Source organism: Oryza glaberrima, chromosome 11 (genome assembly GCF_000147395.1).
Source record: "Oryza glaberrima chromosome 11, OglaRS2, whole genome shotgun sequence".
NCBI classification, from domain to species: domain Eukaryota; kingdom Viridiplantae; phylum Streptophyta; class Magnoliopsida; order Poales; family Poaceae; genus Oryza; species Oryza glaberrima.
Genome location: NC_068336.1, coordinates 13,309,581 through 13,381,669, shown reverse-complemented (window position 1 = coordinate 13,381,669; position 72,089 = coordinate 13,309,581). Strand labels below are relative to the sequence as shown.

The following is a 72,089-nucleotide window of genomic DNA, read 5'->3' as shown; positions in this document are numbered from 1 at the left end:
AGATGAGCTCGACGTTGCACAGTTGCAGCCATCCATCATCTAGCAAGCACAAAAAAATGCAAAAACATTCTCGTTCATGTCAATAGAGATGACAAGCAAAAGAAAAATAGCAAACAACCTCTATCACCTGTGGACTCTACCCTATCCTCTGCGGCCAGCCACATGGAGCACGATGTGCAAATGTAGGACCTGCGCAGCCCATCAATTGAGATCAGGTAATATTGTAGATTGCACGTTAATTTGATTCGCAGAAAAAAAAGGGATTCATGCGTGAAATTGAAGGAGAGTATGCAAATGCAAATCAGAGTGTCATTTCCTTACTTACTTGTTCTATAAATGTCGCCGATATGGAGTAGCCGCTGGTTGTTGCTGTTGGCCCAGGTGAACACCTTGTTGGTTAAGGTGCTGCCCAGCGTCTGGCAGTGAGGCCCAAAGCAGTGCCTTCGCCTCAACTGCCGCTGGCCACCTCTCGCCAGCCACCACCATCAACAGCCATGGTGTCGTCGTCCTGCTCCATGGTGTGTCACTGATCTGTGGGCTGGGATGGTGGATCGATTCAAATCCGAAAAAAAGGAAAAAATGAAGTGGGGGCGAGAGTGGTTGGTTGGATACGGGAAAAATAGAATATATACCGGAAGCAGAGAAGTTATTTTTATCGAAGTAAATCATTTACTGCGATAATGGTAGGAGCACGATGCGGGACGTGGGGTGGGATCAGAAGCATGGGAGTTATTTTTATTATTAAAGTAAATCGTTTACTCGAATAAATTAAGGTGGGTGATTAAGGCGCGCGATAGGAGTAAATCATTTACTCTGACAACGGTGGGAGTGGGATGACAGGACGTGGGGTGGGGTGGGCCTGGGCCTGGGTTGATGCATGTTTGGCGCTTGGACTAGCTGCGCTCCTAATAGTTACTAAGGAAAAAGGGGAAACTTCCGGGTGTGACAGTACCATAGAGTTCGATCCTTAATCGACTCAGGCGAATAATCCCCTTATCAGTGTACAACTACTACCATATGTACACCACTCGCCGTCCAAGTATAGAATCAAGATTTTACTCCATTTTAGTTCACAAATAACCTGAGGCTTCACCTCTGTCCAGATGTTAAAAATTTACCATTTTTAAATGTATAAAGTGATTACAATGCTTATTAGCATATTACTAGGCATGGTTAAGCATGTGGCATCTTATTTAGCAACTATAAACCCTTTTGAGCACATGGAAAATACTCTAAACAACTATAGGGTTACAAACAGCAAGAATAACAACTCTTAAGGTGGATTATGCAGCAATTAGGCTATCTAACACATGCAATTTTGCAATAGAAACGTTTTCCCAATAAAAACATAGGATCAAAGTGTTCAAAGGTCACCATGGTCAGCAATAAAATCAAACTCATTACCGAAAGCATATTCAATCACTATTCGAAAGAACAGGTAACGATATAAACACCAATTCAAGCAAAAGTCAAAAATGACTACAATATGCATGAATTTTCTACAGTGATTAGGTACTAATTAAGCATGATTTATGATGGAAGAATTTCTATTCAATCACTTGTATTTTGGGAGATATGAATTTTATAAGTACTATACTAGACCTAGATAAATTATGCTTTAATTAATCCTAGATGCAATTTATGTCCAGGTTCTGTCAAGTATTAGGTCACAGTAGTAGAAAGAATGATCTTCTAAGTCCAAAAAAGTTGATTTCACAATATTTAGAGCTAGAATTAATTTATTATGAATTTTATAATCTATGTGTCACATTGTGGTATTTATTCGTTATACAAAATTTTAGAACCATTTTCATTAAGTATGTGCCATATTTTAATGTATAGTAATTAAGAACATGAGATTATGAATCTAAAGAAACTGGAATCACCTAATTTGGAGTTGGAAACAATTTCCTATGAATTTTAGAAGTTCCCATATTAGTTATAACTATTTATAATTACTGAAAAGTGATTGCATTATTCATACTAGTTGGTCCAGAAATCAATTCATATAAATAAAATTAAGAATTTGGTGATCCTAACAAATTTTAGTTCAACTTATTCGGATCTAAAATTGATTTACTACCAAATTTATAAGTTAGATTGTACTTTATGCCAATTATTCTTTATACAAAATTTTAGGGATATTTCTTGTACTGTGAGTGTATCATTTTAATCAAAAACATTAAATATCATAATTCCGTGAGGCTAGTGGAGTTTGTTTCATCTAAAATGGAGCTAACATGAATTTTCTATGTATTTTACAATTTTACATGTTTTTTCCGTTGAATAGATGATGCTTTAATTATTTTCTTTACATTTTTTCCGAATTTAAATAGAAAAGTCCACTGTCAGTGACTGCCTTATATGCGAAAAGGTCCTTGCGGATTCCTGGAGTGTAGGTCCCGGAGTCCCTAGCACGTGCTAAATCAAAATTCATTAAGAGTACTCAAGTTTTCATCTATTTGCATGCAAGTTCTTGGGCCTACATGTCATACTACAACTTTACAATTTCAACCTTACCTGTTTTAGACTCTTTCTAATCACAGTCCTTAGTGCCTAATTAAATGGACCCCACCTGTCGTAGGCTCGGCGGAGAAGAGGGCAGCAGCGACAGGAGCAGAGCTGGCCGGCCGGCGAGGTTCACGGCGATGCCGACGGCGAACGGTGCATTCTAAGCCCACGCAACCAAAAGATAAAATGCAGAGGTCTCCATTGCGAACACGTCGAGAAAATGCAGGTGGCCGGAGCAGCGCGTAAAAGTGATTCGTGCTTCGACGGCTTTGAGGCTGCATGTGCAAGCGAAGGTTGAGCTCGGATTAGGAATTCTTGATGCATTTAGGAATTCTTGATGCATGTATGTGTGTTTATAGAGGTCCTAGGTACGCACCAAAGCTTGAACCCGGCGCGGTGAGGTCTGGACAGCGGCGGCAGTGGAGAAGATAGCCCGGCCGGCGACGGCAGACTCGGCACGGTGGCGACGACGGCTTCACTCGGCCTCCCATCTGCGCAATGGAAGTGCCCATGAGGCTACCGAGGTCCTAAGGATGGCACTTAAGGACGAAAATAGTTGAGGGGTTCACCAGAGAAAGAGGATTTGACAACGGTGGCGGTTGGCCGGATTTGGAGAAGAGGATGTTAGGAAAAGATAGACAAATAAATGATAAAAAATAATAGATCAATCATAGAAGACACGAGATTTAGCGTGGAAACCCTCCCAAAACAGGAGAGAAAAAACCACGGGCGTCAGCCAACAAAATATCTTCACTGTAACTGGGGTAAAGTTACAGTTAGTGATATGCCCTAGAGGCAATCATAGAGATGATTGTATCACATACTATGTTTACATATTTATCCGATATTGTTACTTGAAATAGATAACTCATTATTGGTTAACGAATATATGATTCTTTCATGAGATTGAGACTCTTTATGTTGTTTGTTACTATTTCTAAAGGATCCCTGATCAAATATCATATGTGTAACAAATATGTTTATATGATCAGCATATGTATGAATTGATGATCATGTCTCATGGATCATGGTATAGAGTTACCAAATTAATAATGTGGACACATGTTGGTGAACATGTTGTTGGATAGACCTAACATGAGACACTGTAAGAGCCATATGTGTTGTGTCATTAGTCATCTCATTGAGTGTTGGTGTTGAATCCTTAGACCTGAGATTATCATGGTTCTCAACACGTGTAGTAGCTTACTTAGGGACTGCTAAACGCTACTCCGTAATTGAGAAGTTATAAAAGTAGTTTTCAGGTACGCTATGAAACATGTAGTGCGATATGAATAATCAAGATGGGATTTGCCCCTCCTATAGATAGATATCTCTGGGCCCCTCGATGTTATAGATTATGGAAGTGCATGGCCATGCCAAAGGTGATTGAGGAGTCAATCACAAGTTATATAATCTATCAACAAGTTCGAGTGAATGATTGAGCTATTAGAGGATGGCACAGATCTAGCCTTGAGCTTAATCGATATCGTGAGGCAAAGAGGTTCATACAAGTATACGCTAGAGGTTCAGTCGATATGATCTTTATGTTTGCCCGGTGGGTAAATACGTTTTGCTAGGGGCCGCTGTTGACGCGTGGACCGAAAAGGAGCTTCCGGGTTACAACCGAGTATATATGAACCTACAGGGTCGCACGCTTAATGGGCCGGAATAAGGGGATTGGATAGAGATCCAATATAAGCTTAATTCGGATAGGGATCCGAATAGGAGTCCTACGGGCCTTGGAGGCCCGAGTGATGGGTCCTATATATTCGTGGGGGGTGTGACTGGCGTAGGCATTGCATCACGTGAGAAACCCTAGCCGTCACTTTCCTCAATGAGCAAAACCCTAGCCGCGCGCGGGTGCTAGCACATCTGCGCGTGGTGTTCCGTCCCTGTATGTGTGGATACCGGTAGAGACGCCGCTGGTTTGCGGTGCTAAACGACGTGGGAGTACGGCGAGGAGAACACACGAGGAGGAGAAGGTTGAGCCGGTGCGATCGACTACTTCCTCTACATCGACGTGCGCTACTTAGCGAGAGTTCCTTCGACTTCTCAGCGTCTTCTTCTGCTGCGCAGCGCGTTGAGTGGTAACGATCTATGATCTAATACTTGCATGGTTCCTGGTCTACGCGATAGAAAATTTTGATTTATGCTATCGTAGCCTACGCGTATCCCAACAGTTACAACGCCACACAGCGGCTTACATATATGGTGGAACCCTAAAACGGACGACGATCGCCGGGCGTCCCTAGGTGCACAGCCCAAGCCTACTAGCGACTGGCCTCCGCTCCACTATGGCAGAAGCTAGCCTTTATTAAGTGCAAATGAATTTGGATCACAACTCAACAAACTCCACCTTAAGACAAATTCCTTCTTGTAGCATGAATCCTTCACCCTGAACACAACAAAGACAAAAAAACACTTTCGGCGCCAAATAGCCTCTTGGGTTAAACCACTATACCAACTAAGCTTGAGCAAAGCTCAAACTTAGCAACAGGAACAGACTTTGTCATCATATTAGCAGGATTATCATAAGTGCTTATCTTGCATACATTTAGCTTACCGTGCGCGACTACATCACGAACATAATGGTACTTGATATCAATGTGCTTTGTCCTCTCATGAAACATCTGATCTTTAGTGAGGTATATAGCACTTTAACTATCACAAAACAAGTTAATGCAAGAATCAACTCCACAAAGCTCAGCAAACAATTCTTTCAGCCAAACTAATTCTTTGTATGCTTCAACAATAGCCATGTATTCTACTTCAGTGGTAGACTGGGCAACAATAGGCTACAATATTGCCTTCCAACTCACAGCACAACTACCAATAGTAAACACAACCTGTGAGTGACCATCCCTTATCCAAATAAGCAGCAAAATCTGAATCCACATAGCCAACAAGCCCCTTATCAGTCCTGCCAAACTTCAAGCAAGCATCAACTGTGCATCCGAGGTACCTGAAAATCCACTGAACAGCTTTCCAGTGTTCTTTACCAGGATTAGCCATGTATCTACTAACCAAACTCATAGCATGAGATAAATCCGGACAGGAGCAAACCATGGCATACATCAAAGAACCAACAGCACTAGAATATGGAACTCTAGACATGTATTCTACATCCTCATAAGTAGTAGCACATTGTAAAGCTGATAATTTAAAAAGAGGTGTAATAGGAGTACTAACAGGCTTTGCATCATACATATTAAAACGCTGAAGAACCTTCTTAATGTAACTTTGCTAACTAAGAAATAACAAGCCAGAATTTCCGTCTCTAGTGATTTCCATACCTAGAATTTTCTTAGCAGCACCAAGATCCTTCACATCAAACTCACTACTCAACTGTTTCTTCAATGTAATGATTTCTTCCTTGCTCTTGGAAGCAATCAACATATCATCAACATATAACAGCAAGTATATAGATGATCCATTAACAAATTTAATGTACACACAGCTATCAAATTCAGACCTCTTAAAGCCATGCGACAACATATATGAATCAAACATTTTATACCACTGACGAGCATACTGTTTCAAACCATACAAGGATCTTTTCAACTTGCAAACATAATCCTCCTTACCAGGTACTATGAACCCTTCTAGCTGGTCCATGTATATCTCCTCCTCAAGCTCTCCATGTAAAAATGCTGTCATCACATCTAACTGCTCAACCTCAAGATCATGCATAGAAATAATACTGAAGAATGTGCGAATTGAACTATGCTTTACAACTAGAGAGAGAACACATCATTATAATTAACACCAGCAATTTGACTGAAACCTTTTGCTACTAACCTTGCCTTAAACCTCAGAGGCTCGCTGGGAGACAAACCATTCTTTCTCTTGAAGATCCATTTACAACGGACAGGCTTCTTCTGTTTTGGCAAGTGCACAAGCTCCCATGTGTCATTCTTCTCAAGAGACAGCATCTCCTCCTGCATAGCTGAAATCTACCTCTCACAATCACCAGAAACAACAGCTTCAGTATATGTAGCCGGCTCAATAGTATTCTCCACCTGTTCAGCACAACTAAAAGCATAATAAACCATATCACATTCCTCAATGAGACGGACTGGAGCTCCACAACTCTTCTTTGTTCTGCGATGTGCAATAGGTTCATCTTGTGGCTGCAAAACAGAGGGTGAGTGCTGAACAGTATCATAAACATCATTATCAACAGTTTCAGTTTCCATCCACGTGCTCCACCTGCATGCTAACATATTGTTGCTCCTCATCAGAACCACCTCATATGACATCTGTGGACAAGCTGTCATTAAACATAACAGATTCATTGAAAACAACACTCCTGCTCATGAAGGTCTTATTAGTTTCAAGATTCCATAACTTATATCCCTTTACTCCTGAACCATAACCAAGAAACAGACACTTAATAGCTCTAGGCTCTAATTTTCCATTATCAACATGAGCATAAGCAGTGCATCCAAAAACTCTCAACTATGAATAATCACCAGGCATACCAGACCATACCTCAATGGGAGATTTCTTATTAAGTAGGATAGAAGGCGACCTGTTGATTAAGTAGCAAGCGGTGTTAGCAGCCTCTGCCCAAAAATGCTTGTTCATGCGAGCGTTGGACAACATACAACGAGCCTTGGAGATGATGGTTCTGTTCATGCGCTTAGCCACACCATTCTGCTGTGGAGTGTATGGGATGGTGTGATGCCTAACGATGCCTTCCTTCTTGCAGTAATCATCAAAAGCATCCGAACAAAATTCACCACCATTGTCAGTGCGAAGTACTTTTACCTTCTTTTCAGTTTGCCTTTCTATCATAACTTTCCACTCTTTAAAAGCAGCAAAAGTATCATCTTTATGTTTAAGAAAATAAGGCTACACTTTTCTAGAGTAATCATTGATAATGGTAAGCATATAACGAGCACCACCAAGAGAGGGCTTACGAGAAGGCCCCCACAAATCAGCATGTACATAATCAAGTATACCTTTGGTGCGATGAACTGAGGTATTGAATTTTACCCTCTTGTACTTACCAAAAACACAGTGCTCACAGAACTTCGTGTTACCCTGAGTGCAGCCATCCAACAGGTTCCTCTTCATCAATTCTGCCATACCAAGTTCACTCATATGTCCAAGACGCATATGCCACAGGTTAGTCTTACTAGATTCATCTTTACAAACAGCAGCAGCGGTAACAGAACCATGTAATGTACTTCCTCTAAGGACATATAAGTTTGCAGAATTCATATCTCCAATCATATAAACGAGAGAACATTTTGATACCTTTACAACTCCATCTGAACCGGAGTATTTGTATCCTTCTGCATCAACTGTGCTGAGTGAGACAAGATTTCTCGCCATCCCTCTGGTATGTGTCTCACATCTTTCAGCGTGCATATCATGCCATCATGTATCTTGATCTGAATGGAGCCAATGCCCACGATCTCACGTGGGATATCATCTCCCATACGCACAACATCTCCATTTTGCACAGACTTGTAAGAACTAAACCAATCTCTATTAATGCAGATATGAAATGAACATGCAGTATCAAGAATCCATTCATCATGACTAGCAACACAACCAGCAAAAACGACAAGATAATCTCCTGAATCAGTTTTCAGCACCGGTAACAACAGAGGCCTTACCATCAGATTTCCTTTTCTCCTTATCCTGCAGCTTCCAACATTCTTCAATGAAGTGATTTTTCTTTTTGCAATACTTACAGAACTTTTTACCTCTGGACTTAGAACGGCCTCTACTATGGCTCTTGTCACGATCGTTGCTGTCGTTGTAGGTTATCTGCTCAGATCTGCCTCTGACCTGCAATGCTTCGCCCTTAGAGGACGATGCATCAGACTGAACCATACCTTTCATCTTCTCCCTGTTTTGGAGTGCCTCATAAACTTTCGCAACGGTTAGTTCATCACGGCTTAAAAGTATGGTGTCACGAAAATTTGCATATGAACTAGGCAATGAGCATAACAGTAGAAGATCTGAATCTTCATCATCAAACTGTACCTCCATCGACACTAGGTCGGCAACGATCTCCTTAAAGACCGATATGTGATTCAACACAGAACCACTCTCCTGCAACTTGTGCGAGAACAACTTCATCTTCATATGCATCTTACTGGTTAGATCCTTAGACATGCAGATCGATTCCAGTTTGAGCCAAAGTTCTGCAGCAGTCTTTTCCTGCAACACTTCTTGCAAAATATCATTAGATAGATGAAGTTGGATTAGCGACAGAGCCTTACGATCTTTCCGCTTCTCCTCAGCGGTCCATTCAGTCGTTTTCTTCTTCCCGAAGCTTTCCAACGCCTTATCAAGATCCGAAGTTTGCCCTAGAACCGCCCGCATCTTAACTTGCCACAGCGAGAATCTCGTCTTGTAGTCTAGCAGCGGTAGATCATACTTCATCGATGCCATCGCAAAACCCTAATGTGGAAACAATGCTCTGATACCACTTGTTAGGAAACGATAGACAAATAAACGATACAGAATAATAGATCAATCACAGAAGACACAAGATTTAATGTGGAAAACCCTCCCAAAGTAGGAGAGAAAAAACCACGGGCGCCAGCCAGCAAAATATCTTCACTATACCTGAGGTGAGGTTACAACGCCGCATGGCAGCTTACAAGAGGTATATATATGGTGGAAGCCTAAAAGGGATGACGATCCATTTTGCACTTCATCTACGCTCTGGCCCAAGCCTACCGGCGACGGGCCTCCGCTCCACTACGGCAAAAGCTGGCCTTTATTATGTGCAAATGAATTTGGATCACAACTCAACAGATGATGCGTATCTCCAAGCTCGATGCATCACTCGATGAAATTCTTGAGGGATTTTAGAGAGGACTTCAAGGGGGTGTTGATGGTGAGAGGACTTGGCTCGGGGTGGACTCCTCCGTTGCGCACGATGATGATGCTAGCGCCAGTGAAGTTCAGAGCGCGCTCCCGAGCTCCCATGGGCGAGGTCGCGTTCCCGTTGCTGCAATGGATGAAACAACGTGGTGTCAAAAGAGATAGTGATTGGCATAGAGAGAGGAGTATAGAACTGGAAAGAGATGATGGCAAGCACGGCCTGACGACAATCGGCGGTGGCTTCTCTCCCATGGCCGGCGACGAGTTTGAGGGCGACGGAAGGGCTGAGGGCTCTCCCTCTCCGTGAGCTCGGTGATGGAGTGAAGAGTAGAGGTGAGGGACGCCACTAGGAGAAGAAAAGGAGGGGTTCGGCGTTGCCACCTGGAGTCCACGCGTCGAGCACGCCCGCTGTCCGCGTCTGTCACACCTTCAACCTCGATCTCTCCCTCTCTCGGCTGCACCGAGTGGAATTGGAGGAGGAGATAAAGGAAACAGAGATGGAGTGAGCTTGAGTGGCTGCATTGTGGGTCCCAGGCGTGGCAAACAACACTAGAGTGAGAGGGCTCGGTAGAAAATTAGGTGTAAATAGTCTTTGGTAATTTTAAGAATTAATTATACTCCTATTTCTTCGTAATTCAATAGTTTAATTTGTGGAGCAGATAAATTAGGCTGGATTTTTGTGGTGATAAATAAAGTAATATAGTTTCCATTTTTCCAGGTTTCGTACAAAAATTCAATATATTTATTCTCAGTAAAATAAATAAAAATGGCTTGATTGAACATAGCTTGCATTTTTAGGACGTTAAAACCAGTGATATAAATTCTGGAAAATTATATTCTTGAATGATAAATAAACTATATTTGTATAAATTATGTTACATATGTTAGATTTAGTTGGGTAATTGATCCATTTAAATCAATTAAATCAAATAAATTTCAAGGCTCATTATGCTAGGAATTCATGTGTATTCATTCTTTTATAGGATATCAATGGGATGAAGAGTTTTGAGAATTAATCCATTTGATTAGGGAATTGGTAACTTATATCAATTAGTCTTAATTGATGGATGGTTGATGGTTGTGTAGTGGAGGATGGTTCATGGCTAGTTGATGACAATTAGTTGCTCTATTCCTCTTCCTATTCCATTAGTAACTTACATCAATTACTCCTAATTGATTGTTGGTTGATGGTTGTGTAGTGGAGGATGGTTGATGGCTAATTGATGAGAATTAGTTACTCTATTCCTCTTCCTATTCCATGACTCTTACTCTTCATCTTCCATTCCTCTTATAAAATGAGAATGGATTTGATCTCCCGCGAGAGAAGGGAGACACACTTTCATCCATTTTCCAACACTGTTGCTGCTACGGTAATCCCAACTCGACGAGTGTGTGCACATGCGTTGGGAGAGTAGGCCTCCTAAACCACGCGCTGTTGCGACGTTTGCACGGACGGGCGGGCGATCAGGTTTTTGGGGAGCGCAAGGCGCGACTACTTATTGTTCGTCAACATCTACTTCACCTTCACCAACATGTCAAACACTGGAGACAACGGCAACACTGGAGACAAGGAGAAGGAGGCTCCCGTCAACACCAACGGAGGCAATACTGCCTCAAACTCCAGCGGAGGACCATTCTTGGGGTATAACCTTCTTACATTATTTCAATTAGAAGTTTTACTGTTAATATTCATCGCAATGTCAACATTGTGTTATTATGTGATTGTTGATGCTTATTCTACATTAAGCATGCTCATGTTGATTACATCCACCACTATCACTGGATCAAATCCCATTGTAAATATCATGTTTATTATCTTGTTATTTTGGATTAAAATATGCCGAATTATGACCAAATTTCCAACAATCCAAAAACCTGATAGGTCATTTTCGGCAGTTGGCTTTGCTGCAACACTGAAACCACATGCTTTTGATGGTTCTAATTATAAGAGATGGAAAGCACGTGCACTACTGTGGTTGACAGCGATGCAATGCTTCTATGTTTCACGGGGCAAACGAAGTGAACTGCCTCTCTCTCCTGAGGAGGAGGCTAAGTTCGAGGCTTCGGATTGCCTGTTCCGTGGAGCATTGATCAGTGTACTCGCTGACAATATAGTGGACGTGTACATGCACATGCCTTCAGGGAAGCATATATGGGATGCACTTGAGGCCATGTTCGGAGTTTCCGACGTCGGCAGCGAGCTGTATGTCATGGAGTAAATCTATGACTACAAGATGGTCGATGACCGTTCTGTAGTGGAACAGGCTCATGAGATTGAGATGCTAGCAAAGGCTCATTAGGCGGGTGGCATTATTGCCAAATTGTCACCTTCTTGGTCGGACTTTGCTACTTCTCTAAAACACAAGAGGCAAGAGTTCAGTGTTACTGATCTCATTGGCTCTTTGGGTATTGAGGAGAAGGCAAGAGCAAAGGACAACCGGGGCAAAAATATCGAGGGAGGTTCTAGCGCCAATTTGGTGCAAAAGAAGAACCCTCACGCATCCCACAACAACAACAACAACAACAACAACAAGAAAGTCAAGCCTGATGTCAAACCAAAGGCTACAACCAATTTTAAGAAGAAAGGCAAGGGAAAGGCCAAGAGCGACTGCTTTGTGTGCGGTAAGCCTGGGCATTGGGCCAAGAATTGTCCTGATCACAAGGACAAGAAGTCTGCTAACATGGTTATTAGTGAGGGCGGAGGAACATCGGGGTACGGTAATGTTTTACCTACAGTTCTCTCTGTTTTTCATTCACCTGATTGGTGGGTTGATACTGGTGCTAATATTCATGTGTGTGTGCTGATATTTCCCTATTTTCTTCTTATCAGGTCGGGAGAGGTTCCTCCTTGTTGATGGGAAACGGGTCGCTTGTGGCTATTCATAGTGTTGGTACGGTCGATCTGAAGTTTACTTCGGGAAAGACCGTACAGCTAAAGAACGTGCAGCATGTCCCTTCAATAAAGAAGAATCTAGTTAGTGGCTCTCTATTGTGTAGAGATGGTTTTAGACTTGTGTTTGAATCCAATAAATGTGTCGTATCTAAATATATAACTTTTATTGGAAAAGGTTATGACAGCGGAGGTCTGTTCCGTTTTTCTTTGGATGACATGTGTAATAATAATAATGTTGTGAACCATATTAGCGAGAATGATGAGTCCAATGTGTGCCATTCGCGACTTTGTCATGTGGATTTCGGTTGTATGATGCGCTTGGCTAACATGAGTTTAATTCCAAAATTCACTTTGGTCAAAGGTTCCAAGTGCCATACTTGTGTTCAATCGAAACAACTTCGCAAGCCTCACAAGGCATCTGAGGCGAGAAATTTGGCACCACTAGAACTAGTTCATTCCGATCTGTGCGAAATGAACGGCGTGTTGACTAAAGGGGGAAAGACAAATTTCATGACACTGATAGATGATTGCACTAGATATTGCTATGTGTACCTATTGAAAACAAAGGATGATGCATTGCATTACTTTAATATCTATAAAGCTGAGGTAGAAAACCAACTTGAAAGGAAAATCAAACGGTTGAGGTCTGATAGGGGTGGAGAGTATTTTTCCAATGAGTTTACGTCCTTTTGCGAAGAGTTTGGAATTATTCATGAGAGGACGCCTCCCTATTCACCCCAATCAAATGGGGTAGCCGAAAGAAAGAACCGCACTCTAACTGAGATGGTGAATGCCATGTTAGACACTGCGGGACTTTCCCAGGAATAGTGGGGTGAGGCAATTTTGACTGCTTGTCATGTCCTGAATAAAATTACAGCGAAGCATAAGGAAGTAACACCATTCGAAGAATGGGAAAGGAAGAAATTAAATCTCTCATACCTACGCACATGGGGCTGCTTGGCCAAGGTAAATGTACCTATAGCCAAAAAGCATAAACTTGGATCAAAGACCGTAGACTGTGTGTTCCTTGGTTATGCTATCCACAGCATGGGCTATAGGTTCTTAATAATAAACTCTGGAGTACCCGACATGCGTGTTGGTACAATTACTGAGTCCAGAGATGCCACATTTTTTGAGAATAAATTTCCCATGAAAAATACACCTAGCACGTCTAGTCAAGAACCTGTTTTACCCCATGAGTACTTTGCACTGATAGAACACAATGATCAAACGCCTGAGGAAAATCCTGAGGAGGATAACATTGTAGCAACTCGAAAGAGTAAGAGACAAAGGACTGCAAAGTCTTTTGGAGATGACTACATTGTATACCTCGTGGATGACACTCCAAGAACCATAGAAGAGGCATATTCATCTCCTGACGCTGACTATTGGAAGGAAGCGGTACGCAATGAGATGGACTCAATTATGTCTAATGGTGCTTGGGAAGTCGTTGAGCGTCCATATGAGTGCAAGCCTGTAGGATGCAAATGGGTTTTCAAGAAAAAGCTTAAGCCTGATGGTACAATTGAAAAGTATAAGGCAAGGCTTGTGGCCAAGGGTTATACCCAAAAAGAAGGCGAGGATTTTTTTCGACACCTACTCTCTAGTTGCCCGCTTGACCACGATTTGAGTACTACTTGCTCTGGCAGCCTCTCATGGTCTTCTCATCCATCAGATGGATGTTAAGACAGCTTTCCTAAACGGAGAGCTAGAAGAGGAGATCTATATGGATCAACCAGACGGATATGTACTAGAAGGTCAGGAGGGAATGGTGTGTAAACTGTTGAAATCCTTGTATGGCCTTAAGCAAGTACCTAAGCAATGGCATGAGAAGTTTGACACAACACTTACATCTGCTGGCTTTGTTGTGAACGAAGCTGACAAATGTGTGTACTATCGCTATGATGGGGGAGAGGGAGTGATCTTGTATTTATATGTCGATGACATATTGATTTTTGGAACCAGCCTCAATGTGATTGAGGAGGTTAAGGACTTTTTGTCCAAAAGCTTTGAAATGAAGGATTTGGGAGTGGCTGATGTTATTCTTAACATTAAGCTACTGAGAGGAGATGAGGGTCGGATTACACTCGTGCAATCTCACTATGTGGACAAGGTTTTGAGTCGCTTTGGTTATAGTGACTGCAAGCCAGCTCCAACTCCTTATGACTCCAGTGTGCTATTAAGGAAAAACTGAAGAATAGCAAGGGATCAATTGAGATACTCCCAAATCATTGGTTCATTGATGTACTTGGCTAGTGCAACGAGGCCTGACATCTCTTTTGCTGTGAGCAAGCTGAGCCGGTTTGTTTCAAATCCAGGAGATGATCATTGGCAAGCTCTGGAAAGGGTCATGCGCTATCTAAAGAGTACAATGAGCTATGGAATTCACTATACTGGTTACCCAAAAGTACTAGAAGGGTATAGTGACTCAAACTGGATATCTGATGCTGATGAGATAAAGGCCACAGGTGGATATGTGTTCACATTTGGAGGTGGCACTGTTTCCTTGAAGTCTTGCAAGAAGACCATCTTAACGAGGTCAACAATGGAAGCAGAACTCACAGCACTAGATACTGCCACGGTTGAGGCCGAGTGGCTTCGTGAACTCCTGATGGATTTGCCGGTGGTTGAAAAACCAGTGCCAGCTATCCTAATAAACTGTGATAATCAAACAATGATTATTTATGTGAACAGTTCGAAGGACAACATGAAGTCATCTAGGCATGTAAAGAGAAGACTGAAATCTGTCAGAAAGCAGAAAAACTCCGGAGTGATAGCACTGGACTATGTCCAGACAGCTAAAAATCTGGCAGATAGTTTACCAAGGGGCTACCACGTAATGTGATAGACAGTGCATCGAGGGAAATGGGCTTGAGACCCACTTAGAGTTGCACAATAGTGGAAACCTGTCCATTGTGATCGGAGATCCCGTGAATTTGGATGGCGAAACAAACTATTGTGTAACCGAGAGAAGAGACCCTTAAATGGGCTCATTTTCATGATGTACTTCTCTTCTATTCTGTATGGTAGGATGGCTTATGCCTCAATGTGTTCCGAGTGGCTTTCATTAAGCAGAGATGTTGACCTGCAGAACATCTTAGAAGGAACACACCTATATGAGTTCGACTGCTAGTCACAGTCTATGAGACTTGGGTGATCTCTAGATACTCATGAAAGGCCTGGAGTATGACTTATAAGCTCCAACCCGAGGGAATACTAACGGTTGCCTAGTATCAGTTATGGAATTGAGTGAAACCTAACCGCACAAGACTGACAATTCAAGGCATAGTCCATTGTTCAGTTGTGGTCAGGTGTAGCTCCTTTTCTAGGTGAAAGTTCAACTTAACAGTCTTCACCGAAACACTGGTATATAAAAGCTGCTATGGAATAGAGAGCATTCTCATGAGCCTTGAAATTTAGTGGGGATTGTTGGATTTAATTGGGTAATTAATCCATTTAAATCAATTAAATCAAATAAATTCCAAGGCTCATTATGCTAGGAATTCATGTGTATTCATTCTTTTATGGGATATCAATGGGATGAAGAGTTTTGAGAATTAATCCATTTGATTAGGGAATTGGAAACTTATATCAATTAGTCCTAATTGATGGATGGTTGATGGTTGTGTAGTGGAGGATGGTTCATGGCTAGTTGATGACAATTAGTTGCTCTATTCCTCTTCCTATTCCATTAGTAACTTACATCAATTACTTCTAATTGATTGTTGGTTGATGGTTGTGTAGTGGAGGATGGTTGATGGCTAATTGATGAGAATTAGTTACTCTATTCCTCTTCCTATTCCATGACTCTTACTCTTCATCTTCCATTCCTCTTATAAAATGAGAATGGATTTGATCTCCCGCAAGAAAAGTGAGACACACTTTCATCCATTTTCCAACACTGTTGCTGCTACGGTAATCCCATCTCGACGGGTGTGTGCACACGCGTTGGGAGAGTAGGCCTCCGAAACCACGCACTGCTGTGACGTTTTCACGGACGGGCGGGCGATCAGGTTTTTGGGGAGCGCAAGGCGCGACTACTCACTGTTCATCAACATCTACTTCACCTTCACCAACATGTCAAACACTGGAGACAACGGCAACACTGGAGACAAGGAGAAGGAGGCTCCCGTCAACACCAACGGAGGCAATACTGCCTCAAACTCCAGCGGAGGACCATTCTTGGTGTATAACCTTCTTACATTATTTCAATTAGAAGTTTTACTGTTAATATTCATCGCAATGTCAACATTGTGTTATTATGTGATTGTTGATGCTTATTCTACATTAAGCATGCTCATGTTGATTACATTCACCACTATCACTGGATCAAATCCCATTGTAAATATCATGTTTATTATCTTGTTATTTTGGATTAAAATATGCCGAATTATGACCAAATTTCCAACAACATACACATGTATATACAATTTGATGAGGTATGATGTTTGCCAATTTATGGTTCGGATTAAATTTGAATTTTGACTGCTTTGCCAATTCTTCTTTCCTCCCGCACTTATTTCGTGATTGGCCCATTAGTAATAAGATTATTGTGTCTTTTGGCATAAGTCGTTCTCAGCTTTTCTCTTAGTAAATAAATTACTTAGGATATTGGTACTCCCAATTGGTTTGCAAATCTTCTCTTAGTAAATAAATTAATAATTACATGTCGTTGGACTTCTCTTAGTAGAATAAGTTACTCCTTATACTGGAGTAAATATATTGCAGATTGCACAAGGCCGCTGGAGTATTTAGTGACAAAACAAATGAAGGTAAAAAATTATGATTCATATTATTAACCTAACCACAATTTAATAATTTCTTTACAAACATGAACTGTTTGATCCAGTGTCGGTGTTACATCAACAATCTGATAATGCACGCAATGATACATCGGTAGAAAAACACAATACTAATAAAGAAAATCACATCAACACCACCCGCTAATACATATGCCGACACCGATCGATGCCAGCACTAATATAGTGATGTAGATCAGGGCCGACGACTCTTATTATTAACTACAAAAGGCAGTAAATCCTGAGTTCAGCTCACAAGTAGTAAATTTCTGATTTCATCTCCAACCCCACTAGCCAGCTGAAGCCTAATCCCATCTTGCTGCCTTGCCATGGCAGGCAAAATCACACCAAGAGAAAGCTCCACCCAATCAACTGTACAAAATCAAGAGTAGTATCAAAAAGAATTCGATGGATCGACAGATTCTACACAATTTTAGAACAAAATCAAGACCAACATGACCATATGCAGTGAGCACTTCATAAAAATGAATCCATATGCTCTGTTGAACCACAAAATTGCAGAGAATTCAATGGATTGACAGGTTGTACGCATTTTTACAAGAAAATCAAGAACTAATCAATGGGACCATATGCATTGAGCAGTTGACACGCATTTACATGCATACCGCTGTAGCATTTCACCCAGTAGTATTCCAAGGGTATCGTATTTAATTTTCCACAGGGAAGGCAATGGTGTAAAGAGAGTTCGTATATTTGTAATCAAGCTATAATTACTTTACCATAGTCTAAACATTGGTTAAGGATAATGATATATGGGTAGTGTGACACACAACAAATTCATCTCTAATAAAGATAATGCCGGTGTTTCCTGTCCCGTTGTTGATGAAAAATCGAACACACCGGCCTAGGAGATCTACTTAGCTCCTGTGCAGGTCCAAAGGTTGGTGAGATGCGGGCGTGCCAGTCAGTTTGATCCTGCAACCTACAAGATATGCAAATAATAGACAAAACAGCCGATCAGCTGACAAGCCGATGGAGTAGTTCCAGCCGATAGCCGATAATAGTTGATGCCGATACCAGCCGATAGCGATAGGGTTTTGAGCAATCGGCTATACATCCAATGTAGACTCTAACACTATAGTAAATAATGATATATAGGCAATTGGCTACTGATAATAAAATATAACAATAATATAGTCCAGTATAAACCAATCGGCTAGCATTGATATGATAAAATAAGCACTGATCTGAAGGTTAAAGCATACATCGGCTGGGGGTCCAATGTCATGAAATCCACAAGATTAGATTAAACAGTGAAACCTTTGTTGTCATCGGCTAAATCCAACTTATATGTATATGCAATCCTTATGAGCCGATGCAACGTCCAGATAACTCACCAGCTCAAACCCCGATGAAACCCTTATTGGCAATCAAGAAGCAGGCTAGAGATTATGGTTCTAAGCACACTTAGTATATCAAACTTAACTGATGCAGCACTAAGTATGAAAAGAAACATAATATCTAGACAATCAAGCCGTTGACTGAGTTTTCGGGGTGGTAGATGTCTAAGCTAATCTAATCTAGCAACGCGATTTAGCTGATACCGGCAGAAACCCTAAAACGAGAAGCAGCCGATAGAGCTAAATTGATATGCTAAGACTAGATTAACAGAGACATATGATAAATAGGTAGGCAAATATATCATCCAAACCAGAGCAATCCAAGAGGTCGAATGTACTGATGCAGCCTTAAATGACACCGACGTAAACGATACAATTGCCTGGGCCGACGGAACATTGGACTTATCCCTTAGCCGGAGATCGAACACCGATGCAGCCCCGTGTCAGGTGCCAAGTCCCGCCGGATGATAAAATAAAGTAGAAAAGGTAAAAGGTAGTAATGCACCGAATTGTATTGATCATGAAGATAGTTTACAATGACCCCGGGTGTATATATTTATACCCATGGGTAGATACTAGTCCTTGTAGGACAAGAAAGAAACTTTCCTAAAGATAAAAGGGAAACATAAAGTCCTTATAGGACACTAAACACACTGTCCTAAAAGGAAACTAACAAACTATTCCTAATTAATAGATACAACTGCCTTCTTCGAACTCGATCCGTACGTGGCAATCATCATGAAGCACGTCAACTCAATCCGACAATGATTCCAATATCACCTTGTCGGAATTGGCTAAATCGGCTTGCCTTGTCCGATTCGGTATCTGCCAATGCACACCGTAGCCGATGCGGTTCTGAAGCCGATTCATACCCTGTTTCCATTATCGATTTCATCCCAAATCCGCTTCGTCCTTAACTCCAAATCCGATGCATGATTTACCAAAGGTGGATAGTAAAGGTATTAACAAAAATCCTTACTGCTATAGATGTTATACTAAAGGTCATACATTGCAAGAATGTTCTTCAAAATTTTATTGTGAGATCTGTGAAAGTGAGGATCATGTTGGTTCTCGTTGCCCAATTTTTAGATCACATAATAAACCTTCAGCTGAACTTTGTGGTACTTTGTGGTTATGCAGTAGATGGTCTTGGTTTTTTTCATATTCCCCTTACAATTGGTCAGAAGATAAAGCATGAGCCCAGGGCAGCTTTGGTTAAAGTGACCGGAGAACAAATGTCAGTGAATAATGTAATCTCAGAACTGGAAAGGTTAATTCCAGGTAAATGGAAGTGGGTGGTAAAAGACAATGGTGATAATTCTTTTCGCACTATTTTTCCTTCTGCTGCTGAATTAAAATGCATGGTAGAATGGGGTATAGTGCATACTAAGATGGGGGAGACTAAAATGCAGATTGTTGAAAGGGGGGTTGGTAATGAGGTTAAATATGTTATGCCAAAAGTTTGGGTTCAGTGCAAAGGTTTACCTTCTGAATTGAAGGAGTATTTAATCGTTTGGGCTGTTGGTTCTATTTTGGGAATTACTAAGATGGTTGATATGAATTTCACTAGAAGATATGATATTGCTCGGTTACAAGTGTTGGTTTTAGATCCATCATTAATTCCTGATGTGGTTGATGTGGTAATTGGAGATCATTTGTATGAGATATGTTTTAAAGTGGAGCCTGAAAATGGACCTGAGGAGCCTGAACCCATGGAAATGGAAAATGACGATGGTAGAGATAATGAGAAAAAAAGATGATGGTAATAATGTGCAAGATAAGCGAGATAAGCGAAAGGGAACATATGAGTCAAATCCAACTAAAGGTTCTGCTGTTGACATGTGTGGTCAATCTAGTGAGAAGGGAGGTACTTCTTTGCCTGCTACACAGGTAATCCTTATGCCTGAGTCAAATGGTTTCAATATGTCTGAAGAAGAATATGATGGATTAGTGGAGGATATTTATGTGGTGGAGGTAGTTCAATCCCAGGACAATATGGTTGAGAAGCTTGCTACTGTTCCAGAGGTGTTATTATCTCCAACTAGGAGTAAGAGGAGAGCAAGTGACAGTGATCAGCATACTTTACAAAGGGCAGAGAAGCTTAAGGCTGACAGATACTTGGAAAATCAAATTGCTAAAGGTAACTTGGAAAAAATGATTATTTTTTACAATTTTCTAATGATGAAATTTCTGTTTCCTTTCATAATCTTGGAATCATTGTTGCAAATAATGAGGCTAGTTTAGATGATGCTATTAATGATTTAAGGAGTGTGGAAATAGATAGACTAAAGGATCATGATAGTTCGAAGAATATTTTGGATCCTGGTTTAAAAATTGATAGTGATTTTGTAGAAGATCAATTAGAGGATAATTTATTACTACAACATTTATGTAGTGAAATTATGGATGAGGTCATGGATATGTGTGGTGATTATGGTAGTACTCTACAAACCACTTCTGATTCTATGTTACCTTCTCTGGAAAAAAATAAGAAGGGTAAAAAAGAGAAGAGTAAGAAAGTTTCTATAAACATAAGAAGGGTAAAAAAGAGAAGAGTAAGAAAGTTTCTATAAACAGGTTAAAATGAAAGGTGTCTTTTGGAGTTGCGATGGGTTCAAAGACCCAAAAAACATAAGTTTATTTCTGATCTTACTAAGGAACAACAACTTGATTTTATTCCCTTATCAGAGACCGTTAGGAGAGATTTTACTTCTAGTGCTCTTAATAATCTTTGTGCTGGAAAATATTTTTTTGTGGCATTCTAAACCTCCTAGAGGAAGATCTGGTGGTATGCTTTTAGGAATTAATTTACAATCGTTTGATATTGGTCTAATTGATGAGGGAGATTTTTATATAAAGTTTCATTTATGCAATAAGGTAGACAAGTTCAAATGGGCTCTGGTGTTGGTTTATGGTCCGGCACAGAACGATTTTTAAAAAGCATTTCCTTGCTGAATTAGTGAACATGTGTAGTCATGAAACTTTACCGATTCTTATTGGTGGTGATTTTAATATCTTGCGTAGTCCAGATGAAAAGAATAATGACAATTTTGATGATAGATGGCCTTTTCTTTTTAATGCAATTATTGATGGCCTAAGTCTTAGAGAGCTTGTGATGTCTGGTAGAAACTATACTTGGGCTAATAATTTAACGAATCCAACTTATGAGAAATTAGATAGAGTTTTAACGTCTACGGAGTGGGAATACAAATTTCCGCTATCCTTAGTTATTTCTCTAAATAGAGACATCTCCGACCATGCTCCTCTTCTTTTAAACACAAATGCTTCATCTCCGTGTAATGGCCAACATATTTTCAAGTTTGAATTAGGATGGCTGCTACGGGGTTTTGTAGATATGGAAAAGGAAATACAGTGTTCTGTAGATGAAGGTAATACTCCTTTAGAACGTTGGCAAGCTAAAATTCGTAATTAAGACAACATTTGAGAGGATGGGCTAAAAGTACTAGTGGTATCTATAAAAAAGAGAAGAAAGAGTTGTTTGATAAGCTTGATGTGCTTGAGAAAAAGGCTAAAATAGATCTTTTGACTCAAATATGGTGAAAGTCTTTTGGCTGCTACGGGATGGTTTTGTAGATATGGAAAAGGAAATATGGTGTTCTGTAGATGAAGGTAATACTCCTTTAGAACGTTGGCAAGCTAAAATTCGTAAATTAAGACAACATTTGAGAGGATGGGCTAAAAGTACTAGTGGTATCTATAAAAAAGAGAAGAAAGAGTTGTTTGATAAGCTTGATGTGCTTGAGAAAAAGGCTGAAATAGATCTTTTGACTCAAGAAGAAATTGATATTAGACTTCATTGGAGGAATAGACTTACCTGTTTGCTGAGAGAAGAAGAAATTAAATGGTATCAGCGAGCTAAAACTAAAGATATTTTCAAAGGTGATTCTAATACAAAGTATTTTCATTTGGTTGCAAATGGTAAGCATAGGAAAACAAGAATTTTTCAATTACAAGATGGTGACCAAGTTATAAATGGTGATGCGAATTTAAAATCGCATATTACCAATTATTACAAAGGTTTTTTTGGGCCACCTGAGGATTCTATGTTACAACTAGATGAGAGTAGAATAAATGATATTCCACAAGTTTCTCAAATGGAAAATGATGCTTTAACGCAAGAATTTAGTGAGAAGGAAATTAGAGATGCAATTTTCCAAATGGAACATAATAACGCTCCTGGTCCAGATGGTTTTCCAGCTGAGTTTTATCAAATCTTTTGGGATGTTATTAAATCTGATTTGCTAGATTTATTTAAAGATTTCCACAGCGGATCTTTACCGTTATATTCTCTTAATTTTGGTACTATTATTTTATTACCTAAGGGCAAGGAGGCTATAAAGATTTAACAATATAGGCCTATTTGTTTACTAAATGTTAGTTTTAAAATTTTTACAAAAGTTGCTACAAATAGAATCATTGATGTTGCAAAAAAAAGTTATTAGTCCTACTCAAACAGCCTTTATCCCTAGAAGAAATATTATGGAAGGGGTTATCATCTTACATGAAACTATTCATGAAATGCACCGCAAAAAGAAAAGAGGGGTAATCTTTAAGATTGACTTTGAGAAAGCTTATGATAAAGTGAAATGGTCTTTTGTACAACAAACGCTAGAATGAAAGGCTTCTCACCAAAGTGGTGTCAATGGATAGCCTCTTTTATTCAAGGTGGACATGTTGGTATAAAAGTGAATGATCAAGTTGGTTCTAATTTTCAAACTTAGAAGGGTCTTAGACAAGGGGATCCATTGTCTCCAATCCTTCTTAATATAGTTGTTGATATGCTAGCTGTATTAATTAAGAGAGCCAAGGATGATGGTCAAATTAGTGGGGTTATACCACATCTAGTGGATGATGGTTTGTCTATTTTGCAATACGTAGATGATACTCTCATCTTTTTAGAACATGATTTACAAAAAGCTAAGAATTTAAAATTGTTATTATCAGTTTTTGAAAAGTTATCTGGCCCAAAGATAACTTTTCATAAAAGTGAATTATTTTGTTTTGGACAGGCACAGGAATGTCAGGAGCTTTATTCCAATATTTTTGGTTGTAGACTAGGAAATTTTCTTGTCATGTATCTTGGCATTCCTATACATTTTAGGAAACTGAGTAACAAGGATTGGAAAATAATTGAAGAAAGAATTGAAAAGAAACTTAGTAGTTGGAAAGGAAAACATATGTGTGTTGGGGGGAGATTAGTTTTGATTAATTCTGTGCTCTCAAGTTTGACAATGTTTATGATATCTTTTTTTGAGATTCTAAAAGGGGTTCTCAAAAAGATTGATTACTATAGATCACGTTTTTTTTTGGCAAGGTGATGATTATAAGAAGATGTATAGACTCACGAGATGTGATATGATTTGTCAACCCAAAGATCAGGGTGGTCTTGGAGTTCATAATTTAGAAATTCAAAATCAATGTCTTTTGAGTAAGTGGCTATTTAAGTTACTAAATGAGCAAAAGGTGTTTGGCAAGATTTGTTGAAAAGGAAATATTTTAATAATCAATCTTTAACCCAAGTTCAGAGGAAACAGGGGGATTCCCATTTTTGGTCGGGTCTTATGAAAATTAAGAATTCGTTCCTAAATATGGGTTCCTGGATTATGAATAATGGTGAACAAGTCAGATTTTGGGAGGATAAATGGGTTGGTAACCAGTCCTTTAAAGATAGATACCCATCTTTATATGCTATAGTTCGAAGGAGAAACTCCTCGGTTGCAAATGTTATGCGTTCTGTTCCTTTAAATGTTTCTTTTACGAGAGCTTAAGTAGGGCAGAACTTGACTAATTGGCATAATTTGTGTGCTTCAATTGTGCATATCCATTTGACAGAGAACAATGATATTTTTAGATGGAATCTTCATCAAAATGGTCAATTCTCGGTTCCTTCTATGTACTTAGCTTTAATTAATAATGGCTACATTGAGAGGAATAAGTTTATTTGGAAACTTAAAATGTCTCTTAAGATTATGATTTTTATGTGGTACCTGCTTAAAGGTGTTGTCTTAACAAAGGATAACTTGGTTAGAAGTAATTGGCATGGTATTGTGAAATGTTGCTTCTGTATGAAAAACGAGACTATCCAACATTTATTTATGAAATGTCATTATGCAAAATTTGTTTGGAGAGCATTATAATTTTCTTCTGGTTTAAATATTCCACATAGTATATCTCATATTTTTGAGAATTGGCTTGTTGGGATTGATAAAAAAACTAGTAAACTTATCCTGGTAGGAGCTTCCGCTATATGTTGGGCTCTATGGTTGAGTAGAAATGATATGGTTTTTGACAAATCACCATCTAGATCTTATATGCAAGTTCTTTTCAGGGCAACACACTAGCTTCGGTCCTGGGCACAACTGCAAAGTGTGAAGAAGATATCAAGTTAATAAAAGTTGCATGTCGTAATCTTAAGTCAACGGTTATACAACTTTTTGCATTGGTTTTGTGATCTTTTCTTGCGTTGGTTTTTAGTACTTGGCGTGTGTTCCTGTCCTTTTAGGACTGTGTTTTTATAACTTTTTTGCCATGCGTTTTTATTTGTATGAATTGCTGTAATAATTGGCTGTAGCTCATTGAGCAAAGGCTGAGATTCTATTCCATTATCTAAAAAAAATAAAGATACACTAGGCAGTGGAGAAGGACTAAAGAAAGCTAAGCCTCATATGTACTTTTATATTAATAATGTTTAGTGTAGACTTAACTCATACTTCCTATGTTTCATATTATAAGACTTTCTAGCATTGCTCATATTCATATTGATGTTAATGAATCTAGACACACACACACACACACACACACACACACACACACACACACACACATATATATATATATATATATATATATATATATATATATATATATATATATATATATATATCTTACCTAATTAAAAGATTTGGATTTTTCCAATCGTCACCTAATTTTTGTCCGTATACGCGCTAATTTTTCGTCCGTATATACTTAAAAAAAATTACTCCGTGCTTGTGTCCGCCTTGCTCACGATCCCCTTCGTCCCCTGCACAACTTTTCGTCCCTCTCTCCATGAGAAACGGATCGAATCAGATACAATCACGGACACATGAACAAATCAACCCAAATTCCCTACCCAAAACCCAATCATATGAAAAAAATCGGGACAAAAACTTCTTGAAAAATCAAGATCAAGAAGAAAATAAAGATAAATCGAGTCGGAGAAGAGAAAAAAAATAAAGTGTACACTGATCCTGTGGAAGGGGAAAATCGCTCTGTTCTCTGGGGTGGACGCACAGGGAGTGCCCTCGCTCGATCCGTGCCATCAGCACCCAATCCGGGCTTGATCCATGTCGCCCCCGTCCGGTCCGATCTTCTCCAGACTCCACAAACGCGCCTCTTATTCAGAACTCCAACCGGCACCAACGAGCTCCAGCTGCTAGATCCAGCCACAAGAGCTCGAGGTCGGCTAAGTCCAGAAGGTAGGAAGAGGGCGGGGAGAGAGGAGAGCTCGAGGAGATTACCAAATCCGAAAGCTCGAGACGCCGCAATAATCTTCCTCCTCTTTTCCTGTTGCTACTGGCGTCGTCTTCTCACAGGCCGCCCCACCGCCTCCCTGCACAAGCTCCGAGAATCCCATGCACCGGATTCGGCATCCTCTCCTCCCTCCAGCTGCCAGATTGGCTGGCCACGAATCCAAAGTCACTAAGCAACGCCGATGGATGCATTAGTGGCGGCGGGCTGAGGGGAATATCGGCGGCGATGAGGACGAGAAAAGAAAGAACCGCTCACGCGGATAAATTATCGGAGCGGTGATTCTGTTTCTTTTTTCCTTTTTTCTTTTCTCTAACCACTCACGCTCACGCGGATAAGGACGGGGGCAGCGAGCTCACAGCAGCGAAGAAACGACGCTCTTTTTTTTCATTTTTCTTTTCTCTTTTTTTTTCTTTTCTCTTACTGCTTACATTATAATTCTGACGTATGAACATTAATTAATTCGTGGATTAGTACTTTTCAGAAAAATCTTTTTTTATGGCATGTTTGCGTGTATCAGAATACTTATAATTGACTGATTCAAATGTTAATATGATATTTTATATGATAATGTAGAGATAACTCACCTAACTAAATAAAAAAAGGTGCTCATACACAAATCCATAAAACCAAACAAACAAAATCTCTTCTAGAAGTAACCAAACAAAATTGTATATTAGCTAGACTAAATAAATACGAGCAACCAAATAACGGAGGCATGCGTATCCTCTTGGCCATATCAAACTCAGGCTAATAAATACAAGCAACCAAACAAAGGAGGCATGTGTATCCTCTTAGCCATGTTAAACTCAGGTTGTATAAGGGAGATAAGCCATGCTAAGGAGATGTGAGCAACCAGACACACGGGAAGGACGAGGTAGCTTTTGTTGATGATACTGATGGTTCTTCATTCAAGGATGTTATGGTCGAGTACTGCTTGACGAACTTCTATTCCACCCTACTTTAAAAAAACATATCTTTTCAACTTTCACGCTTTATTTTGTTTGTCGGCTACGTGGACCACGTTGAATCGCGCGATTGAGTCATCCAACGCATTAAATCGCTTCGGTAAGAACCCCGAAAGTTAGAAGGAATTAACCCGCGTTGCTATCCACTTACCAATTCGATCCAATCGTTCACCATGCACACACCTGCTCCACCCTTATCCCTTATTCGTTTATCCCATCTCTCAGTCAATGATGGGTAGGTACTGGCGCCTGCTGGTCCTCTCCCTCGATCACCTATCCGTCGTTTACGCGTGACATGATCGGTCTGCACGTGATTTCGCGTACGGTTTTAGAAATGCTACACAACAGTTGAGTAAGGGCGAGTATTATGAGAATATGAGTCTATCAATATGCAATAGTAGTTTTTATCCATCCTATTATTATTGAAATTCTGATCAATACTTAGCCTAATAAATAATTTATCTGTCTTTTATCCATAGCTCCGTAGCGAAGCACAGGCATTTTGCTAGTACATATATATGTATATGTATATATGTATATATGTGTGTGTCTATATATATATATATACATATATATATATATATACATATATATATATATATACATATATATATATATATACATATATATATATATACATATATATATATATATATATATATATATACCGCACCTGGGTGCGACGGCATCAGGGAGCAGCGGGGTAGTGGCGGTCGATGACGACGGCCCTCGGCAGCGGTGGGCGGACGACGACGGCCTGCTACGGGCTCGTCAGGCCATCCCTCGCACGGATCCGGCAATGGCGGTTGTCCCCCGCCCGGATCCGGTGGCGGCGCCCGTCGCTCGCGGCAGCGTTGGGTGACGGCGACGGCCTACAGCAGCGGTGGGCGGCTCGGGAGCAAAACCCTAGCTCCCGCCGTTGCCGCCCTCCTTACCCCCTCTCCTCCACCTCCCCGTCGTCAAAGCGCGTCGCCGGGAGAGCCAGGCGGCGAGCCGCCGAGCCGGGATAGTGGTGGCGGGGCCATCTTCTCTGCCTCCCCGCACCGGTGGATGAGGAACAGGAGGGGATGGGGCCGGCACGTCGTCTAGCGGTAGTGCCGCAGTGATCCGGTCACTGCTCCCCACCCGCCGCCGCCTCCGCCTCCGCCTCGACCCGCCCGCTGTTGCTGCTGCCGCTGCTTCTTTCCTCTCTTCTTGCGTGGTGTCGGCACCATGCGTGGAGGAGGCGGTGAAGGACGGTGCGATCCGGTGGCGGCTCTGGCGACTCCTCCACAGCGCTGGCTTCTGGATCTGGACGAACGCAGCGGATGCTTGTTCATGCGACTAGCAACGTGTCCATGGTAGGCTCTTCCGATCCCCTCCTCCCCCTTAACTCCCGTGTTGCAGTGAATTCGCCGGTCGTCGGCTCATCGTTTCGGTCGCCGCCGTCACTAGTCGTTGGCTCGTCGTTCCGGTCGCCGTCGTCAGTTGCATCTAGGGAGTAGGCCTGCTTGCCTGCTAGGGTGCTGCGATGTATTCAACACCTTCCCTGCTCCCATCTGAATTTTTTTATTAGTTGTGAATTCCTCTGGGCAATGTTTAGGAAGTTGATTAGTCTTGAACTCCTATGTGAGATGTTCAGGAAACTGAGAATATTTTGATTATTTCGATTCCAGTTGTGAATTTCTTGGATTTCAGGAAACTGCTTATTTTCCTTATTCAAGGATTTCTTGTCATAAACTGAGTTCCAACTGAAACAGGAATCAGAGAAGATTATGTGTACAATTAAGCAATTCGGTGGCGGACCAAGCTTAAAATTTTAGCTATGGCGGAGCTTTTTTTCTCGACAAAAGCTATTGCAGAGTTGATCAGCGGATAGCAGTAAAATTTCTTTAATCCCTCCTTACCAAGTTAATTAATCATGTAATTAACATCAAATCTAAAATTTGAAGCAAACTGGTAAGTAAAGAACCAAATTTTCACTGATTTAGTAAAGCAGAATTGCAGCAAGTCGGCTTCTTAGCGTTGTTAGCATCCTCACGTCCTCACCAACGCATAAATGAGTGCTTGAGGTCCTAGCCACCTCTAATATGAAGGATTATAGAGGGCATATATGCTTTAGTATAGCTATGGCAGCTGCCACAGCATGCCACAAGGGAGGGTCCGCCTCTGAAGCAATTGAATTGACCCTAATGGTTGCCAGTGGTGGTGGTGCTGCCACCGGACTGCTGCTTGGGTTGTCTTCTTCGACCAGGGCTGAGAATGCATCGACTGACCATCAGCAATACTGAGCTAGGTGTGTGGTGTTTTAGTTCCTGTTTGTGAATACCGATTTCTCGTAAGATACAATTGACTGCTGGAATTTTGATTATTTGTGCTAGAGAGCGCCCTATTATGCTAGTAAGATCGTCGCAATCTTGGATTATAATTTCAGTCTGCAAGGATCTCTTTTGGCAGCACTATCAAGTTGCCAGGTAGGGGCAACCTGTTTTACCTGTTTAAGTTTGGTTCCGAACTGAAAACTGTTTAGTGCTTTCAAGAGATATGATTTTAACTTTTTTTAGTTTGATTCAAAATTGAAAATTGCTTGGTGCTATCAAGAGATGTAATTTTATTCAACACGCCGTCACAACCATCCGTCTGAAAATTGTTCCGCATGATAGTGCATTTGCTTAGTTATATGCTAATCTGAATATACGAGTAGTTAATTGCCGTAGCTATGATATGTACTCCATATATGGAACCAATCGATCACTGTAAAGAAAATGAATTTATATGAGTCAGTCACTGGAACTATATTGAAGAAGTGATGAATCACGGTATTTGCACTTTTGCAGTATCATTACAGTAATTACATGGTCAGCTTATGCCAAAAAATAATAATTCAGAGATACATATGCTCAGGTTTTGATTAATTAACTGCTGGTAGACATTTCTCAGATTTTGGCAAAAAACTACCAGATAAACTACATGACCCTTATCATTTTCCTTATCATGGCTATTGCTAGAATGGCAATTGGAGTCTAATAGGCAGCAATTTTGTCCTCTGCTTTTGGTTTTTGGGAGAGATATCTTTTATCCTACTATATCTGTGAATCGGTGGGTAGGAATAACTACAATAGGAACATAGCAGCAGCGGATTTTGATGTTTATTCTCTTTGTTTCAAATGTTTGGTCAGTTTACATTCATATTTTTTTTCTTGTTGTAGATATCCAAACTTTGATGAATTGCCGGAAGAATGTAACTAGTATGTTGTGAGCACCTTCTGGTACATCTAGCAAGAGACATGAGAGGCATCAAAGCCAGCCACAAATGGAAGGCATTTCCTATCCTAACTGAAAGGATGTTGGGATAGTGTCTCTCTACTCCCATGAAGACAAGATGGTTTTTTTCTCTTTTCTTGGTTGTCGCTTGTAATTTTGTAATTTCATGGAGCAATTTGTATGATTGGGTGTTGTTATACATATAAAAATGATTATTATCTTGTGATGATGATGATGGCAAACGTTTTACCCCACTTTTTATCGGGGGCACATGGAAGTAAACATTAAATAAATATTGTTTCGTAAAAAAATACTGAGATTCATGCCTATTAAAGTGAAATAAATAGACCTATACGTCATCTAGAACAAACCAAATGAATTAATATTTTTTTTACCAGAGGGGTGATGATTGAGTAACTAGAAGTAAAGGTATTACTATCAGCACGCGTGATGCTTCGGAGCCTTATAGTCTTCTGCTTAGTAATTGTTTTGAGTAATTCATTTACTTATGAGCCAACTTGTGCCAGTAATTCTTTTACTCATGGTTCTTCTCGTGTTAGTATTTGTTTTACCTATGGGCTCGCAATTTTAATACATGAGCCTAATAGCCCAACTTGTTCAGAAGGGAAAAAAACAAAAAAAAATGAACGAGAATAGAGGAAGCAATTCATTTACTTATGGGCCAATTTGTGCTAGTAATTATTTTACTCATGGATTCTCTTGTGTTAGTAATTGTTTTACTCGTGGGCTCACAATTTAACACATGAGCCTATCAGCCCAACACACGGGCTGTACGGGAAAAAGGGGAATGGAGGGAAAAAGGAGAAAAAAAAAGAAAAAAAGGGAACGGAGGGAGTACGGACTGCAGTTGGAAAAAAAGAGCGCAGGTGGAGGTGGGGGTGGGGATGGGGAGATGGTTGGGGAGGGTGGGAGGAAAGAGAAAGATGGTTTTCTGGGTGGGGTGGGGTGGGTTGTGAGGGGAGCGTTTTAGCTATTACGTATCCTGGGTGCGGTTTAGCGCTGCCCTATATATATATATATATATATATATATATATATATATATATATATATATATATATATATATATATATATATATATATATATATATATATGTATATGTATATATATATCACACACACATTAACATATATATGAAATGGTTAAAGCTAAAAAAAGTCTTATAATATGAAACAGAGGAAGTACATGCTTACAAGACTAGGACTTAGTTCTAGATACACAGATACTACTGAGATAGCTATCCCTGTTAGTCGGCCAGTGTGGTGATGGCATTTTACGTACTCTTACATCACACCGAGACGTGCATGAATATAAAGGACGAATCGGTTGATGACGCTCTCTCTCGTGGCCGATCTTCTGGTGAGGGGATAAATCTCGCTTTGATCGAGTGCGACGTTTGCGACGTGGCTACCAACCAGAACAAGTCCAGGACGCCGTGCAATCGCTACACCACAAACGATGTCGTACCAACCGAGACGCGCGGTTGATGATCCCTGCAATGCAAACGAGAGAACACTACAAGAACAAGATAAGATGCAATCTAAATATTGCAAATAGGTAATTAGCACAAAGAAATAGTTGCGATTGAAGTGGTAGATCTAATCGACCCGGCAAATCAACACACCAACTATTAGGGGCTCTGAATCTATAGTCGCCGACTAATCGAACGAGGACTAGAGACAAGGTGAATGGCACTTGGCAAAATTCAACTAAACAAAACCCAATTGTTTTTGAGGATGTACAAAGCTATTTATAGAGGAAAATAACGCTAGGGTTAAGTGCTAATTCGAGGAGGTGGAGGGAGACACTTCCGCGATGGGCCTAGTCTATTACAAGGCCCAAGGCCCAAGTTCGGTTTCAGCAATAGCACTGTCTTGTTTTGGCGATTCCCGTAGAGTCGAGATGAATTTGGACATGAGACCGGATGCGTTTGAAAGGTAGCGAGATAAGCTTTCCACGACGTCTAAGATCACCCAAATTGGAGTTGGCATGAAGGTGCTAAATCCGTTTGAAGTCAGTCTTGTCTCTGGAGGCCGAACTGTATTCCAGTACTCATTGGACTTTAATATCTTGTAGATCCTTCATTCATCTGATGTATTCTTTGGTAATATTTTATATTTCTCATGCTTGGTTGTATGCATATACTTGATGATCACATCAGAGGTTGTCACCACCTGCGGCATACCTCACTTTTCCATGGTACATATCCACATCCAACGAAACTTAAGTAACCTTAGCACCATGCTTATGTTAATAAAAAATATCATTAATTCCCCGGCACACCCATCCTTCAAATGGACAAGTTAGAAGTAGTGCAACCTATTAAGATTTTTGGACCGTTACCGTAGCATAGATCGACTAGCCTAATCATGTGAAGTATAAGCTATTCATATAACATGTAAGTAGTAAAGCGGTTTATTGAACTATGAACACAATATTAATTCTTTCATTGGATCTATAGTATTACAGGAAGAGTAAAGTACTAAAAACATATGGGAATCTCCGAGGAGACAATAGGACCGAAGATCACTCTAAGCCTAACTTCACTGCTGGTAGAGATAATATAATATAAGGAGAGAGAATTGCTATTTGAGGTGTGTATTGTGAAGTGAGAAGCTCTCCTCCTTAAATAGCCTTATAATGACGGTTTAAAAGTCGGTTTTGACTGGAATCTACACATAACCATCATTGTGAGTTGCTGAGCGAGTGACACATGGAGGGTGGAGAGGTCGAATCCTGGTGTAAGTTCAAGTGCCTTAATTTGGTTTTGGTGATTAATGACAAATCTAATTATATGAGACTAATGTTTTTGTGAGCCTTTCTTTGACTAGTCTCATTTGGATATGAAAATAAAAATGATGAGAGGTATGTATTAAACTTCATATATTCTATATTGGTCTCTCTTGTGGATCCAAAATTTAATGTGAGCTCCCTCATTGATCTTGATTGATTATGTGTATATGTGTTCCTTTATATCCATATGTATGCACATCTTGAGGGGAAGTTTATTCTATATTTTGTTTATTATAAGATTTCTATCTTGATTTGAAATCATCTTTCATCTCATCTCTCTATATTGTTTATATCGGGTTATTATCCATCACCAAAGAGAGAAAAGATTGAAAGATCTTGGATTAAACAATTTGTGTAATTGTTACTTTGGTGATAGATGATAAACCGATGTTTATGGGATTAACCTCTCTTTTGCATAAGTTATCTACTAGGTTATTTCCCGATAATGAGATGTGGAAGATATGCATTCTTTTGTGATGGAGATAAAATGATATGTACCACTTCTTATCTCCTACTTTTTGATAGGTTTATATATATGATTTCCATGTCATTGATATATAAGTGTGAGACTAATTTTTACTCGAGTCTTATCTTATTTAGTCTCATTTACATTGAGAACATGGAGATCATGAAGGTATATGTTTTATGTTGGTCTACATCATTACTACATATGCCTTCTCTATGTGTATAGGATAAACCCCCATTGGTTATTCTCTAATTATGCATACACTTGCATCTCTTGTATATTTACCTGTATGCATATATTTAGGGGGAGCAAATCCTATACATTTATTGTGCATGTTCTAGATCCATGTTGTTCACCTATTATTTATATCGGATCTTTGCACTTGAGCTTGCATACGAGTATATGATACTTGTGATGTTAATGAATACTCAACAAACATATCCATATTTTTCATATGCAATCGGTTGGTCATCAAGTGAAGGATGACAACCGATTTATTGGGACTAATGTTCTCCTTTGAGATGTGCAAAGGAATAGGTCTAATTGTGATGAGGCTAATGGATGACACCATGAGTTGATGGTCACGAAGCCAAGGACATCACCATGTCAACAAGAATGAAGTCAAGATTGTGATGAGAAGAAAGTCTTAACAAAGGATGGTCAAAGCCTCATCATAAACATGGTTCAAGCGAATGGTCACGAGTGTTGATCTTGGCTCAAGCATTGACCCCAAGTTGGATGACGCAAGGAAAAGGTATAATTGAACTAAGAATGTTTTCTTAGTCTTTCCCCGGTCTTGATGGCTGGTGTAGACCGGATTTGCTAGATAGGCGCCGTACTATCAAGAAGGGTCTATGAAGCGAGCACGTGGATGATCTTGTGCCATATTAGTTCATATGTATGTAGGTGCATTTGGTGGGCTTGTCTAGCCAAGTGTGATGAGTTTTCTCAAGTCCTAAACAAAGAGAGAAGTGGGCATGTCCAATAGGAGTGAGTGACATCTTGTGGGTATGTCCGGTGGATATCCTTTGGTGTATGAGCCTTTATCCTTGACTTAAGTTGTGTTTCTTGGATGGATTTTTTATGGGTTGGATAGCCCTTTGAATAAGCTTTCCACAGAGTCCAAGAACGCCAAATTCCGAGATCTGAGTCAAGATATATCGTTGTTTTACTAACGGTTGGTTGTGCTGAAAAGTGACCTGCGGTCTGACCGGCGTGGTAAGGCCGGTCTGACCGGCCCCACTGGTCTGTTGCACTGGTCTGGTTTTTGGTGGCGATACAGAGCCGCCAAAGCCGCAACCGGTCAGAACGAGCCGACGGACGGTCTGACCGGCCACTACACTACGGTCAGACCGGCCAGGTTGAGTGGGCTCAATGATTGCCCTGCAACGGCTAGTTTTCTAGCCGTTACAAAGTAGTCTGGTCTGACCGGCCACACTATGGCGGTCTTACCGGCAGAGCACAGAGTTGGGGATTTCGACTCCAAGTGCTAGTTTTGGTGATTGGGGGTATATATATCCACTCCCCAGCAGCAAGGGTAAGGTTTTGGCACTCCATTACATTATCTTGAACCCTTGCAAGAGCTCTCACACCGTTGTGCACTTAGTTTATCTAGTGAGGTGTTTGAGAGTGAGTTAAGCCAATCCAAGTGCATTGCTTCATTGTTATAGCAGTGTGCAGTGGCACTTGATCATCCTCGGCAAGCATCCTAGACTTGTTACTCTTGAAGGTTGCCGCCTCCTAGACGGCTTGTGGAGGTGTTGCCCAGTGACCTCTCCGAGGAGATTGTGGAGGAGGCCCGGCACCGGTTGTGAGTAGTTTGGAGTTCACCACCTTCGGAGTGAAGGAAGAACTACCCTAATGATTAAGACTTGGGTAGTCCTCTCCGTGGGCCGGCTCCCACTTTGCCCACCCCTTGACGAAGGGGACGTGCGGTGGCTTCGTGGTTGAGCGGTGGAGTTGGGCTCGCCTCAACGGGGATTAGGAAACCGGCGAGTTTCTGAACCTCGGTGAAAAATCCCTTGTCTCTTGTCTTTTTTATTTGTTGCATTTACATTTGAGCAAGTTTACATACTAGAGCTTGTTTGTGCTCCTATCACCCTAGGCTTGCAAATCTTAACATAGGCTAGCTTCTTTGTGTACTTACTTGAGATTAGTTGATTTAGGTTTTGAATTGTGTAAAACCGTTTTGATTTACACTTCCTCATACAAAACTCGGTTTTAGCCAAAAGTTTTAAAACTGCCTATTCACCCCCCTCTAGTCGGCCCCCTTGATCCTATGACGGTTTTGGATTCTTTGACCACACTTTAGGCCGATTTGATTTGACTTGAGGGGCCTTAATTCGTGTGCTCGCTTGTGATTTGTCTGAAGTGTTTTTCTTTCATGCCTGCTCATTTCTCCTTCACTTTAACGTATATTGCCTACATACATAGTAATTCTTAAGACAAGTGAAATTATATTATTTATACTAATATACATGTAAGAAAATTTAGTTCTCTTCTTATTTATCGGTACTTATCGGCCGTCAACAACGCCAACAAATCTGACCTAGTTATCTTTGTCGGTTTGTAGTAGGCAGCCGTCACGGTGATGACTTGTTAATGACGGCCGGGTAGCAGCATGGCTCATTTGTCTGATCAATCTTTATCGGTGTCAGGCTTTTAGTTAGGCCCTGATAAAGATGACTGCTATCGGTGACAGCAGATGGTCTAACACAGATTGAGTTTTCACATCACTGGCCAAGCGTTCGCTGACACATATGAGGGTTTTTCATGCGATACAGATGACCTGTTCCACAATAGTGGACATAGATAGCTAGTACACGTAAACTGACACTGTATTTTTTTAAAAAAATTTTTTAGAATTATCTTTTCTGTAGCCACGTACAACTCGCTCAATTATCATGTATAATTCTGTCTGTTACTATAACAAAAGAAATTGCCAAGTCTATAGCTATTTGGTCCTCATCATCTGCCATCTCTATAGGTATTATATTCCACTATCTAAAAAAAAAAGGGCCCGTTGAACAAAAGATATGTTACAATATACAGACGATCTCATGTCATGAACATAACCGTTGACTGAGCACAAACTGACGCGTGCATTCTAATCCTGGGGACGGTGCCATCCAATATCATTCATAATTCCTAACAGATGCATTCATCAAAATGGAAAACTAACCAATGGACCTCACACCTGCTGGCAGTGAGCGTGACATTCGTGACGACTTGTTCATGTGCTCTGAGCTCTACATTGCAGCGTTCGAGGGGCACACTGATCAGGTCATCGGACTTTTAGAAGGAAGCCGCGCCTCCGCGGCAGTCGCCGGGAACGGCTGGTCGTCGCCGGCGGCACAACCAACAGGTAATTTCAAGGCCCTTTTCTCAGCTTGGTAGCTGCCGTTTCCTGCTCATCTTGCACAAAATGGGATTCGGAGAAATCACATGTTCTCTTGAAAGCGAGTTTTTAGGAGCAAAATTAATCATCGATTGAGCTGAAATTTTGATTTCAAATCGACGCGTTTTTCCAGCTAAACACCATGGAAACTGTAACATTCACGAGCTGACCGCCGATCGCTGGACGCTTCTCCACATCGCCGCGGCGCAGGGGCACGACGGCCTGATCGACGAGCTATGCCGCCGGGACAGCGGCCTCCTCTCCGCGGCGAGCTCGTCGGGGGACACGCCGCTGCACTGCGCGGCGAGGGCGGGGCACGCCGGCGCGGTCCGGGCCATCGACCGGCTGGCACGCGCGAACGTGGAGGAGGACAGGCTGCGGGAGGCCCTTCGCGGGAAGAACGAGGCCGGCGACACGGCGCTGCACCTCGCCGCGAGGCACGGCCACGGCGAGGCCGCGGAGGCGGTGGTGGAGGCGGCGCCGGAGACGGCGGCCGATCTGAACGGCGCCGGCGTGTCGCCGCTCTACCTGGCGGTGATGAGCGGGTCGGTGCGCGCCGTCACGGCGATCCTCTGGTGCAGGGACGCGTCAGCCGCTGGCCCGAAATCACAGAACGCGTTGCACGCTGCGGTTCTCCAGTGTTCAGGTCAGCTAATTACTATACTCATCTTTTTCTTTTTTCTTTTTACCTGTGATATTCAGGTTAATTAAAGGGAAATGAGGCATGTGCCAAGTGTTTTTCACGATTATATTAATTGTGAGTTGGGCTCCATACATCTAACGATTATTAAACCAGCTGGGGATTCTTATTAATTTGGTCAAAATTCGAAGGATGGAATATCATAACAAGTTCAACATGTACACATTGATGAAAGAACAACAATCATATTTATATGTACACATGAGGGAAGTTGACCAATTTAGATGTGACATGAGGCATTGGAAATTCAAGGTATAGGCCGTGTTTACTTCCCCTCAAACTTCCACAAATTTCGTGACATTAAATGTTTGGACATATGCATGGAGCATTAAATGTGGACGAAAAAACCAATTGCACAGTTTGCATGTAAATTGCGAGACGAATCTTTTTGAGCCTAATTACGCCATGATTTAACAATGTGATGCCACAATAAACATTTGCTAATGACAGATTAATTAGGGTTAATAAATTCGTCTCACAGTGTACAAGCGGAATCTGTAATTTGTTTTGTTATTAGTCTACGTTTAATTCCTAAAATATATATCCGTATACTTTAAAAAATATTGGCCAAAGAACTAAACACAGCCATAACCATATTATGAAGCTATGAAGATAAGTACTCGATCACACAACAAACCATGTCATGGCAAAGCGCGTCCTTTACTTAGAATAAAGGTTTTACGGTATTTGCATCAAAAAAGTAAAAATGCAACACTCCAAAAAGGGTATCACTTAAAATATATTGAAAAACTTATACAGTACTTCAGTAGTAAGAGCAAAAAGAGGAGATGGAGAAGGGTATAATTATTTTTAGTATTAGTTCTAGGTATGCATCGGTACTGGTGCTTATCTTCTCCAGTACGTTATTTACATGTTCCTTTTTGAGATTTACGTTTTCTTCTTGAGAACAAATTCACCCGGTAATCATCCGCTACGTTATTTACATGCTTTGTACAATTCTTTAATTAACAAAATTTTATATGCTTTAGGGAATGAAATAACTTATTTTTATAATGTCATGCACGCGCCTAGATTTTAATATTGACCCAAAAATAACCAACTCACTGATCTACCCATGGCTGGCAAAATAGAAACAACCTAGCTCCTAATTGCACATATGTTTATTGGGCATATACGTGCATGCATGCAAACCACGGATTGCATGCCGTTTTAGAAGGCCGGCAATCTATATTTGATTGAAAAAAACGGCTTTCTATGTATTGAAATTTGCATGTCCGTGTAACCAATGTGATGACTTTTGTTATGATTGATTTGGGATCTTTGTGCCAGGTTCATATTCATATCCAGTGTCTTTCTTGAATTAACTAACCGGCAAGGGCCCATAAATGGATGTGAACACAGTTTATACTCTGCTACATGCTAACCTGAACTCATTTCCTTACACATTTGTTCAACTATTTATCTACCATGTATTACTAGTTCTATACTATCATAATAACTCTAAAAGACTGCTCTCTTGTTTGCAGAAATGGTTTCTTTGCTACTGAACTGGAAACCAGGACTGGTCACCGATCTTGACAGCAACAGGAGCAGCCCACTGCATTTTGCCTCATCTGACGGTGACTGCTCCATCATCAAAGCAATCCTAGCTCATGCACCTCCCGGAGCTGCACACATGCAGGACAACCAGGGCCTCTCGCCACTGCATGCCGCAGCGCTGATGGGCCATGCAGCTGCCGTCCGCTTGCTGATGCAGTTCTCACCGGCTTCAGCGGATGTTCGAGACAAGCATGGCAGGAGCTTTCTACATGTTGCAGCTATGAAAGGCCCTGCTTCCATCATCTCGCATGCTACGAAAAACAGGATGCTCGAGCACCATCTGAATGCTCAGGACAGGGACGGAAACACGCCTCTCCATTTAGCGGTGGCTGCAGGGGAATACAATGTTGTTTCTAAGCTGTTATCAAGTGGCAAGGTGCAAACTCATATCATGAACAATGCAGGTTGCACACCATCTGACCTTGTGAAGGATTGCAAAGGTTTCTACTCAATGGTAATGTCTCTCTACATATATACATCCTTAAGCAAAATGTAACTTTTGGTAGCACTGTTCAATTAATTCAGTAAGTAATTGGCACAACTAAATACCAATATGCAGGTAAGGTTAGTGGTGAAGATGTATGTCTCAGGAGCACAATTCCAACCACAAAGACAGGATCAGATAGAGAAATGGAACGGCCAAGATATAATGAAATGGCGAGAGACAACATCGAAAAATCTTGCAGTTGTTTCCACGCTTGTGGCAACAGTCGCCTTCTCCGCAGCTTTCAACGTTCCTGGATCATATGGAGATGATGGAAAAGCAATCCTAACTGGTGATCGCATGTATGATGCCTTCTTGGTTTTGGATACATTTGCTGTGGTCAGTTCAGTGACGGCAACAATACTTCTAGTCTATGGACGAGCCTCGCAGTCTAACCGCTCATGGGTAGGCTTCATGATCTCGATGCACTTCCTATGGATGTCACTTAACAGCATGGTGCTAGGCTTCTTCACTGCTATGGCCGCAGTGACGAACAAGAAAGTGGGCACGAAGACAGCAATGTCCCAAATGATCTACTTTGGGATGTACTTCTTGGTAATGCTGCTCATAAGCCTTGTAACACCAGGGTCACTTATAGGCACTTTGAAGTTTCTGATAGGGGGTTGCATGGAACGACAACGGCGTGTCAAGAGACGCATCTGCCGACAGTATCCCTTCACCATTAGCTATGCGTTTAATGTGGTTATGTTCGTAGTGCTAAGTTGTGTAGCCATTACTTCCGTTGATGTCACTAGAAACCTCCCATGATAGGTGCGATGCTGCTAAGTGTAATTCATGGCAACCAGTACAAAACTAACAAAACATAAGACAATCATCGAATAGCATCAGGTCACTTTCAACCATAGTATATAGGTTACACATAATATGTCAATCCAATATATGTATATCATAAGTGACACCTTATAAAAATTTGCATGGACTACACACACAAAATGCCTGATTTTTTTATATGTTTGGAAGCCTTTATTTACGAGTGTGAGCAAGCTATGTTTGGAATTCTATTTGTAGACAAAATATCCACATGAGCACACATTAGTACGTTGACCCAATGCCTAACAAAACAATGGGCTTTTTGCTCCATTTTTTCTAGAAATAACTTGTAAAAATTAGCAAGGACAGTAAACTTTCTTATTTATCAGCCAATAGCAATTGTTTAGGTATCTTAACTTGCTATATTCAGATTACACTAAGAAATATGAATGCAAGATATGTAAGCAAAATAACACAATTTAATGTAAGCAAAATAACATAATTTAAACCATATTTGAACGTGTAAGTTGTGAGCCAACCACCTAATTAAGTATGTCAAAAGTTAAATCTCAATTCAGTGGCCCGTCATATTGATTTGGACATCTGGTTCGATGGAACTACAATGCACTTCAGAATTCTGCCTATATTCTTAAATCTGGATTTGGCATGCTCACATTTGAAATTACAGTGTTGCATGTGTTTACATGCAAAAAAGTTGGCATAAATACTGAGCTAGAATAGAAATTGATTCACCTATTGCCAATAAAGTTGCTATTTTTGGCTCTCCAAATATTTATTTGGTCAGAGCTTGCCAAAAAAGAAATATAGTCATCGTATTTTACTCCAGATGAACTCTCTATTAGCCTCTCTTTTACTTCTTCCTTCTCCCTCTCTCTAGTGTTTTCCCTACCCACTCAAGACCAGCAGTCGCCGCACCCTCCCTCCCTCACCATCGAGCCGCCTCGCTGCCTATGCTGTTGGCTGCGTGCCTTCCTCCACGTTGGCTCTCCCCCACACCCTCCATCTCTCCTTCCTTGCCACCGCAGTGCCTCCTCTGCCGCCAGCTCTCTCCCTTTTCACCAGCGCACAGATCCATATGGGGACCCACGGATCCAAGTGACGCTGGCGTGGGTGGTAGGCAATGATGGTTGGGGAGCATAGGCGGTGTCAAGATCTTCTTGGCAGAGGAGTGCGGAGAGCTCGACGCTCTATGTTGACGTTGATCTTCTCCTTGCTGGCCTCAGCAAGATCGGGTTGACGACGGCAAAGCTAGTGCTCACCAAGGACATTGTGTGAAGCTCGATGCGAATGCTTAGTGAAGCTCTGTGGACCTGACACTCCTTGATGGCCTCGCCGAGATCACGTCGACGGCGGCAAAGGATTGGAAAGAGAGATGGTAGCTCGCCGAAGGAGCCGACTGATGCAGCTCGCGCTGAGGGAAGGAGCCATCGTTGGCCAAGTATGAAGATGGTGAGGATGGCAGGAGGTCGTGATCAAGAGGAGAGTTTGAGGCAATGGGGACATTGCTACATGTGAAAGAGGGAAAATATGGTGGTACCCATCTTCACCAACCGAGAAGGCTAGCAAGATTTGACCACCCAGGGTGTTGTATTGACAAGCCGGACCGAATAGCATATTTGTTGGATGATGTTTTTCCTAGTTGTTTGCCAAATTTTGGCTTTGAGATCCAAATAGTCATTCTCTTAAAGATGCTCACCAGGATTGTCTTATGACCCTCGGTACTTCCCAAATCCCACACCTACCAAGGGATGTGCAACGCGGTTAACGAATCATAGAAGCCCAAATTTTTTTATTAATGTTCAGTAAAGATTTGAATAAGACGAATATTCAAATGTTTGTCGGTGTCATATATTAGAAAAACAGAATTAGTATTATTAATAGATTCGATCCTTAGAAACTAAAGTGGTCATTGGTCGGTCAGGATGTTCAGGAACAGTTGTTCATCTCTAACTTGTCTCCATGTCCTAGAGCCAGATGTCTGCTTCTCTTTCCCAATTCCAGTTCAATTGATCCAAGTGTACCCCCATCGAAGACTCAATTGTTGGGTCTAATGTTGTAGAGGTTGGTAACAAATATCATACGAGTTCCTCGCAAAAAAAAAATATCATACGAGATTTGATTAACTTAAGGGAGAATAGCTACTTTAGTCCCTAAAGTTTCTCTGTAGGATCAGTTTAGTCTCTAACATTTTAAATGGTTCAAAGGAATCCTTAAACTTTGTTATAAGGCCTAGAATAGTTTTTGGGTCCACCAAAATCATCATATGGATATGCCATGTCATCATTCATGCAAAATCTATAATGAATTGTCCAATTTACCCTTACGTGTATCATAGAAAATAAATATAAGGGTGAATTAGACATAACCATAGGAAAAAATACTTATGTTTTTTTTCACCCTTTTGAGGTATATTTTTGCTCTTACATTTTACCTTTTGTTTTTTATTTTCCTATGATATATGTAAGGGTAAATTGGACAAATCATATAGATTTTGCATAGGAATGTGACATGGCACGTCCATGTGGTGATTTTGGTGGGACCAAGGACTATATCAGCCCACATGACAAAATTAAAAGACTTGTTTGGACAATATGAAAGATTAAGGACTAAAATGACCAGGAGCGAAACTTCGGGACCATATTGACTATTCTCCCTTAACTTAATAAGTCAACATTTGGTTCTGGTCTTACGTCACCTAAACACCCAATTCAACAAAGGATATGCTATAATACATGCAGTTTAGTGAATATAACCACCTCTAAGTCAGAAGAAACTAGCCCGGTGGAGGTGGCAACTTCTTCTTGTTTATAAATCCTAACAGGGACGTGCTAGTGTGCATACATATATGAACAAAAATAATGGAGCTCACTGCTGCTGGTTGTGAACGGCATCAGATTCCTGAACACCTAGTCATGTGCTCTGAGCTATACATTGCAGCATTTGAGGGGAATACAGTTAAGGTCACCGAGCTCTTAGCAAGAAGCGGCGCCTCGGCGGAGCCGGCAGAAAACGGCCGGCGATCCACGGCACCGACTGGTATTTTGCAAGCCCTTCTTTGCAGTTTTTGTGGTGATGGGGCAGTTCTTTGCAATATATCTTCGTTTTTAGTTTGTTTCAGCATCTTTCACTGCTAATACTAGTGTAATTTTGCACTGCATGAATCAATCTATGTATTAATTTAAATTTGCTGTAAAAGATAAGTTTATTATATGGAATATTACTATTTCTCTTTGTAACATAGAAAGTTGTAAGATCTCCTGAAACATAACATTTTCAGATTGTAATTACCATGGAGCCTGCAGCACAGACGAGGTGACCGGAGACCGCAGCACGCTTCTCCACATCGCTGCGTGGAAAGGGCACTGCGACCTGATTGCTCAGCTATGCCGCTGGGGAAACGGCAGCCTCATCACCTCGGTGAACTCATCGGGGGACACGCCGCTGCACTGCGCGGCGGGCGCAGGGCACGCCGGCGCGGTCGAGGCCATCATCCGGCCGCTGGCTGCAGCCAACGTGGAGGAGGGCAGGCTGCAGGAGATCCTGCGCGGCAGGAACGAGGCCGGGGACACGCCGCTGCACCTCGCCGCGAGGCACGGCCATGGCGAGGCGGCGGAGGCGCTGGTGCGGGTGGATCCTGGGCTGGCGGCCGAGCTGAACGGCGCCGGGGTGTCGTCGCTGTACCTGGCAGTGATGAGCGGGTCAGTGCGCGCCGTCAGAGCAATTCTCTGGTGCAGGAATGCATCAGCTGTCGGCCCCAAGTCGCAGAATGCGCTGCATGCTGCTGTTCTCCAAAGTTCAGGTGATTACTTTGTTGACAACTTGGCATTTTATATCTGCACGTATGCTTGATTTTTGAGTTATTGTTTAGTTACGACTTTACATGTAAATTAAATATGAATAAGTTTCACTTTGTGCCACATTTTATTATCATTGTTTCGCTTTAGATCACCCTTCAACAAATGTTTTCATTTTCAACCTGATAAATTTACCTCTGTTGGCATTTTAGACCACTCTCAACTATTTTATCTATCTACATCAATTTATCATATGTCAAAGTAATTGTCTCGATAATTTTATCAGAGTTCAATAACGAGTAGAAACCAATGCACTCGAAATCGTTCATATGTTTGATAAAAAGATTATAGGTCTAAAGTGAAAATATTGGTTTACATGATGGTCCAAAGTGAAATATCCGTAATAAAAAGTGGTTCAAAATGAAATTAACATTAGCTCTAGATTATCCATCAGGCTGTACAGTTTCACAGGGCACGAGATTTGGATAATATTAGTAGATCACCAATACAACTTAAATTTTGACATATATGCCACATGGTTTTCATACTCACATACTAATAGTTGATTCCACATATGAAAATAATAACAACAAAGGCTTTACTTGAAAGCAGCGATCAGAATGTTTATATAATTCAGTAATCAACATTTTGGAACATTGACAGCCCTTGTATTTTGATATATAATGAATTACCTCAGTACGACTCCTAGGGTTTGCGAGCAACTTCCTAGTTTAATTTCCTCAATCCGACAAGCTTGTACTTTTATCAACTAATAGTTTAATTTCCTCAAATTATTGAAATACTCCGTGTCTAGATTCATTAACATCACTATGAATGTGTAAAATGCTAGAATAACTTACATTGTGAAACAGATGAAGTAACTAGTAACCGTTTTTTATTGAGTAAATTACACCAGCGGTCCTTAAACTTGTAAGCGGGTTTCACCTAGGTCCATGAACTTACAAATCGCGCATTGAGATCATTTAACTTGGTTTATTGTATCATTATGTCCAAAATCTTCGTTTGACTATGGTCTTGCCCACGTGGCATGCCATGTGGACAATGACATAGTAAAATTTTCCCTTTTTCACCTTTTTTTCCTACTCCCCTCCTTTCTCTTCTTCCTCCACCGTTCCCCTTCTTTTCTCATCAACTCTGCTAACGGCGGCAGCGACCATGTGCCTCCAGCGCACAGCCGTCGTTGCCCGCTAGCCAGCTGTTGACAGAAAACACGTGGCCTGGGAGATCTGCTTAACTCCAGTGCAAGTCCAAAGCTCGCCTTCGGATGTATTAGTGTGCCAGTTGATTTGATCCTGTAATCAACAAAAAATAGAAGCAAAGAAACCGTAGTTAAATCTATAAATGATGGCCGATCGGCTAGATGCTGATGACATATCATTTATCTTTGGGTCGATGTCATCCATGTATCGATCGGCAGTCATGAATAAGTAAAGAAGAACTAAATCTACTCGATCAGCTGTAGATATTAACAATATATAATCCTTATATCGATATATACTTAAATCAATTAATTGGGATAGATCACTTGCCATGCCGAGACAGTATAAATCACTTAGATCGAAATATATATTAATAATGAGACTATATACGTTCATAGCATAGCCGATCAGATAGATCTAGCATGTATCGGCTAATACTCCGATACCACTCTATGTTAAGATGTTAAAGCAAGTAGAATATACTAAACAAAAGCCTAATATACTGAAATGCAGTAAGATCTTAACACAAAGGGCAGATTTAACATGTCAATCAAGCATATAGGATAAAGAGTAGTTAAATCAGATACGATCGGCTGAAACTCCGATGCTATTCTAATCGGCAACTAGAAGGCAGGCTAGGGATTGATACTCTAAGCACGACTTAATAGATCAAACTTAACTGATGCAGCATTAAGTATGAAAAGAAGAACAATATCTAGACAATCAAGCCGCTAGAAGTCTCATGGAATGGTAGATGTCTCATATAATCTAGACCAATATCAATATTTAACCTAATCGGCTACCCTCTATTGACAGATATTAACCGACGGCAGGTTAGATGATGATATTGCTAGAGATTATGTAAGACATATGATAACTCGACGAATTACATAAACAAGATTAGAGTGTCATAAAGATGGAAGCACTAATCCCGAGAACGCAAGCCGCCATAACAAGTTTACCTCTTGTTGAAGATCGAAATCGATGCAGCTCAACCCGAAAGCAAGAACTCGTCGAAATAAAACGAAAGTAAAAAAGGGTGGCGATGTGCCGAGATTGTATTGAACGTGTGTCTTTTGTTTTTACATAGGGCTCGGCGTCTATTTATACCCGAGGATTACAAGATATGCCCATACCAGACACAACCATTATCTGTAACAAACTCTAAGATACCACAAGTCTTTGTGGCAGACTTTTGCCCACACTTATCTATAAGGAATTCACATAAAATATCCTAGTCAATAGATACAATTGTCTTCCCAGGACTCTATCCATGCGTGGCAATCATCTTGAAGTACATTAACTTGAACCCGATGTCGCGCACAAGTCGTATTGTCGGAATCGGCTATATCGGCTTATTTAGCTCAACTCAGACTCAGCCGATCTTGTCGTAGCCGATCTGGACTTCAGCCGATTCCTGCCCTGTTTTCAAACTCGATCTCCGCTTCCGACTTTGCTTCGATCTAATCTTCTCTCCGACGCTGATGTTACCAAATTTGGTTGTTAACACCAGCGTCTGCACAAGAGGGGCACCACCTCCCGTTGCCGCCGCGGAGTCCACCACTGAGACCGCTCGTGAGTCGTGATAGTGGCCTTGCCCATTGGGGGCCAGTGACAGGAAGAGTTCACCGGCCTACCGGAGAGGAGGGCAAGAGAGTATCCCTAGCCGCTTGAGGATCCTCCTGCGCTCAGCCTCCTCCCAAGCCCTACCCTTCCGCTTGTCGTCATCGTGGGGGACCGCAGCCAACGATGCCATGGGGCGGCCATCCCCATCGATCTGCTCTCTCCGCAGAGGAACACGGCTACATCCCTATTTGTTCACATCGCCAATCTCGGCCAGTGTCAGCGGCTTGGGATGAAGAGGATGCCGTTGCCCACGGCCTCCTCGGTGGCCACCATGGTATGAGAAGAGGGGAGAGGAGGCTGATGGTGAAGAGCTCGAGGCCACGCTGCCGCTCCACCTCGAGAGGCTAGCCCGCCATGGCTCCATCTCGTCCTCATTGCTAGCCCCGCACCTCGAACGAGTGCCACTGCCACTTGAGTACATCTGAGATAGGGGCCGTCGAGAGAGCAGGGAGATCACGGTTGCCGTCGTTAGCTCCAGCCTCGAGCCGCCACTCTGCCGTCGGGCCAACCCCGCCGCCGGTGTGGCCAGCGCTGCCATCTCTCTCACTGCTGCTTGCCTGCCGTCGCCATTGGTGCATCCAGTAGTGGAGCAAGAAGAGAAAAGAATGGAGAAATGGGAAATTTTGCCAAGTCATCGTCCACGTGGCAAGACACGTGGGCAAGACCAAGGTCAAACGAGGCTTTGGACCGAAATGATACAATAAACCAAGTTAGAGAATCTCAATGCGTGATTTGTAAGTTCGTAGACCTAGGTGAAATCTAATTATAAGTTTAAGGACCGTTAATGCAATTTAGTCTTTTTTTTATTGGATGTCTCCAAAGAGACAATAATAGTAACAGTTGACTGAACAAACCAGCTGGAAATGCTTGTGTAACCAAATTGGACACGGGGAGCATCTAACAACGTGTACATGAAAGAACAATTAACATGCATATCATAATTTACTCCCGGTGAAAAAGTAGACATTTACGATGTGACATGCATGATCAGGAGGTCAATGAAAATAAATTACTAAATGAGTACCTATTAGTACTTACAAAATTATGCATGGTATTCGAATGATCTCCATCTAATCTCTCTCGAGGTAATAATTTCCGCTAAGCAAAGAGCACCACAACAAAGGACATCAACACAGTACTATTATTCTAAAATTAATTCTCATCGATTATTGTGCTCTGTTGTCTCGTATCCAACACAAAACAATTCACACTTTAAATGTTGCTTGGGTTAAACCAATAGAAATTAATTTTGGTTGGCCACATATATGTACAATTGCATGCATGCAACGCATTCCATGATGCGCATTTACTCCTTGTACAAATAAACAAAGACAAACTTTGTTAGATGATTATCATTGTGAGAAATCTTAGGTGATGATCAAACTCGGATGGTCAGTTGAATTGTATATTTTGAAGCAAAAGGTTTCAAAAAACCACATTTTTTTTTAAAATACTCTTGTTTCATCATTACATATGATTCTTTTTAATAAATTCACATAAGTTTACTCAAAGTAAACATTCCTCTTGTCTAGTTTATACTTTTTTCCACAATTTTTCAGTGCACCAAAAAACTCGATATAATCCTAAAGAGTAAGTTTCAGAAAACTGCAACTTTAGTAACAAAACTATCAGTTTGCTGCAACATTAGCGATATGTTTCAGTTTGCTACAACAATAGCGTGGGAATTTATCACAAAATTGCAACTTTTACATTATATGTTGCTAGAGTACATATAGGTGACAACTCTAGCAGCATATAATATAAAAGTTGCAGTTTTGTGATAAATTCCTATGCTATTGTTGCAGCAAACTGAAATATGTCGCTAATATTTCAGTAAACTGATAGTTTTGTCATGAAAGTTGCAATTTTCTAAAATTTACTCTAATCCTAAATGAAAGGGCATAATAATGCTCCTAAGTCCATTAAACTTCCTAAAAATGCTTCTAAGCCATCACATAATGCCCCCTAAAAACTCTCCTAGGTCATAATTAATAAATTTTAGATGTTCTGAAAGAAACAAACATCTGACTGTCGAAACATCCATGAAAATATAAATAAAAAAAATATATAATAGTTAAATTCGGCTTGCATTTTCAAAATAAAAACAACTCTAATTGTGACTAACACTTCCAAAAAATTTCCCACTCCCTAGGTAAAAAATAATAATATGTCAAAATGATATTGCTAAATTTATCATCAACATTTTTTCATGTATTATGTGTTTTCTCTATTCGTGTAATATTTGAAAATTAAAGAACTTATATATTCTTTTGACATCGATGTCCTCTATCTTGAACTTAGGCTTTGATCTAGCTCAATGGCTGAGTTTATCTTGGACACACGAAACGATACAGGTCATTAGTGCAAGATTAACTAAATATTAAATATTATAAAGCCAAAAATACATTTTTTATTTTTAAAACTTTACATAGAATATATTTCTAATAATACGCCTGTTGCACTTAAATATAAACAATGTAGGTCATGATTATCAATTTAATTATAATGAATATAATAGTTCAGACGGACTTAGATATTATTATTTTTTTGAAGAAACTTAGATATTATTATCAAAAGGTATTAATTTCTTTTGTAAAAATTCCTAGATCAATGCCTAGATCAATCGGGGAAACGTGCTCACAATAAATAAGAGAGTAGCTATAAGTACTAAAACCCATAATATGTAGTATACAAAATCCCTTTGTTTGTACGCATGTGCATAAGAGATGTCAAAAACAATAAAAAAGAAGAGTTCATATACGATCTGCTTCATCTGATATTTTTCTTTGCAGCACTAAAGTTTTTCTCAAATTATGCATATATGTAGTGACACTCCTGGCAATCTTCTCAAAGAAATTGCGCCTCTGTGGCGCTGCATCATGCCATCCCACCAAAATTTTTGAAAGTATGTTTTACAAACGATGTAAAAGGCAATCATAAGTGCTCATATAAATGTCTGCAGACCATCCTATGAATACACATATTACTGTTCACAAAAAGAAAACATACATACTTGCAATAAAAAATGCCACATGGAAACATATTATATCCTTATGTAATTATGCCATTCTCATCTAAAAAGTATTCACAAAATTAGCACAAATAATTTTGATATTATGGATTATTCCTTCATATATTACCCATGAACATGCGTAGGTGACTTAGATGTATATTAAAAGAAAAAAGAACATATTAACTTGTATGTTTGCGAAAGTTGGTGATAGGCGAGTTTATGTATAACCAGGATAAAGTGAATTTGTTTGAATATAATAGACATTATCATTTAGTATATCAAAAGTTTATGGTTTATTTTATGGTATAAATATTTCTTTCTTTTAAGATTATAATGTAATATATGGTTCTTACCATGAATATAATGAGACATGATTATTTTAGTATTCTTTTTTATAAACAACAAATAAATTACCTGCGCATCTGCGCGGGTTTCTTTCCTAGTTGTTTAAATATACACATAATGATCAGACCACAATGATCAGCTATTGTTGAAAGTAGCTATCGTGAATATGTACTAAAGAATATCTCATATATATGTAAGCTTGTAGTTGGGGTTTTTTCCAACACTTTGCACCAAACCTGGGGTTCATGAAACAAGTTGCAAAACCTGGGGTTAATTTTGCGTTACAGGTGCCCCAAAACCTGAGGTTTTGTGAAATTTGCTAATGAAATATTTGATGGATGCAAAAATACTTCGTATAGCATGAATAATTCTCAAATGTTTACAAGGATATGTTAATCTGAGCCATTTTGTCAAGCATACAGTTCACACCTATTCAGGATCATGACAGGAAGTTAATTAAGTGATTTTCCATGATTCACTTGATATATAGGTTGAATGTGTACTCTATCTACCTAGACTATAGTGTTCCTTTAGTACATAGATGATATATACCATTATAGTGCTTTCCTCTAAAACTATAGTTTAATTTCTTTATGAAGGATAAGTGCATGTATCACAAAAATATACATTCATGACATCATTTTTTTTATGTGTTGTTCAAATGTATATATAGTTCTTAGAAGCAAAAGGAATATAATTCTAACAGATATATTCCGTGGTTTGTAGAAATGGTTTCTTTGTTACTGCAGTGGAAACCCGCACTTCTTAGCGATTATGACAGCAACAAGAGTAGCCCACTGCATTTTGCTTCATCTGACGGGGATTGCTCTATCATCCAAGAAATGTTAACTCATGCGCCACCTAGCGCTGCCTTCATGCTGGACAATGAAGGCCTTTCACCTTTGCATGTTGCAGCATTGATGGGCCATGCAGCTATAGTCCATTTATTTCTACAGTTTTGTCCTTCTTCGGCAGACATTCGCGACAACTATGGCCGAACCTTTCTGCATGCAGCAGCTATGAAAGGCCATCTTTCCATCATCTCATATGCTATAAAGAAGAAGATTCTTGAGCATCTTTTGAATGCGCAAGACAAGGAGGGGAACACAACACTTCATTTAGCTGTTATTGCAGGGGAATACAAGGTTGTTTCTAAACTATTATCAAGTGGAAAGATGCAAGCCAACATCATGAACAATGCTGGCCACACACCAACTGACCTTGTCAAAAATTGTAAAGGTTTCTACTCAATGGTAATTGCCTCTATATATTTTATTCTTAGGGTTATAGTTGAATTTTATTTAGTAGTCAGTAGGCAATAAACTTAATATTTTACCAATATGCAGGTAAGGTTAGTGCTAAAGTTGTACGCCTCAGGAGCACAGTTTCAACCACAAAGACAAGATTATATAGACAAATGGAACGTTCAGGACATCATGAAATGGAGAGAGACTACATCAAAAAATCTGGCTGTTGTTTCAACACTTGTGGCAACAATTGCCTTCTCTGCTGCATTCAACATTCCTGGATCATATGGAAATGATGGGAGAGCGAATTTAGCAGGGAATAGCTTGTATAGTGCTTTCCTTATTCTGGACACCTTCTCTGTGGTCACTTCAGTCATGGCGACAATACTACTAGTCTATGGGAGAGCTTCAAGGTCTCAACGCTCGTGGCTAGGCTTCATGGTCTCAATGCACTTTCTTTGGTTGTCACTAAACAGCATGGTGTTAGGCTTCTTTGCAGCTATAGCGGCGGTGATGAGTAAGGAGAGGGGCATAAAGATTGCAATGTCCCAGCTGATCTACTATGGGATGTACATCCTAACGACGCTGCTTTCAATCTTAGCAATGCCAGGATCATTTACAAGCATTGTGAAGTTCCTCATCGGTGCTCCCAAGGAGCGACAACGACACACTAAGAGACAGATTAGCCAGCAGTATCCCTTTGCCATCTTTTACATTGTCAACGCTGTTTTGTTCGTTATCATAAATAGTCTAGCAATGGCATCATTCGAAGTGGCTAGAAATCTTAGTTACTGATGCAAGGTTGTGACTAGGATATCAACAAAAATTATGGATGTTGATGCTTTGTGTTTACTTTTTTTTCTTGTACCATGTAGTTATGAGAAAATATACGTTCTCATTGTCAAACAAGGTTACACATGTTGTAAGAAAAGCTTTAAATATAAGTGCACAAATCTTTTTATATTATTGAAAGAAATGAGGAAATGGGCTATATCCATTTCACTTTCTATTCAAGAGTCAGAAACGGCCTATATCCGTTTCTCTTTTTATTCAGGAGCCACTACTAAAAAAGTTGAATCATTGGCGGCCAAAACAGTTTTCTCTTATGGCCGGTGGTGCCGTTAGCGAGCAAAGGCCACCAGTGAAAAATGACTTTCACAGGCAGCCAAGCTAAGATGGCAGCCAGCAAAAAGATGATTTTCACTAACGAAAGTGCTAGCAAAAATATTTTTCAGAGCAAAGAAAATTAAAATCAGAATACAAAAGGCATATGAAAAGAATCACAGATTCCCAAAATCCCCAATGACAATCCTTAAATCTCCAAACACAAACCCAAATCATCAAACACATGCAGTCCTCCCACCGTGGTTGTCATCGTGGTCATTGACGGAGAGCATGGTCGCCACCTTTTCATCCTCGCTTACAAGGAAGGAAATGGCTGGCCGATGGCTACCAAATCTGGCGAGGTTGTTGTCGCCGCTGCCATCACTGAGCCACAATCCTAGTCGCTATCACCACCAAGGGCCGGCATCCCGAGCCTACGCGCAGAACTATGCCCTAGGACCATCACCACCACGGCTAGATGTGGCGGTCACGGGCATTGTCGTCAGCCATCTTCTTGCACCTCCTCGTCGTTGTCCCATCCGCTATCCACTCTGTACACCCAGGTCCACAGCAAGGAGGTGGGGTCGCTAGATCCGGTGGCCTCGGCCTCCTCCCTGGTCGATGCAGCAGCGATACTTGTTGACAGCGGATTCCTCATGGGGCTACGCGACGACGATGACACGATTCAGTGTTGGCGTGCCTCGGCGGCGGTGGAGGGATAGCCAGAGGAAAGGTGGAAGGAAGGAGGGAGGGAATGAGAGAGGCAGAGGGAGGAGGGGCAACGGAGCTGAGGAAGTTAGGCAAGAATGAATTTTAATATGGTGAATTTTTTTTCGTGAGCGGTGCTCTTTAGCTACTGCTAGGTAAAACTAATTTTCGCTAGCAAACAAGCCAAACCTTCTTATAGTTATTTTTCGATTTTCGCTAGCGGCCAATGACCTAGAATCCTCTTATTTCTATAAGTATTTGCTTTAGTAGTCCAACAGTAAAAATAAAAGGGTTGTGTCATGAAAAATCACTTTTATATTGAGTTTTTAGCTGTTTACACGCCCTTGTTTAGAATAAAAAACATTGAACGGTCATTCCTTCACCTTTGGACTAGGAACATGTACAACAACAAAGCATTGATGCCGGTTACTAAGTGATAATGATCGACATTTTTATATAGATGCTTGTGGTGTTTGCATATTACTGTTGATAATTGTTACACACAGATAAATCCACAAGCTCACGAATATCACTGTAGCATTTTCTCTTAGAGTATTCCAAGGGTTTCAAACACAAGTAACATGTGTGTATATCTAAGAACAGTATTCAACTAAGGACAACAACTAAATGGTAGGCTACTGTGGATTCAACTAGCTAACTTAAGTTAAAGGTAAAACTCTATCAAATACTTCGGGTACCGGCCCTCTCCTGGTCTACCAGGGTGAGTCCAGCCTTGAGCTCTAGGATGTAGCCGAGCGTGGAGGGATGCAAAGGACGGACATGGCTATCATCACCTACCACCTACCTCACTTTCAGTGGAGCACACAACAAACGAAGGTAACCTCTAACGTAGACACCACATTTACGTTACCGATTACTACTCTAGTCTCGCCTAAGAACTTCCTTCTATATCTAGAGTCTTAGTACTAGAGCACTCAGTATAATTAAATACTCGACGAACCAACATTGATGAGGATATATCTCACTTAAGTAAACTAATTAAATAACATAAAAGAATCTCGAACACTAACTTTATGAAAAGAACTGTCCGCCAAGGTACAAGCGAGATGAAGGCCGACAATCCCGGTGCTTCTCCGGAACTCCGTTGGAAGAATGCTAACAAACCCGGCACTTCTCCGGAAATTCTTGGAGAGAACTCTGATACTTTGCAGCACTCCTTCCAAAGCTTCCCCTCACTCTCTCATCTCTCACTAAACCAACATACCAAATATGAATCTATAAGTGAGTTGTACTCTACTTGAGCTCAAGTTGTGTGTCTTAACAGTGAAGTAAGCTCCCACTTTTATAGCCATCCTATGGCGGTTGTGGCAGTTATCCATGCCGGGAACCCTGCATAACCGCCATTTGGACTTCATCAGGAGCCTACACGTGTCGGCAAATGGTGAGAGGAGACAAAGGTGGTTCGGCCAAACTAGGGTTTGGCTGACCCCTTTGGCCCACCTCCTGGTCACTCCTTCGGCTGGGAGGATACCTGGTGGGCACCTAATATATTGTACCTTAACTGGGCTCAAATTTAGGTGGTTTTGGTTGACATGCAGGCCCTCCAATCCGCGTAATCACGTTCGGTTGTCTGGAGGTGTATTTTGTCGCATGGTGGGTGTGTTTTCTCCATAATTCACCTACATACAAATATTCAATACGACTTGTGACAATGGTTAATAAAAACTACTAACTTTAAGTTTGGTATTTTAGTTTATAATCTTTCATTTGCTTTTATGCAGGATTTCACAGTCTAATTTGGTAGTTAAGGACCGTTAACAATTACATGCCATGATTAATTTGGACAAACATGTAGGGGTCAATAACAAGCCAAGCTCAGTGAACTGGCTCACTTAGCTCCATAGCATAATAACATATTTTCCCGTCCAACTCAACATCTTCTAGTGACTAATCACTACTACAGAAAATAACTTCAGTGCCGAGTCATAACCCCATATCAGTGTAGGAAATCGAACCAACACTAAACTTTCGGCACTGATTGGGGTGGGGGGGGGGTCATCAGTGCTGATTTGTGGCTACAACCGGCACTGATGATACGCATCCAAATTCAGAATTTAGGCTTACGAAAAACTAAAAAATATATTTTTATACTCCTAACATCCTTAGCTGTGTATAGAGGAAGATGCAACCACTATTATCTATTTTTCAACTCAAATATAATTCTTTTCATGGTGGAGATTCGTACCCAAAACATCCCCCTTTCATGCACCCATCTTTACTAACTTACTTAATCTCGTTAGCAAATAGATATTTTTCCTTTTGAGCCATCCTAACCGAGACTTAAACCATGAATCTGAGTATCTAAAAGAATTCAAATGGAAAAGTTATCAACTACAAAATTGTCGATCTCATTGAGAGCTACTATTTTCATATAAACTTTGTTGCAATCTGAGTTCGTATGAAAAAGTTAAATTCATATATCTGACGAAAGCACTAATATGGTTAAGATCATAAGTGCCAGATCATAAGAATACTCAACGCTGATGTCTTTTCCCGCCAAAAGTGTAGTCATCCCGCTCCAACTGGCAAGACCCGACACTGATGTGTTACTCATCAGTGCCGTTAGTGGTAAGACTCTACACTGATATGTTGCCAAACAATCAGTGCCGAATGGTTGTAAGACTCGGCAGGGATGTCTTGTCATTGGTGCCAGGTGAAGGATATGCATAGTACAAGCTTGTTTTTTTCGGATGGGAAACCATCATAAGTGTCGGGTTTTCTCTGAACCAGCACTGATGTGTTGTTTTGTGGTAGTGAATGTTGAGAAACTAGTTGGCACCCCGCATCTTTGCCGCGGGTTTTGTAGTTTTATCATCAAAGAAAATTATAGTTTTAAATGGTTAGGTGCAACTCTATGTATATACAAAATATATGATAATGTGGATTTATATATGCCTTATGTTATTACAATACAATTCATGCTTTATTTTTCCAGGAGTCATTGTATATTGTTATAATATATGAATATTATTTTCATGCGCAATATGGGTATCGTTATAGTTCGACAATTCGCATCTCTCTACTTCAATCAAGTTTTTTTTTTCTGAAAAATAGATTAAGGTAACGATACCTCATAATTATATGCTATCTTATCATGGATAATAAAACAAAACACACATATTAAACAATAATTTGAGTTGTATTCGGAAAACATGGTGTTATGCAGTACAAAATATGTAGCAGTGCTATGTGTGACCGTGAGGTGGAGCAAAGAGAGGTGAATGGATAACTAATAAATGATTGAATTGGATGAATAAGTAGCTTCTTGATCCAACGGTTATTATCTTTGTACTAATATGATCCAATGGCTTAAAACTGTTGATGATGTGGCTTCTTGCATATCTTGTTTTATAACAGTAAGTGTCCCTTAGTGGGTACCAACTATATAGAAAGATAGGATAACCAAGTATCAGGCAACCAACAAGACAATATGACAACAAGCTAGAGGCCCAATTTTGATTCTGAGAGGCCGAACAAAAGGACTTTGTTTCGCGATGGTTCTGAATGCCTAGGCAGGCTTTTCTAACCTGGGCTGGAGCATGCAACAAGCTATATATCCTAAGTTCCTAACAATGGGGTAGCTCAACGGCCAGCTCTAGATCAGCTCATTAGGCATATACTTTCTCTCACTACACCATGTCCTAAAAACCATTAGAGAACATCAGTCAGCAGAGGTCACCTTCCACGTCATCTTATCTGTCGGAAAAGGCCTTTACCGACTGAAGGTGTGTCACTGAAAAGCATGCCAGTAAAGGGGTCTATTCATAAATAATACTTGTCACTAATTAAATACTATTTATATTTTGTTGGAGGCTTGCCATGGAAGGCCTTCGGCCGAACCTGCCGAAACCGAAAAGTTCAAGTATCAGGCTCACGCCGAAAGACAAGAGCGAAGCCATACGGGCGAAAGCCGTGACGGTGGGTGACACCACCTTTTGTCAAGTGGAGTTCTCGGCAGAAGGCGGAACGGGCAAAGATGATGTGGCGAAAGCCTCGGCACACGGGCACGGGTTTCGCCATGGCACCAAACCCCGTTGACGGGAGAATCGGCGGGCCGCTACGCCCACGGGGGATTTTGCCAGAAAGATGGGCCGAGCTATTTAGGCCCAGTGGGGGCCCGTGTGTGGGTAAAGGACACAATGTGCCCTTCATAACACTGGTGCAGAAACCATCTTTAGTCCTGGTTGCAATAAAAACCGGGACTAAAGATGATCTTTAGTCCCGGTTAAAAAGGGTAACGGATATATTTGATCTTTAGTTCCGGTTCAAATGCTGTCAGGGCTTGTCAGGCCCCCGCGGGATCTTTAGTCCCGATTTGTACCACCAACCGGGACTAAAGTCCCACCCCTATATATATGTCTTCTTCCTCCTCCAGCCCGAGCAAGCTTCAAAATTTCTTCAAAAAAGAGGGGAGGTCATGCCAAAATTTCTAGTGAATTTATTTTGGTGATTATATACAAATCGGAGATGCCTAAAAGGTTAGCAACTTCATCCTCCAATGTTTTTTTTGTCATATTACATTTGGAGCTATATTTTGCACACTTTTTTGTCTCCAAAATTTTGTTGTAAGTTGATGAGAGAGAAAATTTGTGTCGGGAAGAAAGAATATATAGAAATTTAGTTTATTTGCTAAAGAAGGTTTTATAAAATAGTTGAGAAGGAAAATATAGTGAAAGTTAGTCTTAAATAAAAGAAAACAAACTAAAATGAAAATTGAAAGAAGTACAACACATTAATATTAGTTTAAAACTTTAGAAATAGTAAATAAGAATTATTTGTTGTAATATTTTATAATTTTTGTATGAATAATGAATGTCATTATTGTATGACTGTTGAAAGAGTTTGTAATTATTTTATAATTATTGTATGACTGTCATTATTGTACGAATAATTATTTGTGTACGATTTTTTTTTCATTTCATGTAGATGGATCGGCAATGGATGTACGCTGACTGGCGGTCCAAAGAGTTTATTGACGGCGTGCATTATTTTTTAGAGTGGCCAAAGCTAACAGGCATAAGGGTTTTATTTATTGTCCATGCAATAAGTGTAAGAATCAGAAGGAGTATTCTGCATCCATGACTATTCATTTCCACTTGTTTGTGTTGGGGTTCATGCCAAGCTATAATTGTTGGACATCCTACGGAGAGCAAGGGGTTGAAATGGAAGAAGATGAAGTGGAAGATGACAATATTCCGGACTTTGCTCAGTACGCTGGATTTGAAGGAAATCAAACGGGCGAGGAGGAAAGGGATGCTGATGGTAACGACGTTGCGGATGATCTTGGTCAGATGTTGCAGGACGCCAAATAGGACAGTGAAAGTGAAAAGGGGGCCGATAAATTGGACAAGATGTTAGAGGACCACAGAACGTCGTTGTACCCAGGTTGCAAGCAGGGGCACAAAAAGTTGGATACCACTCTAGAGTTCTTGCAATGGAAGGCAAAAAATGGTGTCAGTGACAAGGCATTTGGTGATTTATTGAAACTCGTCAAGAACATCCTTCCGGAGGGAAACAAATTGCCCGAGACAACGTATGAGGCTAGGAAGATAGTCTGCCCTCTAGGACTGGAAGTTCAGAAGATTCACGCATGTTCGAATGATTGTATCCTATATCGTGGTGAGGAGTACGAGAACCTAGAAGCATGCCCTGTTTGCAAAGCACTACGATACAAGATTAGACGAAATGATCCAGGAGAAGTTGACGGGCAGCTAACGAAGAAGAGAATTCCTGCTAAGGTGATGTGGTATTTCCCTATAATACCACGGCTAAGGCGTTTGTTCAGGAACAAGGGGAATGCTAGAATGATGCGATGGCACGCTGAAGAGCGTCAATAGGACGGGATGCTGAGACACCCCGCCGATGGTTCGCAGTGGCGAAACATTGACAGAAAATTTAAAGACTTTGGAAAGGACACACGAAACATACGGTTTGGTTTAAGTACAGATGGCATGAATCCTTTTGGAGAGATGAGCAGAGGCCATAGCACTTGGCCCGTTACGATGTGTATCTACAACCTCCCCCCTTGGCTATGCATGAAGAGGAAGTACATAATGATGCCGATTATTATTCAAGGCCCTAAGCAACCTGGTAACGACATTGATGTGTACCTAAGATCACTGGTCGAAGATCTTAAGCTGTTGTGGAAAAAGGAAGGTGTACCCGTGTGGGACGAGGACAAACAGGAGGAGTTCAACCTACGAGCGCTGCTATTCGTAACCATCAACGACTAGCCTGCACTTAGCAACTTTTCCGGGCAGTCCAACAAGGGGTACAAGGCTTGCACTCACTGTATGGATGAAACAGAAAGTACGTATCTTAAGCACTATAGGAAGGTTGTGTACGTGGGTCATCGTCGATTCCTTGCTGCAAACCACCCAATACGGAAGAAAGGCAAGCACTTTGAACATAAGGTGGACCACCGTACGAAGCCTAAACATCGTAGCGGGAAAACAGTGTTTGCTATGGTTAAAGATCTTAAAGTAGTGTTTGGAAAGCAGCCTGGAAGCCAGCCTATAGAGAGCGAAGTTGGTCACGCGGCGATGTGGAAAAAGAACTCTATATTTTGGGAGTTACCCTATTGGGAATTCTTGGACGTTCGCCACGCAATCGACGTGATGCACCTCACTAAGAACCTTTGCGTAAACCTTCTTGGCTTCCTAGGTGTATATGGAAAGTCGAAAGATACACTGGAAGCACGTAATGATCTGAAGCACATGGAACAACGCGGCGACCTTCACCCAGAACCAAAGGAGAAAGGAAGCCATTACTTGAGTCCAGCCAGCTACACTCTTAGCAAGGCAGAGAAGGAAAGTATGTTTGAATGCTTGGAGAGCATAAAGATACCGTTTGGATACTCCACGAATATAAAGCGAATAATAAGCACGGAGGAGAAGAAGTTCACAAACCTAAAGTCTCATGACTGTCACTTGTTGATGACACAACTGCTACCAGTTGTAATAAGGAGTATCCTTCCAGACAATGTCCGGGCAACAATAACAAAGCTATGTGCTTTCATGAACGCAATTTCGCAGATGGTCATCGATCCGGATAGATTAGAAGCCCTTCAGAATGATGTGGTGCAATGTCTTGTCAGTTTTGAGTTGATATTTCCACCTTCATTTTTCAATATAATGACGCATCCGCTTTGTCACCTTGTCAAAGAGATCGGTATTATCGGACCTTTGTACCTACACAACATGTTTCCTTTCGAGAGGTACATGGGCATTCTGAAGAAGTATGTTCGTAACCGTGCTCGTCCAAAGGCAAGCATCGCCAAGGGGTATGGAACAGAGGAGGTCATCGAATTTTGTGTAGAATTTATTGAAGACCTTCGCCCAATTGGGGTACCTGAATCACGCCATGAAGGGAGACTACGGGGAAAGGGAACCCTCGGAAGGAAAGCAATAATACGGTAGACAACAATTTATTCCGTAAAGCCCATTTCAAGGTTCTGCAACAATCTTCATTGGTAGCTCCTTACATCGAGGAACACTTGGCTCTAGTTCGCGCCAGAAACATCGGTAAGTCCGATGCATGGATTACACGGCATCACATTGATACTTTCCCCGCGTGGCTACGACAACATCTCATGGGTAACGAGACGATCAACCAACAACTGGCCTTCCTGGCGAGGGGACCATCTGGCTCGATCGCGACATTCCAGGGATATGAGATCAATGGGTACACATTCTACACGAGAGCCCAAGACATAAAGAGCACGAACCAAAATAGCGTTGTTCGTATCGATGCCATGGGACACAATGGAACAACTGGCACGTATTACGGTGCCATCGAGGACATATGGGAACTTGACTATGGTCCTCTCAAGGTCCCTCTGTTCCGGTGCCAATGGGTTAGGTTGACTAGTGGAGGCTTAACGATTGATGATAGTGGGATGACAACGGTTGACCTTAACAAGGTTGGATACTCGGACGAACCTTTTGTCCTTGCCAATGATGTAACGCAAGTCTTTTACGGGAAGGACATGTCTAGCAAAGGAAAGAAGGGCAAAGGGCCTGACGAGCCGAAGCGCCACGTGGTTCTCCCAGGCAAAAGAAAAATCGTCAGAGTAGAGTGGACGATCAGTTGGATGGGCAACCCCCTTTCACGGTGACGATTGACCCTAGCATCCTCCTATCAAATGAAGACACCACTTACTCACGTACCGATCACGAGGAAGGAACAATAGTGAGGTGAAAGTACGTGCGGTCAACCATCACCGCCAATGTATTGCCGTAATTGTTGTGTACACGATGTAAACTATTTTGGATGTATTGAATATCCATATAAATCAATTGTTGTATGGCATATGTTAATTATGTATGATTATTAGAATTTTTAACAATTTTAAATCATGCATATGCTAGTTATATGCGATAATTAAAATTTTTAAAAGTTTTAAACCATGCATGTGGCATTTACATATGTTAATTAGAATTTTTAACATTTTTAAATCATGCATATGCTAATTATATATGATTATTAGAATTTTTATTAATTTTAAATCATGCATGTGGTATGTACATATGTTAATTAGAATTTTTAACAATTTAATATCATGCATATGCTAATTATATATGATTATTAGAATTTTTATTAATTTTAAATCATGCATGTGGTATGTACATATGTTAATTAGAATTTTTAACAATTTAATATCATGCATATGCTAATTATATATGATTATTATAATTTTTAACTAGTTTAAATCATATATTTTCTTATTACGTTTTATCCACTTAATTTACTACAGAAAACAATAATATTTCAAAGTAATTATCATTAATTTTTTGACTTTAAATAATTTTAATGCATTATTTACTATTTAGAAACACATATGTAATGAAATTCAATATTCAGTGCTATAATCTGTATTCCCGGTTCTTAACCCTAACCGGGTTTAAAAAGAATTTGGAAATAGCGGGAAAATATCTTTAGTCCCGGTTGATGTCTTTAGTCCCGGTTGTTCTCAACAACCGGGAGTAAAGATATCTTTAGTCCCAGTTGTTCTCATCAACCGGGACTAAAGATCCAGGGGTATATATATTCCCGATGCGCGCCCTCGTCTTCTCCACCAACGCTTAGAAGTTTTTTCCCCGATCGATCTCTCGGCTTTTCCTTCGCTGCCACTGCCTAGGGCACCCCCGCGCCAACGCCGCCGTCGAATCTCGTTGTCGTCTCGCGGGCATCGTCGTCGCCGCCTTCGCTGCCACCACATCTCTAGGGTGAGAGCCGCCGCCACCTCCCTCTCTCTCTCGACGACCTCGATCTCTCTCTCTCTCTCTCCAAACCACCGCTGGCCGCCTCGTTACTGACGCCGCTGCCGACGTTGATGCGGCCGACCACAGCTCCGCCTCCCGCCGATGTCGACCCCGAACCTCGATGCGGCCCCACCGCCGACAACGTCGCACCGCCAGTGCCGACGACGTACGCCGACGCCACTGCCACGCCTTCGGGCCGCGCCACGCCCGCCACGCCACGCCGCCGTGGCAGCACGCCACCGCCGCGCCGCCGCGCGCCAAGCCGCCGCCGTGCCGCCACGCTGCCGCTCCGCTGCCGCCACGTGAACGAACGATCGATCGTGAACGAACGAAACGTGACCTTAACGAGAACTTAACGATAACATGAACGTTAACGAACGATCGTGAACAAACATGAAGGAACGAACGTACGTGAACGTGAACGACCGTGAACTTAACATGAATGTGAACGAACGAACGTACGTGAACGTGAACGCGAACGTGAACTTAACGTGAACATGAACGAACGTGAACGAACGAACGTACGTGAACGAAACGTGAACTTAACGTACGTTAACGTGAACGAACGAACGTACGTGAACGAAACGTGAACTTAATGTATGTTAACGTGAACGAACGAACGTACGTGAACGTAACGTACGTTAACGTGAATGAACGTTCGTGAACGAAACGTGAACTTAACGAGAATGCGAACGTGAACGATCGTGAACGAACGTGAATGAAACGCGAACGAACGTGAATGAAACGTGAACGGAAGTGGACGAAAGACACTACGTGAAATACAATATATGTTACTTTGCGTTTAGACTAATACATTTTTTTTTATGTTGCAGAAAAGACGTCGTCGTCGTCGTCCCTCAAGCCGGAGTGGTAGCTAGCCCTCGAAGGAATTCGCGCAGGCAAGTGATGTAAAGATATGATTGTTAGATTTTTAATGTAATTAAGACTTAGCATATACGACTATTAGATTTAAGATACGACACTTAGACATAGCATATATGATTATCTAGGGTTCTAATGTACGACACGTTGACTTAGCATATATGATTATCTAGGGTTCTAATATACGACCCTTAGACTTAGCATAGTTGACTATTAGATTTTTAATATAAGATTATTAGAGTTTTAATACAAGATTATTTGAGTTTTAATATAAGAATATTAGAGTTGTAATTAGACTTAGCATATATGATTATCTGTGGTTCTAATATACGACACTTAGGCTTAGCATATATGATTGTTAGAGTTTTAATATAAGATTATTAGAGTTTTAATACAAGATTATTTGAGTTTTAATATAAGATTATTAGATTTGTAATTAGACTTAGCATATATGATTATCTAGGGTTCTAATATACGACACTTAGGCTTAGCATATATGATTGTTAGAGTTTTAATACAAGATTAGTACAGTTTTAATGATTATCTAGGGTTCTAATATACGACACTTCGACTTAGCATATATGACTATTAGATTTTTAATATAAGATTATTAGAGTTTTAATACAAGATTATTTGAGTTTTAATATAAGAATATTAGAGTTGTAATTAGACTTAGCATATATGATTATCTAGGGTTCTAATATACGACACTTAGACTTAGCATATATGACTATTAGATTTTTAATATAAGATTATTAGAGTTTTAATACAAGATTATTTGAGTTTTAATATAAGATTATTAGATTTGTAATTAGACTTAGCATATATGATTATCTAGGGTTCTAATATACGACACTTAGGCTTAGCATATAAGATTGTTCGAGTTTTAATATAAGATTAGTACAGTTTTAATGATTATCTAGGGTTCTAATATACGACACTTAGACTTAGCATATATGATTGTTAAAGCAAATATGACCTATAGACTTAGCAAATATTTCTTGTATGAACAGATGGCTGATCGCGATGAGGAACAGATACTGTACGATACAATCGCAGAGGGAAGCAGCCAGTACTGAAACGAAGAAGAGGGGAACGAGGATCCAAACCAGTACTTGAACGAGGAAGGGAATGTGGAGAAGGATGCGGAGGGGAACCAGGAGGGGAACGTGGAGAGGGATGCGGAGGGGAACGAGGAGGAGGAGGCTAGTGGAAGTCAACCCTCCGCTGGACAGAAGAGGACACGCGGACAACGAGGTGCCGCGAAGAAGCTAGAGGGTCAGCACATCATAACGAAAGTGGACGAAGACGGCCGACCTAGTGCCCTGGCAGAAGCAGCCAAGAACTACGTACGACACAGCGGTTGGGTTGTGCGGGATAACGTGCTTGTCAGTATGGTGTACTAGCGCAGAACAAGGGCACGCGGAGATCATGAGAGCTTTGTCCCAAATTCGGAGAAAGAGATGCTGTGGACCATAATGCTCGAGACATTCACCCTTCCCGTGGGTACAGAGAACATAGTGAAAAGGTGGACTCTAAAGAAAATGGTAGAACAGTTTCAGAGCTTCAAGGGAGATCAGTACCAGAAAAACATCCTGAAGGGGCAGACACTGAACTTCGACACATTCCCGAAGCTAAGGGATCACTGGGACGAGTTCGTTGCTTATAAGACAGGTCAACAAGGGTAGGCGATGATGGAAAGAAACAAAGAAAATGCCGCCAAGAAGAAGTACCATCACCACTTGGGGTCAGGCGGCTATAGCGTCGTGATGCCGAAGTGGGAGGACATGGAGGCAAGCTTGCTTGATAGGGGTATCGAACCGGCCACCGCTAAATGGCCGAACCGATCGAAGTTCTGGTACTATGCTCACGGTGGAACGCTCAACCCAGTTAATGGCTCCCTGGTCTTCAGCGATCAGATACGCGAGGCATCGAGTCGACTAACGGACGCAGTGGAAGCCTCTTCTCAGGGCACGTTCCGACCCGACAGAGAGAAGGACGACCTGTCACTCGCCCTGCAGACTCCTGAGCATCCAAGACGAACAAGAGGGAAATGGGTGATGCCTTGGAAGATTGGATTCAAGGAGGACATCCACACGTACAGGAGTCGGATGAGTAGCAAGAGAGATACCGAGGCGAAGATTGCAGTTCTTGAGTACAGGGTATCGAGCTACGAGCTCAGCATGCAAGAGGAGGTGGCAAGGAAGGTTGATGAACGCATGGCCGCACATCGGTCCCATGATCCCCAGCCATACATTCCTCCTGCAATGGGCAGCCCTTCAGGCAATCGTAGCAGCTACGCCTCAACGGGGCAGGTAGGATCACAGAGCATGGACGCTATGCAAACCCAGGACGAAACCACCTGCCCCATTGATGACATCACTCAGCAGACACCATGTGAGCTGTATATTCCCTTCAAGAACTTATCAATAAAGGTAAGCTCGTAGTTTATAGATTTTAGACTTGTCCATTCCGCAAGTTGCTACTTATATATGTTGATTACTAATAAATAACCTCTCACCACGTGAAGGTGGCGTCGGGCATGGACATCCCAATGGACCCTTCAGGGACTTACCACTGCAGGCCGATTCCAGCAGGATACTCCAAGGTTGAAGTTGAGTTGGTGGAAGGCGCATACGAGGACCTCGAGTTGGACTACCCTGGAGGAGACGGTGAGACGCATCTACGAGACACAAGCCACGCCATTATACTATGGCGCAAGCGGTACATCATCCTCCCTAAGCGACAACCGGCGTCTCGTGCACCATCTCCTCTAGCTCTGCCATCTCCTCCTCAGGCTCCTGCACCGTCTCCTCCTCATGCTCTAGCACCGTCTCCACCTCAGGCTCCTGCACCGACTCCTCCTCAGGCTCCTACACCGAATCCTCCGCAAGCTCCTCGTCCGGCACCTTCCAAGTCAAGCGCCCCCCAAGCTCCACCGCCTGCCCCCACAAGGGCAACGAAGAAGGTGAAAGTTGACGCCGCCAAAAACAAGGACCCGGGGTATGATTGCACGCAAGAGGAGCTTGACGCTTATGTGGCATCAGAAGTCAGGAGACAATTAAAGCCTCGAAGTCCAGAAAAGAAGATTCCTATAGACCCGAGTGTCAGGAACTTCTTCAGGGGTATGTCTGCACCTGCCAAGGAGGCCATAAAGCTATCGGACTATGAGCGAACACTTAAGAAAGCATTTTCTGGAAAGTCCAAACCAGTTCCTCAGCTTGGAGAGCAACCAAACCAGGAGATCGAGCCGTTGGTGACCGGTGAACAATTTGGAATACAAGATTTTATTAATGACACTGGGCTAACTACGGATCAATTGCTACGAGGCGCACCAATCGAAAAGGCGGAAGTGAAATACATGTACGAACTCAGTAAACCGCTTATCAAGCCTGAGCAGCTGCAGTCCCTACCCACACAAATGTACAAATTCCATCAACTGTACATGGAGATGAGTGCCACCGGTAGAGAGATGATTGGAGCAAGGATCAGGGACACGGATTTCTTGCAAGGAGAAGATATTCTCTGCATCAATTTCAAGGGTATCTACGAACTATACCAGCTGGACGCCCTCGACGTCGCTATTATGAGTTGTTGGACTTTGTAAGTATCGGTCAGTTAGATTTCTTATTGCGTTTCCTTTAATTAATTAGGTCCTTGTATATAAGTACACCATATATAATATATACTTCCTTTTATCATTGTAGAATGGAAATTCAAAGGGCCCGATGGCGGAGGGTTTTCGATACTGGATTCATCGACCCTCGGAAAGTAAACGTCGCAATGCTCGACTAGTATCCGCAAGCCACAGAGGACAATCTCGTCCATCTCCTGAAGGCGCAGCATTACAAGACGTTCATACTATTGCCGTACAACACAGAGTTAGTTTTTACTGTCTTCCTACCAAATTTTATTCCCATATGATCATGCTAAGTGTTTCATATGTAATGCATCCAACACACATTGCAGATTCCACTAGGTCCTTTTACTCTTCGACTTGGAGGCCTGCGTAGTCAACGTATATGACTCAATGGATAAAAAAGAGTCTACGTTTGACAACGTTTTTGAACTTATAGACAGGTACTATCATAAGTTCCAATGTTAATTACGAATCTTGTTAGGGCCATGCAAATAAAAAAAAAGGTCAGCTCGATCTTTAGTCCCGGTTATTTTACCCGGGACTAAAGATAGCGATCTTTAGTCCCGGATTGGTAGTACCGGTTTGAAAACCGGGTCTAAAGGAGGTTACGAACCGGAACTACAAACGGTTTCTCCACCAGTGTAATGTCCCTATCATAAGGGTAACCATGTAAATTCCCCTATATAACCTAAATTCTAGTAGTGGGAACCTGTAATGGGGCTATAAATAGCCCCTTAGGGCCATGTAACAGGGGGATCGGAAGAAAAATTCTCAATTCAATACACTTTACTATTTTCCGACCACTATTGAGTAACCACGTCTTTCGATATATGCGGTTGTCGTTTCGACAACATATTTAAACTTTGATCACTAACCTTCTCTTAAAAAATATTTTACTCTACTCAATTTCAACCTGCTAAGTACCAAAGTATTAATCGAGTGCTGTGGGTTGTTAACATACAAGAGTTAACGAACTCTGTCGGTATTTAACAAAAGATAAGTTACAATACAAATTTTCTAATGAATGATCACCTCGGACAGAGATGCACACTAATATATATTAGTAAAGGGGAGGTCTCTTGTCAACTCGTTTATAAATCCAAACAGAGACGTGCTTATAGCCTTATACATGTGAAAGGAAAACAATGGAGATCACACCTGCTGGCTGCGACCATGAGATTCCTGAACACCTATTCATGTGCTCTAGACTTTACATCGCAGCATTTCGCGGTTACACAGATGAGGTCTTCAGTCTCTTAGCCGGAAGCAGTGGCGCCGCCGTGGAGCCGGCGAACAGCCGGCCGTCGCCGGCAGCACAAGAACATGGTACTTCAAGCTTCCTTAGCTATGCAATCCATCAAATATTCTAAAACAAATGAAGTTATAATTTATGAGCAATTCATGGTTGAGGAAAGCAAATGAACTTTTCAGCGAATCACCATGGAGGCTGCAGCATTCGCGAGGTGACCGCAGAGCGCAGCACACTTCTCCACATCGCCGCGGGGGAAGGACACGGCGAACTGATCGCCGAGCTGTGCAGTCATGACAGCAGCCTCCTCTCCTCGTCGAGCTCGTCGGGGAACACGCCGCTGCACTGCGCGGCGAGGGCGGGGCACGCCGGCGCGGTCCGTGGCATCGTACGGCTAGCCCGGGCCAACGTGGAGGAGGACAGGCTGAGGGCGATGCTGCGTGGCATGAACGCCACTGGGGACACCGCGCTGCACCTCGCCGCGAGGCACGGCCATGGCGAGGCGGTGGAGGAGCTGATGGAGGTGGCACCGGAGACTGCGTTGGAGCTGAACGGCGGCGGCGTGTCGCCGCTGTACCTGGCGGTGATGAGCAGGTCGGTGCGCGCCGTAAGGGCGATACTCTCTTGTAGGGATGCATCGGCTGCTGGCCCTAGTTCTCAGAATGCGCTGCATGCTGCCGTTCTCCAATCTTCAGGTTAGTCTTTTGTTGACGACACTGTCACACTACAGACCGCGTGTATGCAAATTTTCAATTAATCTTTACACGTGCTAAACTACTAATTAAGGGTGGAACACAAAAGATTAGTAAATTTCAGTTAGAGCATGGTTAATATAAAAGCTAACGGATTATGTACAGGCATTCTAATAGTCTACCTATACAGTTGTTAGCCATAGAGACATATTGCATGTCCCACCTCACTAAAAGCCATGTTGCAGCTAGTTACATTATTATATATGCAGCCCACTTTTCTTTTCTTGGCTCCAACTCACGGTGGCAACTCCTATAGCTCACTTGCACCACCTCTACCTTCTCTTACCTCCAATTATGTGTGATTTACTTTTAAAGAATTTTATATTTAGAATAAAGTATTATGTGTCTTCAAAAGCATTACTACCGAAAACCTAATAGGTGCCGGTTGAGAACTCCACATAAATGTTGGATTCCTCAACCGATATCCATCAGGCGGCACAAGTGAGGAGGAATCAAAGGTGCCGGTTAAGGAACCGACACCTTTAAGATTCCATGAATAAAAAAAGGCTAAATGATTGAGAAGCTCCCCATTAGCCAGAGATCGATCAACATCCAATAACACAATCATAGAATTTATATTCAAAAGCAAAACTTGCATCCACTTATCAAAATCCAACAATACAAAGAACAGTGAGGGAGTTGAGGGAGCAAATGAACATCACGGAGAACACAGAGAGAAAAAAAGAGGGAGTTGAGGGAGCCACGTCGATATCGAGTGGGCACCATATGCTCGTGGCGATTGAGGGAGTTGAGGTAGCCATGGCTTTGTCGAGCGGGCTGCCCCCATGCTACCGGAAGTGGATCCGACTGCCCTAGTGTGGAGAGAAGGGGCGGCGAAAGATAGGGAAAGGGACTGTTGGAGGAGAGTGGGAGGGACGGTGAAGAGAGAAGAGAGGAAGGGAGAGCAAGAGGGAGGACACCGAGAGAGACGCAAGGAGAAAAATCAGGTCATGTGGCTCGATTTTCATCGGCTCAGCTCCACAAAATATGTCAGATTTTTAGAAAACCGGCACTGATATATCCTGTTAAATGCCGGTATTATTAAAAAATTGGTACATGTATTTGCACTTTGAGGGTATATTAGTGCTGGTTTTTAATTTTAGACTCATGTGACAGTTGGAAAGGGGTTATATTAGTCACTTTTTTTTTAGAAATAGACACCTATAAGGCGTCCCTTGCTAGGGATTCCGTAGTAGTAGTGAAGGTCTGAAATTTAGTGAATCAGTTTCTAAAAAACGACTTTTGGTGAAAAACTAGGTAGTCTGTGCATTCGCACGGCAAGCATCGTACGATAAGTTTGAGGCACTTATAAAAGCGAAATATTAACTGGAGAACATATGTCATGATATCTCCATAAATTTTTTCATTGGCATTAGTTGCTTTTATAATTTTCTAACCTATTAGCTTTATATTATATCATATTTAAGTAATATTTATAAGCAACTATTTATAATCTTCTTCATCATTTGAAAGGAAGGTAGACTTATTTTCTTTAGAAAAGTAAGGTGTTTTTTAATTGCATATATAGTATCATAGTTTATTATGGGATGAATTGGGTCGGGATACAACAATCTATAGTTAGTGATGTCTCATTTATTCGATGATAATAATAATACTAATATGTGAAAACAATTTGGAGATATAAAGCCGCATTACAGCAAAAACAAAAACTAATAATCTATATACCTAATTAAAAAATTTGTAAGGCTTCTGTATATTTTTGTCCATCTCTTTTTTTTCTTTTTTGTTGTCGCTTTTTTTTGTCCGGCTAGTTTCTTTTCCATGTGAAACGGTTTTTTTGGGCTTTTGGTTTTTTTTCTTCGCTCGCTTTTTCCTTTCTGCTCTCAGTTCGATCCGCTGCACGCGCGCAAAGCCGTCGTCTGGATCAAACCCTAGCACGATGTGGATTTGTCTCCCTGTACGTTTCCTCCTTCAGTTGATTGCAAAAATCGATTTCCTACTCTACCTCATTATATTCCCCATGATTTCCCCTTTCGATTCGGTTTTAACTTTTAATTCGTTGGATTTAATCTCAATTGAAGATGGCCGACCAGCAAGCTTTCGCAGCCTTAATCCCGAGTTTTGCTAATTCTCTCTGATTTTGAAAAAAAAAAGGGAAAGAGGAGATCGAGTAGATCAAAATCCCTCAATCAATTTTGGAAGAACTCCTACCTCATTCTATTCCCCATGATTTCCCCTTTCAATTCGGTTTTAGTTTGTTGGATTTAATCTCCATTGAAGATAGTCTCCATACCGATTAAAAAACGGTTGTAGCTACTGGGCGACGAAATGGATTTTGGAATTTATTGACATTCTCTAGAAAAGGTACTGTCAATAAGCCCGTCGGCACAGAAACCATTAAGAGAACGCCCAATAACTTATTAGGTAATGTACGGAGTATTTGAAACACGGGAAAGAAGTACCACTCAGGTAATATTTCCTGAGGAGTTGCAAACGGATCCACCGGTTCACCAATCATTGATGGCTCGAGAACCGCTAAACCTACATTACATGCAATAGTACCTAGAATTACTACTGGAAAAATATATAAAAAATCATTGGGCCACGCGGGTTCCCTGTAATAATTATGTCCCATCCCTTTAGATAATTTTGCTATTCGGTTTTAGTTTGTTGGATTTAATCTCCATTGAAGATAGTCTCCGTTGAAGATGGCCAACCGCCGAGCTTTCCCAGCCTTAATCCCGAGTTTTGCTAATTCTTCTAATAAAACAAAAAGAGGAGATCGAGTAAATCAAAAGCCCTTCAACCAATTTTGGGAGATCGATAAAGATTCGACCAGATTTGGTGAGGAGAATTGGCTCCGACATCATCGGAATGCCTTTTGGAGGTTGAAGATG

General features: G+C 41.2%; 3 protein-coding genes and 1 long non-coding RNA gene across 4 annotated transcripts in view; 3 read left to right on the top strand and 1 right to left on the bottom strand.

Moving 5' to 3' along the window:
- LOC127755544 (uncharacterized) overlaps window positions 1-3,018 on the bottom strand; it is a 3,343-nt gene extending 325 nt beyond the window's left edge. Inside the window, exons 1-5 of the long non-coding RNA XR_008013039.1 lie at window positions 2,888-3,018; window positions 2,576-2,786; window positions 326-538; window positions 128-189; window positions 1-39 (exon numbers count right to left, since the gene is read on the bottom strand). The exon at window positions 1-39 is cut by the window's left edge and continues 325 nt beyond it. This is a non-coding gene — a long non-coding RNA (uncharacterized LOC127755544). The remainder of the gene's footprint in view (window positions 40-127; window positions 190-325; window positions 539-2,575; window positions 2,787-2,887) is intronic.
- A 33,592-nt stretch (window positions 3,019-36,610) lies between these two features.
- LOC127755184 (ankyrin repeat-containing protein NPR4-like) lies at window positions 36,611-40,527 on the top strand. Its single transcript, XM_052280844.1, has 4 exons — window positions 36,611-36,798; window positions 36,965-37,477; window positions 39,019-39,545; window positions 39,651-40,527. Exons 1-4 carry the CDS (start codon window positions 36,618-36,620, stop codon window positions 40,341-40,343), a joined length of 1,914 nt encoding a protein of 637 aa, XP_052136804.1. The 5' UTR covers window positions 36,611-36,617; the 3' UTR covers window positions 40,344-40,527.
- A 2,698-nt stretch (window positions 40,528-43,225) lies between these two features.
- Window positions 43,226-52,555, top strand: LOC127755434 (uncharacterized). The gene is made up of 4 exons (XM_052281112.1): window positions 43,226-43,403; window positions 43,645-44,166; window positions 51,092-51,618; window positions 51,712-52,555. Exons 1-4 carry the CDS (start codon window positions 43,226-43,228, stop codon window positions 52,405-52,407), a joined length of 1,923 nt encoding a protein of 640 aa, XP_052137072.1. The 3' UTR covers window positions 52,408-52,555.
- Window positions 52,556-68,375: 15,820 nt separating this feature from the next.
- Window positions 68,376-72,089, top strand: part of LOC127755693 (ankyrin repeat-containing protein At5g02620-like) — a 7,205-nt gene continuing 3,491 nt past the window's right edge. Inside the window, exons 1-2 of the mRNA XM_052281371.1 lie at window positions 68,376-68,556; window positions 68,662-69,174. Coding sequence (XP_052137331.1) covers window positions 68,376-68,556; window positions 68,662-69,174 — 694 coding nt within the window. The remainder of the gene's footprint in view (window positions 68,557-68,661; window positions 69,175-72,089) is intronic.

Coding starts and splice junctions, on each gene's coding strand:
- LOC127755184 (XM_052280844.1), top strand. CDS start 36,618: ATGGACCTCACACCTGCTGGCAGTGAGCGTGACATTCGTGACGACTTG. Junction 36,799..36,964: donor GCCGGCGGCACAACCAACAG/GTAATTTCAAGG, acceptor GCGTTTTTCCAG/CTAAACACCATGGAAACTGT. Junction 39,546..39,650: donor GCAAAGGTTTCTACTCAATG/GTAATGTCTCTC, acceptor ACCAATATGCAG/GTAAGGTTAGTGGTGAAGAT.
- LOC127755434 (XM_052281112.1), top strand. CDS start 43,226: ATGGAGCTCACTGCTGCTGGTTGTGAACGGCATCAGATTCCTGAACAC. Junction 44,167..51,091: donor TGCTGTTCTCCAAAGTTCAG/GTGATTACTTTG, acceptor CGTGGTTTGTAG/AAATGGTTTCTTTGTTACTG. Junction 51,619..51,711: donor GTAAAGGTTTCTACTCAATG/GTAATTGCCTCT, acceptor ACCAATATGCAG/GTAAGGTTAGTGCTAAAGTT.